The sequence below is a fragment of the Zea mays genome, chromosome 2 (genome assembly GCF_902167145.1).
Source record: "Zea mays cultivar B73 chromosome 2, Zm-B73-REFERENCE-NAM-5.0, whole genome shotgun sequence".
NCBI classification, from domain to species: Eukaryota; Viridiplantae; Streptophyta; class Magnoliopsida; order Poales; family Poaceae; genus Zea; species Zea mays.
Window position 1 is genome coordinate 224,713,991 of NC_050097.1, and position 71,490 is coordinate 224,785,480.

The 71,490-nt window shown below is 49.4% G+C and overlaps 3 protein-coding genes and 1 pseudogene across 6 annotated transcripts in view; 3 read left to right on the forward strand and 1 right to left on the reverse strand.

The window, feature by feature from the left end:
- The first annotated feature begins 14,054 nt into the window (after positions 1-14,054).
- On the forward strand, positions 14,055-17,543 carry LOC100272395 (uncharacterized). Of its 3 annotated transcripts, XR_004855872.1 has the most exons (9): positions 14,056-14,389; positions 14,499-14,670; positions 14,767-14,984; positions 15,069-15,176; positions 15,283-15,408; positions 15,492-15,724; positions 15,830-16,041; positions 16,247-16,369; positions 16,826-17,543. XR_004855872.1 is itself a non-coding variant. In NM_001146875.1 (7 exon segments), coding segments are annotated over 7 exon segments (1,290 nt in total). In that variant the 5' UTR covers positions 14,094-14,179; the 3' UTR covers positions 17,049-17,523.
- LOC100037801 (brittle stalk-2-like protein 8) lies at positions 17,495-19,765 on the reverse strand. The gene has a single exon (NM_001112502.2). It carries the CDS (start codon positions 19,544-19,546, stop codon positions 17,582-17,584), a length of 1,965 nt encoding a protein of 654 aa, NP_001105972.1. The 5' UTR covers positions 19,547-19,765; the 3' UTR covers positions 17,495-17,581.
- A 20,245-nt stretch (positions 19,766-40,010) lies between these two features.
- Positions 40,011-51,877, forward strand: LOC103649352 (pectinesterase-like; annotated as a pseudogene).
- Positions 51,878-70,223: 18,346 nt separating this feature from the next.
- Positions 70,224-71,490, forward strand: part of LOC100383342 (D-alanine--D-alanine ligase family) — a 10,171-nt gene continuing 8,904 nt past the window's right edge. For both annotated transcript variants that reach the window (XM_008672460.3, XM_008672461.3), the window contains exons 1-2: positions 70,224-70,742; positions 71,386-71,457. In XM_008672460.3, coding sequence (XP_008670682.1) covers positions 70,428-70,742; positions 71,386-71,457 — 387 coding nt within the window. In that variant the 5' untranslated portion in view covers positions 70,224-70,427. The remainder of the gene's footprint in view (positions 70,743-71,385; positions 71,458-71,490) is intronic.

The following is a 71,490-nucleotide window of genomic DNA, read 5'->3' on the forward strand; positions in this document are numbered from 1 at the left end:
GCGATGTCCATCAGCTCGCTCGCCCTGGTGGGGGTTTTGCGACCCAGCTTGCTCACCAGGTCGCGGCAAGTGGTGCCGGCGAGGAACGCGCCGATGACATCCGAGTCGGTGATGTTGGGCAGCTCGGTGCGCTGCTTCGAGAATCGCCGGATGTAGTCCCGGAGCGACTCCCCCGGCTGTTGCCGGCAGCTTCGAAGGTCCCAGGAATTCCCGGGGCGCACGTATGTGCCCTGGAAATTGCCAGCGAAGGCTTGGACCAAGTCGTCCCAGTTGGAAATCTGCCCCGGAGGCAGGTGCTCCAACCAGGCACGGGCAGTGTCGGAGAGGAACAGGGGGAGGTTGCGGATGATGAGGTTGTCGTCGTCCGTTCCACCCAGTTGGCAGGCAAGGCGGTAGTCCGCGAGCCACAGCTCCGGTCTCGTTTCCCCCGAGTACTTTACGATAGTAGTCGGGGGTCGGAACCGGGTCGGGAATGGCGCCCGTCGGATGGCCCGACTGAAAGCCTGCGGACCGGGTGGTTCGGGCGAAGGACTCCGATCCTCCCCGCTGTCGTAACGTCCCCCACGCCTGGGGTGATAGCCTCGGCGCACCCTTTCGTCGAGGTGAGCCCGACGGTCGCGTCGATGGTGCTCGTTGCCGAGGTGGCCCGGGGCCGCAGGCGCGGTGTTGCGCGTGCGCCCGGTGTAGACCGAGGCTTCCCGCATGGATCGGGAAGTCGCGGCATGAGGTTCCGAGGGATATCCTTGCCTTCGGGATGCAGTGCTCTCGGCCCGCCGGGCCGCGGCGCCTTCCAGGAGATTCTTGAGTTCTCCCTGGATCCGCCGACCCTCGGTGGTTGACGGCTCCGGCATCGCGCGGATGAGCATTGCTGCGGTTGCCAGGTTCTGACCGACCCCGCTGGATGCGGGCGGCGGCCTGATCCTGACGTCGTTGGCGACGCGGTGCTGGAGACCTTGGGGCAGATGACGTATTTCTCCGGCCAGGGGTTGGCCCACCCATGCCTGTCCGACGTCCCGACGGATCGGCTCAAGCGCTCCCGTTCCCTCGTTGAGCCTGGCCTGCGCCTCGCGGACTTGCTCGAGTTGTGGGTCGTAACCCCCCGCCGGAGCGGGGACCACAGCTAGCTCCCGTGGGATGTCGGCGCGAGGCACCGGCCTAGGGAGATCACCATCCTCCGGCATGCCAAGATGGTTGCCTTCGGTGGGATTCCCTAGCTCGATGTGGAAACATTCGCGGCTTGGGCCGCAGCTCTCGTCGCCAAGGCTGCGGCTTGCATCGGAACAGTCGGACAGACAGTAGTCACATGCGGCCATGAAGTCCCGCACGGCACTGGGGTTGCCAAGTCCGGAGAAATCCCAACCGATGCTGGGATCGTCATCTTCCTCGGACCCAGAGGGCCCGTAGGTCGAGACGTCCGTCAGTCGGTCCCAAGGCGATCGCATACAGAACCTCAGTGGGGTTGCACTCGCCTCAATGAGAGCGCCCGCCAAATCGAGGTCGTTTGGCGGGTTGAGGCCGAGTCGAAATGACGCAAGATGGGAGTTAGTCGTTACCTTTTGGTCGACGAGGAGCGACGTAGTCACATCGGGGACTGGTTGCGCCGTCATCTCTGGTTCGAGGGCGACGTCCTGCAGGCTTTCCGCGAGCGCGCCGGCGTCGTCTTCTTGCTCGGGGTCGTCGTGCCGCGGGGGGACGGCGCTTGCCTCCGTCTTGAACGCGAGGTCGATGTCCGGCGTGCCTTCCGTCGGGGCGTCGGGGGCGTCGATTCGCTCGACGGCCGGCGAAGCGCGGCCTCCCGTCTGGCCTTGACGGCCCCGCCTCCTCCTCCGTTGGCGGGGGAGAGAACGGAGCGAGCCCGAATGTTGCTTTTCCACCATGCGGGGAAGACGTCGTCGATTCCGCCGCCGGCGGGCGGGTTGTCGGCCGCCATTGTCGTGGTCGCACGGCGGTGGAAGAAGTATCATGTCGTTGCTGTCGTCGAAGGACATGAACTCGAGAGCCCCGAAACGAAGCACCGTCCCGGGCCGGAGAGGTTGCTGGAGACTGCCCATCTGGAGCTTGACGGGGAGCTATTCGTCAGCACGCAGCAGGCCCCTACCTGGCGCGCCAACTGTCGGCGTTTCGAGACAGGGGGTCCCTAAGCCGACGAGTGAGTGTGCTGCGTGCCCCAGCCCAGATGGGTCGAGCGCGTGGGCGAGCGCGGAGGGGGGAGAGGCGAGGCGGCCGGAGCCGAGCGTGAGAGAGGTGGAAGTCCCGCGGCCTTCGTGTTCGTCCCGCGCCCAGGTCAGGTGCGCTTGCAGTAGGGGGGTTACAAGCGTCCACGCGGGTGAGGGAAGCGAGCGGCCCCAAGAGAGCGCCTGTCCCGTCCTCGGTCCCGCGCGGCCAACCTTCTCTGAGAAGGCCCTGGTCCTTCCTTTTATAGTCGTAAGGAGAGGACCCAGGTGTACAATGGGGATGTAGCAGAGTGCTACGTGTCTAGCGGAGGGAGAGCTAGTGCCCTAGGTACATGCCGATGTGGCAGCCGGAGAGATCTGGGCATCCTGCTGGCGTGATGTCGTGGCTATCGGTGGTGCGGCGGAGCCTGATGGAGGGACAGCTGTTGGAGCGGTCGAGTCCCTGCTGACGTTGTCCTGCTGCCGTAAGAGAGCTGGGGGCCGCCGTCGTCATAGAGCTCGTGGAGCGCCATCATTGCCCCTCTGGCGGAGCTGGCCGGACGAGACGCCGGTCTTGTTCTCCGTGACCCGAGTCGATTCGGGGTAGGGTGATGATGACGTTTCCTGTTGACGTGGCGGTCTGTGCTCTAGGCAGGGCGACGTGGGGTTTCCTCCGAAGCCGAGGTTGAGTCTTGCCTTCAGTTGCCGTGGCCGAGCCCGAGCCAGGGGGTCGGGCGAGGCGGAAGTCGTCCGGCCGAGGCCAGGGCGGAGTCCGAGCCCTGGGGTCGGGCGAGGCGGAGTTTCGTCGTCTTCCGGGTCTTAGCCTGAGTCCGAGCCCTGGGGTCGGGCGGAGCGGAGTTCGCCGTCTTCCGGGTCTTAGCCCGAGTCCGAGCCCTGGGGTCGGGCGGAGCGGAGTTCGCCGTCTTCCGGGTCTTAGCCCGAGTCCGAGCCCTGGGGTCGGGCGGAGCGGAGTTCGCCGTCTTCCGGGTCTTAGCCCGAGTCCGAGCCCTAGGGTCGGGCGGAGCGGAGTTCGCCGTCTTCCGGGTCTTAGCCCGAGTCCGAGCCCTGGGGTCGGGCGGAGCGGAGTTCGCCGTCTTCCGGGTCTTAGCCCGAGTCCGAGCCCTGGGGTCGGGCGGAGCGGAGTTCGCCGTCTTCCGGGTCTTAGCCCGAGTCCGAGCCCTGGGGTCGGGCGGAGCGGAGTTCGCCGTGGCGCCTTTGGCAAGGCCTAATTGCCTGTCAGACTCACTCTGTCGAGTGGCACTGCAGTCAGAGTGGCGCAGGCGGCGCTGTCCTTCTGTCAGACTGGCCAGTGGAGCGGTGGAGTGACGGCGGTCACCTCGGCTCTGCCGGGGGCACGTGTCAGGATAGAGGTGTCAGGCCACCTTTGCGTTAAATGCCCCTGCAATTTGGTCAGTCGGTGTGGTGATTTAGTCAAGGTTGCTTCTGAGCGAAGCCAAGGCCTTGGGCAAGCCGGTGATGTGTCCGCCATAAAAAGGGGGGCCTCGGGCGAGATGGAAGTCTCTCGAGGTCGGCTGCCTTCGGCCGAGGCTGGGCTCGGGTGAAGCGCGATCGAGTCACTCGTGTGGACTGATCCCTGACTTAATCGTGCCCATCAGGCCTTTGCAGCTTTATGCTGATGGGGGTTACCAGCTGAGAATTAGGCGTCTTGAGGGTACCCCTAATTATGGTCCCCGACAACTGTAACGGAGGATGACATGGTTATGAGGAAACATGGTTATTTTGGAGAGGCTGGAAGCAAGCTTGTTTGGTTTGCTGGGGAGGATTATTCCGGAACCAAAAGAAGATGAGGTTGTCGTTTTCAAGAGCTTCTTAAAAGCAGGACTTCGGTTTCCCTTGAATGACATGATAGGGGAGGTTTTGAAGAACTTTGAGATATACCTTCATCAATTGACACCCAATCCTATCGTTAGGCTCAGTGTTTTTATACGGGCTCTGCGAAGCCAGGGTATGGATGCTAATGCCGAAGCTTTTTGCCGGGTACATGAACTGCATTATCAGACAAGGCTAGGGTAGATGGTCTTCATAAGAACTTCGGATGCTAGAACTTTGCTTATAGAAAAGATACAAAGGCTCCAGTGATTGGCTATCGCACCAAATGGCCAACCGGGTGAATGAATGAATGGTTTTATGTGAAAGCAGATGAGAAGAGAAGGGAGAAGCTGATGACTATGGTCATGAAGCCTATGAAACTAAGCTTCGGGATGACCAGGCCCTTGTGCCATATGCAACTTGGCTCTCCATGCCAGGTAGCCGAAGTTGAGTTTAGGGTGGTTGCTGCCAAAATTAGTACTAGGGATCTAGTACAAGAATATTTGGCAAACAAGATATTTCCAACTTCCAGCGGTTGGGGAATGCCGAAGAAGAAAGAAGGGGGGAAGAAACATGAGCTTATACGGCTCCCCTATCGTTTTAAGTTTGAGAAACAATTCAAGGAACCTTGCAACAAATGGCTGGAGATGATTGAGACCATGTGCAATGAAATACTTGGTAATTACACCAAGAAAGAAGATCAATTGATGACTACCGCCTTCGACTCCCGACCAAAACGAAGGCTAAATCGCGTTATGGATGCCTTAAACTCTGATTATCCTGACTATGAGAAGCTTGACGGAGGAGCCAAAGGGAAAAAAATAAAAAGAATAGTCAGCATTCTGAATAGGCAAGCTACCGATTGGTAAAGGAAGATGAAAAAGCTTTGAAGAAAGAAAGAATAACTGAAGAGCCAAAGATAGCAATTTCTAAGAAGCGAAAGCTTATCATAGTGCCTTCTTCTGAGCCAGAGGCAGAGAAAAAACTCCTTCGACGCCCTCTGCTGCCGAAGTAGCAGAAATTCTAAAGGTAATGACTGACTCTCCATCCTTCAAACTACTAAGTCCACTGGGATCAGAACTGACACAATTTTTACAGAAGAAAGGGCAACCTTCGGCTTCAGAGGAGAATGTGAAAGAACCAAAGAGACGACGAATAGTAAATGTGATGCAAGCCATCGAACGAACACCACCTTCAGCTTCAGCAATTACAGGTGCCGAAGCTAAGGCTTCTGCTGCTATGGAAGCCAAGGACGCCGATGAAGCCAAAGCTACAATGTCGGATATTGATAGAATTATATCAGAGGTAGCTAGAGATGTTACTACAGATGAGAACTTGGCCACAGCGCCAGCTAAAGAAAGGGAAATTGATTCTGGTCCTTCGGGCGAAGAAGACTTCGATCTTCGGCACCTAGGCGGTCAGGAGTTTTCTGAAGAAGAAAAATTGGAGCTAAAAGAATTCGCCATGTTGTGTGGATACCAACCGGGAGCTTTGGTCTTCGGCGGGGTTGATGAGGAGGTCTTGGGATGTATCCATGACCGCGCCAGAGCGAAGATAATCGGCACTTTATCGAAGAGTGTCGGCTTTCCGAAGCTAGAGATTGATATCAGCGGCTACCGATGACAACATATTGTCGGTAGCTTATTCTACTCCAACTTCAAGGTGAGACCTTTGACTAAGTTACTATTATTATCCTCGTGATGAATTGAATGTTCTGACTATAACTTGTTGTTGCAGAGCATGCTGCTGAGCAAAGTGCTGAAAATTCAGCAGGATAACGAAGATAAGAAAAACAAAATTATAATGGAAGGCTTGGAAAATAAGGTAAAAGATCTTGAAGCTTCTCTAGAGAAAAAAAAAAGATTTCCTGCTGCAAGCAGCCGAAGGCTCCCTCGTGGAAGCATAATCTCAGAACATTAAATTAAGCGAGGAACTTGACAATGTTCAAACAATTTTGAAGAAAAAATCCGAGCTATTTGACCAAGAAGCAAAATAACTTCGAGCAAAGGCTGAAGCTGAGGCCGAGAAGAATACGAAGCTGCATGAGTCTTTGAAAGACCTTCAGAACAAGTGCGCACATTTTGCCACCCGGTGTGTAAACCGTCTGAAGGGAATTTTCAACTCAGTTGGAGCTGCTGCCGAAGAGATTACCCCTTCAGCCAAAGACATCCCTAGGGCCTTCGAACATATTGAAAACGAAGTTGACGCCCTCGACGAAGTTATAAGCGGGCACGGAGATTTCTGTGCCTTGGTGGCTTCTCGCGGGACAGCTGCTGCATTTATGAAGGCGGGGTGTACTCACGCCAAGGTAGTTAACAAACCAACTTTTAGTCTTTCGACGTCAGATATAATTGATATCCCGGATGAAGCCCAAAGTATAGGGAACATATTTATTACTCAAATTTGTGCTAAGGGCGGGCGAGAGCTGGCTGGGGACGAAGCTCGAAAATTGCTTGATTCGGTATGAGACTTTTAGCTGTCTTTTACCTTATTTTCCTTTATTTCTGATTACCTTATACTCTCATTTGTGTGCAGGATGGTGGCACCGAAGGTTGTTGAGCCGAAGCTTGTTCCAAAGGGCTGAAGACTCTTGTAGCTTTGTTTTGTAATTATCTGTAAAAAACTTAGGATCTCTTTGTCTTATTTGACAAAAGATTGTAACTATTAGTTGAACAAAACATTGTACCATTTTGTCCATACCTTGTAATATAATTTTACCTCTTCGTTCATGTGTATTGCTTTGCTGTGGACGAAACCCATACTTTCAAATTTTGGAGCCGAAGGCGAAAAACACATTCCCTTCTTTTCGTTCACATTGAAGCATATTTTCATTAAGAACGAAATGTCTCCATGCATCTTGAAGTTCTATGTGAGACGAAGCATCCTCGTATTCGACGAAGTACTTTGTCACCACAGACATGCATCTTTTTTCCTTTCCTGTTAACATATGTGCTTCATGTCATGATGATGATGATGATCTTACGAATGTCTAATGAATGTTTGTATGAATGCAAAAATGATGTGATGGAATATGCAAATGTATGTCCCAAACACACACGAAACCACACCCAGACTCTGCATCCCCTTAGGAACGACTTTGGAGTCTCTTCACCTTTTACTTAGATGGTATTTCAGCTCTGCATCCCCTTAGGAACGACTTTGGAGCTAAGCTCTGCATCCCCTTAAAAATGACTTTGGAGCTTCTTCACCCTTTATTTAGGTGGTATTTAAGCTCTGCATCCCCTTAGGAACGACTTTGGAGCTTCTTCACCTTTTATTTCGGTGGTATCTTGGCTCTGCATTCCCTTAGGAACGACTTTTGAGCTTTGGAACTTACTCTGCGCTCCCTTAGGAACGACTTTGTAGCTTCGTCACCTTTTATGTGACATTTTAGCTCTGCATCCCCTTAGGGATGACTTTTGAGCTTCTCCATATGGTGCGGCTCCTGGTGTTACATTTTACATGTGGGGGAATTTGGCCCTTGTATTACATGGGGCTAAACAAGAAAGATTGAAAATTACAACCTGTGGCCCCATTAAAAACCTTTCCCCCTCGTGAAAGGAAAAGGGTGCCATAAGAAAAATAAAAAATTACATCAATTACACATAATATCGCTGAAGCTCATCCGCATTACAAGACCTTGGTATGTCGTTGCCGTTCATATCCTTCAGCCTGTAAGAACCGGGTCTTGACGAAGATACTACCAAGAAGGGTCCTTCCCATTTGAGCTGAAGCTTTCCTACTGTATCGGGGTTAGCCACCCTTCGAAGCACTAAATGACCTGGCTTGATGTTTTTCAATCTAACTTTTCTGTCACGCCACTTTATTGTTTCAGCCTGGTATTTGTTGATGTGCTCTATGGCTTGAAGCCTGGTCCCTTCTATGGTATCTTTTTGTTACTTGGCAGTCAGTTTCATCCTCTATTGAAGCTAAGGTTCATATTGAACCTGTTCTTGCTTCTTTCGGTGTTATTGCTTCGTCACCGAACAGAAGCTTGAACGGAGTAAACCCTGTTGACCTTGATACAGCAGTGTTGTGGCTCCAAACCACCTTTATTAATTTATCTGGCCACTTTCCTTTAGGCTGATTGAAAATTGACTTCATTATTCCTGTCATTATGATTCCATTTGCCCTTTCTACCAATCCATATGACTCGGATGCCTCACTGATGCAAAGTGTATTTTTGTGCCAATTTGGCTACAAAAAGTTTTGAAAGTTTCAGCATCGAACTGAGTTCTGTTATCAACGGTAATAGCCTTTGGCACTCCGAATCGACAAACTATACTTTGCCAGAAGAATTTTTGTACTATAGCCGAAGTTATTGTAGCCAGAGGCTTTGCCTCAATCCACTTGGAAAAGTATTCCACCGCCACCACAACATATTTTAGGTTACCTTGTGCCGGTGGTAGCGGTCCTAACAAATCCAACCTCCATCTTTGCAGTGGCCAAGTTGGTTGTATTAGCTGAATCAAAGACGAAGGTTGCTTCTGATCTCTGCCGCATCTTTGGCAATTTTCTAATTTCTGTACTAACTCTGCTGCATCTGAAGCTGCCTTCGGCCAGTAGAAGCCTTGTCTGAAAACCTTTCCCAACAGAGGCCTAGACCCAATGTGATCCCCACACAGTCCTGCATGTTAATTATTGTCCTTTGGTTCTGGATAAACATTTGAGCAATGGAGAGCAAACTCCGTGCTTGTATAACTGTCCTTCTATTATTACATATGGTCTTGTCCTTGCCTCCATTCTTTTATTATAACCTTCGTTGTCCGAAAGATAGTTGCCCTGGAGAAAGGATACAATTTCAGTCCTCCAATCTTCACTATGCACTGGTGAAATTGTGAGCACTGCTCTTTCCATGAGCTCAACCAAAGGGGCTTTTATTGTTTCAAAAAATACTTCCGAAGGTAAAGGGAGCCCCTGTGCCGCTGATTTAGCTAATAAGTCTGCATGCTCCTTCTCTCCCCATGGGATATTTTTTACAGGAAATCCTTCAAAAGAGGCTTCCAATCTTCGGACACCAAAAGATCTAACCGACTTAAGTTTAAATACTGTGAAACAAAATGAAGACATGACTACAAAAACGCATTGCCTACCTTGAGTGGATGGTGTGGTGAGGGAGTGGAAAAGCTAAAGACGTTGTCGTTCATAATAGTAATAATAAGATCAAGATCGTCTCCGCCATCCACATTGTCAGCCAAAACCATGATAGTGTAGATTTAGCGTTTGATTATTTCAAGTTTAAATGATATTTGTCATGATCAATACATATCACTAAAGATTGAGTTTTTATTAACCTTTCGTTAGAACCCTATCTTTCCTGAGAGAAGGGTGTAAGTTCAGGAAGAGAAGAGCTAATCTACTAGTTGGAGATGAGTAGCGAGTTGAAAAAAAGATCGATCAGTCCTCTAAGAGCCGAGTAGCATCATGGTAGATATCTTCTGCGAGGTAGGCTTTCCTATCTGCCGAGTAGACCTATCATACTAGCCGAGTACTCCTATCATACTGGATTAAAAGATTAAGGGTGGGTATCTTGCCTTATAGCTTTTATCCACATGACCCAAGATAACTTGTGAATCAGTCTTGAGGATTGCCCTTCTTATTCCAATTGCCTTTAGCTTCCGAAGCCCCAAGAGAAGAGCTTCGTACTCGGCAATATTATTTGTGCAGCTGAAGTCCAATTTTATTACATAACATGTTCTAACTTTGGAGGGCGCAACCAGGACAGCAGCTGCTCCTGCACCGAAGGTCCCCCATGACCCATCACAAAATACGGTCCAAGCTTTGGCATCTTTTATTGTTCCTTCATCCTGAGCCCCTGGCGTCCAATCAGCAATGAAGTCTGCTAATGCCTGAGATTGTATTGAAGATCTATGTACATAATCAATGGTGAATTCATTGAGTTCTGCGACCCATTTTCCAACCCTTCCTGTTGCTTCCATGTTCCTCATTATGTCCTTTAAGGGTTGTGATGAAGGCACTATTATATGATATGCTTGGAAGTAATGTCGAAGCTTCCTGAAGGCCATCAATACAGCATACAGTACCTTCTTCAATTCTGTGTAATTTCTCTTTGATGGGCTAAGTACCTCGGAAACGAAGTATACTGGTGCTTGCTTTTTTATTTGGCCATCTTGCTTCTCTTGTACAAGTGCCGCACTAACCACAACATGGGAAGCAGCCACATACATAAGTAATGGGGCCCCTGATGAAGGTGGGGTTAGGGTTGTTAGATCTATCAAATACTGCTTCAGTTCCTCGAAGGCTTTCTGTTGAGCTAGACCCCATTGAAGGACTTCGGCTGATTTTAATATTTCAAAGAAAGGTAGATTCCTTTCTGCTGATCTTGAAATGAATCTGTTTAATGATGCTAGCCTTCCTGCTAACCGTTGAGCCCCCTTTTTTGAATTTGGTGGCTCCATCCGAAGGATGGCTTCGATTTTACTCATGTTAGCTTTGATGCCCTTTGTCGATACCAGGCAACCAAGAAACTTGCCCTTCTTCACTCCGAAGACACATTTTTCTGGATTCAACTTGAGGCCAGCTTGTCTGAAATTGGCAAATGTTTCTTGTAAATCAGCGACATGATTTTCTTGCTTTGTGTTTTTTACTATAATATCATCAACATATGTCAGCACATTTCTGCCAATTTGAGAATGGAGAACTTTGACAGCCATTCTGCTGAAGCTTCCTCCAGCATTCTTGAGCCTCTCAGGCATCCGAAGGTAGCATAGGTGCCACTAGAAGTTATGAAGCTCGTCTTCGGCTCATCCTCTTTTTTCATCCAGATTTTGTGATAGCCTGAGTAGCAATCCAATAAGCTCATGAGCTCTGAAGTAGCTGTTGCATCTACAAGGGAATCTATTCTTGGCAATGGAAATTCATCCTTCGGACATGCCTTGTTGAGATCTATAAAGTCAATACACATCCTCCATTTTCCATTTGCTTTCTTTACCATAACTGTATTGGCTAGCCATTCTGGGTATGTTACTTCTCTGATAACACCGGCACTTAGAAGTCTTTTCACTTCATTTTGTGCACCTTCGGCCTTGTCATCAGACATTTTCTGAAGTATATGCTTCCTTGGCCTGAAGGACGAGTCTACATTGAGTGAGTGCTCGATGATGTCCCTATTAACACCGCAGAGATCATTGGTTGTCCAATAAAAACATCTTTGTTGTTAAACAAGAACCTTAGCAAAGTCTTTTCTTGCTCATTGGATAACTGAGACCCCAGTAGCATTTTTTGCTCTACTATATCTTCACACAAAAGCATAGGTTTTGGCTGATCCGCCGAAGCAATTTTTCTCTTTTATGCTTATACTGCTAATAAGCTTCGGTTTCATCTATGTTGTGAATAGCCTTCGAATCCATCCAACTTCCTTCGGCTCTCCTAGCAGCTTCTTGACTCCCATGCACAGCAATGGGCCCTTGTTCCGATGGTATCTTCATGCAAAGGTATGCTGGGTTGAGGATAGCTTCGAAGGCATTGAGCGTCCCTCAACCAATGATTGCATTGTATGGATACTCCATGTCAACAATATCAAAGACAACTTGCTCTGTCCTTGTGTTGTGAATGTAGCCGAAGGTGACTGGCATTGTTATCTTGCCAAGTGCCACTATCTGTCTCCCTCCGAAGCCACATAGAGGATGTGTTGCATCATGTATCTTGTCATCTGGCTCTTGCATTTGCCTGAAAGCCTTTGCAAAGATGATATCCGCTGCACTGCCTATGTCCACCAGGACATTATGGACCAGAAATCCCTTGATAACACAAGATATGACCATTGCATTGTTGTGGGGATAATCCTTAAGCTGAAGGTCTTCCTGGGAGAAGGTGATTGGAATATGAGACCATTTGGACTTGATGAAGGGTCCCTGCACCCCAACATGTTGTACCCTTCTCTGTGCTTCTTTCTTCTGCCTTTTGTTATCTGGTTCAGAAGTTGAACCGCCTGTGATCGGGAGCACTAGCTTCATAACCGAAGGTTGGTTGCTTTGCAGAGCCATCCTCACAGTTATGGATGTGAGTTCACCGGAGGTGGGCGCCAATGTTGGTCACTTGTTCTTAAATGTTACAAATCAAGAACAGGACATCACAAGTGTTTCTATTGTCGATGAAAGCAACCTAAGTAATTGATGAATTGGTCATTGAGACAAAGATCTATCATTTTCTTAATTAGGTAACCACTTGTTTTAGTCAATTTTACGTTAAATTACAATTGTTGTGTTCATATGAAGTTTATATGTGTTATTATCTATGCATTTTTGTGGTTTAAAATTTTTAGCTGATACAAATATTTTTTTAATGTTATCTCTAGCCCTACCCTTATAAGTATCCTGGCCGCCACTGATCTTACGTCTGTATATGAAGTAGGGGTGAAAACGAGCGAATACGGACGGATAGTAGCTCATCCTGTATCCTACCCTAATGTATTTAAAACGGATTTAGAATCGGATACGGATAGTTAGAAATGGGACGGATACGGATACATGGACCGGATATTTATCGGGGCGGATAAGTGACAGATACAAATATTATTTGATCGGATATCGGATACTTGTCGGATAATGCATTAATTGGTTATCATAAAATATTATTTTTCGACCACAAAATTGCAAGTAAATTAATACTAATAAACATTTAATAGAAGATAATCTCAAGTTCCCACATAAAAATGGTAAAGTGAAGTATTGATTATGTTGAAACTTGGATACTTAGAGTGAGTTCACGTGTAACTCACACAATAAGTGGAAATAAAATAAAAGAAACGTTGACATCCTGTGGATTTTATGGTCCCATTATTTTTTATGACTATATGTGGCTATATGTTGTACCTTCGTATAATTTCATAGATTTTTGAGGCTATTTGTACATTATTAATTTCTTTCTACATCAAATCATCAAAATATAATTAAAATTCATAAATACGCTAGTTTTGATCCAAAATTGCAAAAAGCTTACCAAAACAAATAAACATTCTATTCAAATAAAACCTCAAGTCGCCACATGAAAATGATAAGTGAAATATTAATTATGTTGAAACTTCGATACATAAAATGATTTCACGTGTAACTTACGCAATAAGTGGGAGTGGAATGGAAGAAACTCCAACATCTTGTAAATTTTATAGTCCAAATGTTTTTGAGAACTATATGTGGATATATGTTGTGTCCCCGTAAAATTTCATAAATTTTTAGGCTATTTGGTGTATTATTAATTTCTTGTTGTAGAAAATCATCAAAATACAATTAAATTCATAAAAATATTGTATCGTCGACCAGAAATTACAAATAAGTTACCAATATTAATAAATAGTTTATAAAAAGATAATCCTAAGTTCCCACATGGAGATAATCTTAAGTCCTCACATGAAATGATAAAGTCTATTATTTTGATATAAATCTAGACATTATTTTAATAATTTTGGCCTAAAGATATGTTTAAACAAAAATGTGTTGTACTACAAAGTTATAGATCTCATCGAGCTCTACAATTTTCATATAAACTTTATCTTTATCCGATTTCATATGTAAAAGTTATGATTTTATAACTATATTATTATGCAGAAAAAGAAAAAACGGGTACCCGAATCCGACCCGAATATCCGGGTATTTACCGGGTAGTACTCGCTCCGTATCCGACCTGAATCCGAAGCTGTACTATCCAGGTATTATCTGTATCCGTTCCGAATATAAAAAATACTCGTATCCGAAAAATAGTCCCAAATTAGTACACATATCCGGTATCCGTTTCGTGTACTCTGCCCGTTTTCACCCCTAATATAAAGATCAAAGAAGAAAGTCTGTCTGGGCCGTGCTTTGCTTTGCTCTGCTCGGGTCAGTTAATTAACTACCATGCAGTAGCTAAGGAAGGGGCTCCATTGCTTGCCGTCTCCTACCACGAATGGTCCCGGATTAGTACACGTATTCGGTACCCGTTTCAAGTACCCTGTCCGTTTTCATCCCTAATATGAAGATCAAAGAAGAAAGTCTGTCTGGGCCGTGCTTTGCTTTGCTCTGCTCGGGTCAGTTAATTAACTACCATGCGGTAGCTAAGGAAGGGGCTCCATTGCTTGCCGTCTCCTGCCACGAATGGTCTGGTCGCTGTCTTCTTCTGAGGACCTAACCCAAGACGGTAGGTAAGTGCCAGCTTAAAGTCTATCTAAAGGCGGACCACCACTGTCCACCTGGGCGGCGATGGCGACCGCCGCGAGGGAGAGGCGCCTGCCGCCGGCGCTGCCCCTGGCGACTCTCATCGGCCGGGAGCTCCGCGCGGGGGGCTCCGAGCGCCCGGCCCTGCGCTACGGCCACGCCGGCTTTGCCAAGCGTGGCGAGGACTACTTCCTCGTCAAGCCCGACTGCCTCCGCGTCCCCGGGGACCCCGCATCCGCGTTCTCCGTCTTTGCCGTACGTACCGCCCTCCCGCCCGCCTCTCTCTCTCTCTCTCTCTCGCGCGCGCGCGCGCGCTGCTGCGCCCTGTTCTGACGCCTCTCCGCCGCGTGGATCTGGCGCGCAGGTGTTCGACGGCCACAACGGCGTGTCGGCGGCGGTCTACAGCAAGGAGCATCTGCTCGAGCACGTCATGAGCGCGCTGTCGCCGGACATCGGCCGCGAAGACTGGCTGCAGGCGCTGCCGCGCGCGCTCGTCGCCGGCTTCGTCAAGGCCGACATCGATTTCCAGCGCAAGGGTGAGTGCCATGCTACTGCCCAGTACCGTTTGCAGTCGAGATTGGAGGTCAACGTAGTTATCGTCCCTGTCTCTGTCTGTGTGTGTGCCTATTAAGGGGAGGTGTCCGGAACCACGGCGACACTGGTGGTCATCGATGGGTTCACGGTCACGGTGGCGTCGGTGGGTGACTCGCGCTGCATCCTGGACACGCAGGGCGGCGAGTTGCAGCTGCTAACCGTGGACCACCGCCTGGAGGAGAATGCAGAGGAGCGGGAGCGCGTCACGGCCAGCGGTGGGGAAGTAGGCCGGCTCAATCTCTTTGGCGGCCAGGAGGTAAACCACTTCAGTTCGAGTGAATCAGTAACTTGCTTATCCTCAATCAATTCCTGCATGAATGCTTATGTTGGGGGACTTTAGGTCGGCCCTCTCCGGTGCTGGCCTGGTGGCTTGTGCCTCTCAAGATCCATCGGGGACATGGATGTTGGAGAGTTCATTGTGCCCATTCCACATGTCAAGCAAGTCAAGGTTAGATATAAATTACGAAATGCAGGGGTCTGTACTTGAGTTTTTCTGAGACGCATGTTATGCTGAGTTGTCAAAGCTGCTTCTCTGTGATCTTTTGTAATTTCAGCTATCAAACACCGGAGGAAGACTGATAATAGCATCTGATGGCATATGGGACGCGTTGTCCAATGAAGCAGCTGCAAAAGCATGCAGAGGATTGCCTGCAGAACTGGCAGCGAAGCTTGTCGTTAAGGTAATTCAGCATTTAGCTGTACTACTTTGAGGCGCCCAATGGTGCAGCTACGGTTGGCTCAGTTTCTATCATTTGACATGCAGCAAGCTCTGAAAACAAGCGGGCTAAAGGATGACACCACCTGTGTCGTAGTTGACATTATCCCGTCCGATCATCTGACATCGCCACAATTGTCTCCAAAGAAAAATCAGAACAAGTTGAAGTCACTTTTTCGTAGAAGGTCGCATAGTTCAGTTAGAAAGCTTGGAGGCAAGTCTGCCTCCATTGGTTCCGTGGAGGAGTTATTTGAAGAAGGGTCTGCAATGCTAGAAGAAAGGTATGCTTGCTCTTCCAATGTTCCACTGCATTCGTCTTGTGTTAATTTCTGTCAGTATCATTTTCTCTCGTTTTCATCTTGGGTTTTTGGCCCTGTTTGGCACAGCTTATTTTCAGCTTCTTCACAAATTTAAGCAGAAGTTCTGCCAAACAGCCAGCTTCTACAGCAGCTTATTAGTTCAGCTGCTTCTCAGAATACACTAAAAGCAGCCAACAAGCAGAAGCTGCCTTTCACCAGCTTCTCAGATAAGCTGCTTTTTCAACAAGCAGCAGTTGTGCCAAACAGGGCCTTTTATGTAACATATAATGTGTGGGATGGTAAGATACTAGCATGCTACCTTGAGCCTTGTCATTTTCTTAGCATATCTGGACAGGCTGTTTTATTTCTGCGGCCTTTGCCTTTTAGCCTATTCCCATTATCAACTTACATTACCTTGTATACATGCTCTGTCAATTCTGTTTGAGATTTCAGAGCTATTTTTGTGGAAAAAGAAGGCGGCTAATCTATACCTTTCAAACGCAGACAAGTTTGTTCATAAACTAGAGCAGCGATGGTGTTTTACTTGTATTTTCTGTATTAATGACGAGAGCGTTTAGCTGAACTTGGTGTGCTACCATGACCTTGGTATCAATCTTAGGAGTGCAAGTTATGTTCCTTCCCTTGTTTTCGTTCTTCTGTTTTTCTAGTCTCTATATGTGACATAAAATGTTTCAGCTCTGTTTTTTGAGGACATATCTTGTGCACATGGAAGATTGGTGCACATATTAAATCATCACCACTCATTTTAGATATAACGTCTCTAGTCAATTTACAAATAACACCTTCCACCACTACACACCAACACGTTGGAGGGTGTTCTTAGCAAAATATACCAAACAACTAGAGACGTTAGATCTAAAATGAATGGTGATGATTTAATATGCGCACCATGTGCACCAATCTTCCATGTGCACCAGATATATTCTCCTGTTTTTTAGGGAACTCATGTCTAGTTTTTTTTTTTTTGGTGGAGAAAGGCTAAACTACAATGCCTCTATGTCTTTTCTGGCTTCTATCATCCTATCCTATGGTGTCATTAACATTCAAGGCTTGCTGTTGCAGGTTGGGTAGGAATCTGTCCTTGAAAGCAGCTTCACCACCTTTCCGCTGTGCAATCTGCCAAGTGGACCAAGAGCCCTTCCAAGATTTGATGGCAGATAATGGAGGTGGTTACTGCTCTTCCCAGTACGCTCCATGGGGTGGCCCATGTCTCTGTTTGGACTGTCGGAAAAAGAAAGATGCAATGGAAGGAAAAAGATGTAGCCGCTCTACAGCATGCAGGTGAAACAATCAAAATGCTGAGAAAAAGGAGCAACGAGAGACACTAAGGACGTGTTTGGTTTGCGAATTCAGTTGATCCGGCATGAGCTGCTCCTGCATGAGGTCGTCCGATGTTTTTCTGGGAGTGAACCGGTGCTGCATAATTGCACTTCTAACGAGCACTACATGGAGTATCTGATGTCGGACGACACAGATCTATGATGTAAACCAAACAAATATATTAGGTTCGGATATAGGATCGGATGATTCCGGAGACCGTTGTCCGGCAAACCAAACACGTTGTAAATTAAATCGCTGGATCCAAGAGTATGCTGAAACTAACTGTATTGACGACCAAGGTTTGATGTTGTTGAGCTCAAATAACTTGAGCTTGTAGTTTTGATGTGCCCTGTAGTGTGCCTTGTGATGGTTTTTGTGGGAATAGGAAACATGTAAAATACTCCTTGTGTTATTGCTGAATTAGAGCTGTTGATTTTTTTAATAAAAAAAATTACATAGATGAATAGCTATGATGAGCAAAAATCGCAAATGTTATTATTACAGCAGCAATAACATGAAAGCGGAAACAAGCAAACACAGCTGCATAGGGACGACGACACTGGTCCCCTGGCTCGGAATCCTCAATGGCATGGCGCACTCGTCGCCGTTGAAGAAGACCTTGGACGGGAAGCCGTCCCCGGCGATGATGTCGATGCCGGGGGTCTTCTTCTTGGTGAAGGAGAAGACGGACTGCTGCTTCCCGGGCACCGGGTAATCTACGCCGCTCATGTTCCTCTCCCCGAGCAGGAAGTTGAGGCCCTGGGCGCCCCTGACGAAGATGGTGCTGTTCCCGACGCCCGTGGCGTTGAAGGAGTAGGCCTGTTCGAAGCCGTCGTACGCCTTGTCCATGACGATGGCCGTGAACCAGTCCGGCATGTCCGTGCCGTCCCAGTTGAAGAGCGTGAGGCGCGCGCTCCATCCTCCGGTGAAGTCGGTGGCGACGTGCCAGTTGACGCTGACGCCGCAGAAGTCGCCGCAGGGCATGGGTTTGGGCACGCCGAGGTGCTTCTGGTCCGCCCACTCGAGCGCCTCGCTGGCCCGCCGGTCGAACGGCATGAGCAGCGCCTGCGGCGGCAGCAGCATCGCCGGCGCCGTGGTGCTGCAGGTCGGCGCGGACGAGGGGCAGCCGCACGCGCACGTCCGGCAGGGGACCACCGACTCGTTGTAGAAGGAGGAGAAGGAGACGCAGCACCTGGGCGGCTTCTTGGGCGACGTGGTGATGTTGCACACCACCTGCCACGTCGCCACGGCCACCGTGATCGACGTGAGCCCGCTGGGGTCCGGGTACTCCGACGGGCTCACCGAGATGGGTGGGTCGCACGCGTACTCCGGGTTCAGCGCGGACGCGGCGCCGGTGACGTTGAACCCTGTGGGCGGGTAGAGCTTGGTCCGGTTGAGGTCGGGCGGCATCTTGTACACCACCATCTGGAACGCCGACTTGGAGCGCGCGACATCCATGGACTTGGGCAGGATGGTGCCGTTCCGGCAGCAGTGGTCGATCCGGCCGATCTCCGTGTCGTTGGCCCGCGACGGCGGCAGGTCGTGGACGACGGGCCTGCGGTCGCAGTTGAGCACCGCCTTGGAGAAGTCGAGGTCCTTGTAGTACTGGCCCTGGGGACCGTAGAGGCATTCGGCCGTGTCCACCTCCCGCGGGTAGGCGCCTCGCATGGAGCTGATGAACTCCCCGTGCTCCCACCTCCACGACAGCTGCCAGGCGTCGAGGCGGCCGAGCAGCGCGTCGTTCTCCAGCGTGACGAGCGCTAGGTAGGTGGTGTCGTACGACTGGAGCACGTCGTAGGTGATGACCAGGTCGCCGGTGCGGCGCGGGAGGAAGCCACTCTCCACCAGGCCGCCGGTGGGGTCCCCACCCGCCGTGAACACGCAGCAGGTGGTGAGGTTCGTCGGCGACGACGTGGCGTTGGTGGCCGGCGGGCAGGTGTAGGAAGGGTCGGCGAGCGAGAGAAACGAGGGGAGCGGGACGTAGGGCTCCGGCCCGGCGAAGAGCGTGCCTACGAGGCTGACCGTGGCCTGTGTCTTGGCGGGGTCCCCGGCCGTGGCGATCGGGGTGAGGAGGTCCGTCTGCGGGTACCCGGTGAAGGACGTGGGCGTGGGCCTGCCGGCGGCGTCCCCCGCCGTGGTGTTGTAGGGCAGGGCGGCGCCCGAGGTGAGCACGGCCCCGTCGACGGAGACGAGGATCTCGCCGTGCACGAAGGTGAGCAGCAGCGCCCAGGAGCGTAGCGGGCGGGTGCCGGCGTTGACGACGGTGGCGCTGGCGCTGAAGGAGTAGGGCTGGGAGTTGGGCGCCGCCACGTGAGGCCTGATCTTGTCCCGGCGCTGCAGCGTGTAGGTGAGGAGGATCCCGTTGCAGCCGGCGTCGGGCTGTGCCGAGGCGGTGTGCGCGAGGAGCACAAGGAAGATGAAGGGCATGGCGGCCATGCGGACGACGACGGGCAGCATGGCCATGGCTGAAGCAGGCACAGAAGCTGAATCTGTTTCCGTATAAACGAATAAGCCGGTGGTGGTGAGTGGATCGAGTCTGGGTCGTCGGAGGATGAGAGGCCGTTTCCGTCCAAGCGCACACACGCACGATGACACGAAGACGAAGACGAGGACGAAGCTGAAGCTGAAGCGCGTGCGTGGGTGACGACGAGTATGTAGGGACAGGGAGTCTCCGTTGATCTTGTCCAAAACAGAGAAAGAGAAAGAAATGGTAAAAGAGGCCGGCCCGGCGATATGAAAGATAGTGCTTGGCGTCAGCAAGTGCAGGAACCATCTCTCCTGCTTCTGATCGATGAGAGAGGAGTGAGAGGGGGCAAGAGCATGGCCGCCAAATGTAGCCTTCTCTCTCCTCCTATGACAATGACGACGACGACGACGCAGTGGACTGGACGTCTGGACGGCGGACGCAAGCGCACTCATGGGCCCACCAAACTCTTTTAAGCCACAATCTATCATACTCCCTCATCAGTCTTAAAACGCCTCTCGATAAGTAAAACAATTCTAAATTTAACCAAACATTGTTAAAATTGTTTGACTTCCGGACGAAACGAGACTTCTATTCTTTTTAAGATGAAAAGGATTATAGCAACGAGAAAATAGTGTTCATGTAGAAAAGTCAAAACGATGTTACAGTATGCAATTACTTGGAGGTGATTTATTGATGTGACGTTATCATGAATCACCTCAAACACAAAGAAAGAAATATCAATTCATCATAAAGGCGTTCTTTTTTTTGTTACAGTTGTCATACAAATTCGTTTAAATAACGACATATTCAAGGCACATATTTCATCCTCGAAAGTATTTTTTTATTCCGATGTGGAGCGCATCAATTTGTTCAAAATAATCACTCGTTTAATTTTTAGCATAGTTAAATATTTTTATGGTCTAGTTCTTCAATATAACATAATTCAAAATTGTCAAATCTTTGAATATAAACAAAAAAAGAAGGTTTGTATGAAAATTTGGCAAAAAAAAACAACCACAGTTCAGCCTCAACACCATTTTTGAATTTCTTCGTGGCACATTTTGTTAGAAACTTAAGTATTTTCATATTTAAATTAATCTAGAGAAATCATAGCAAACTTGTAACGACATGTATGTGCATGTGTAAAATATTACCGCCAACGTCTCGAGAATGCCATACTTCTGACTACCGTCAAGACGTGCTCAAGGGTCCCACCTCAAGAGACTGGATCAGAGTCCATCGTGGCAGGACCACTCCTCCCAAGACCCTAGGCCCTAGGAAACTGCCTTTGATTCCAACTAAGGGAAAGCCTAGCTCTAGGTAACATACAAGGGCACTCATGTGGGTCGAAACGACTCCTGGTTGGCCTGAGCCCCCCCCCCCCCAAAAAAAAATTGATAAACATTATAAGGTCTTAGGCCCCAAGTGTCAAAGGGCCTCTAGAGTAAAATATTCTAGGTCTCTAAGATACCTTGTGTGACAGGGCACTCACATGGAAGTGGGTCCCTAGGGTCTCCTCTATTGTAGGGTATTCGCATGAAGTCTTTAGGACAACACATGTCCCATGATACATGTAAGTATAAGCACTCGTGACCCCTCGTGTCCTAAGGCACTTGTGTGTATAAGCCTCCAAGGCCCCTCATGTCCTAGGGGACTATTGATAGTATAGGCTCTCGGGGCCCCACGTGTCCTAGGACACCTATGCTATGGGTCCCCATGACCTCTCATCCCTAAGTGATAATGATTGTTCAGGGCAGATCGGCCCCTAAGCTCTTGTACTTAGAGCACCTAGAGGGGTGGTGAATAGATGATTCTGCGAAATGAGCTCTAAACAATACAAACTTGGTTTATATAATTTGTTAATGAGAACTAAAACCAAGTTAGGACGAAAAGAGAGAAGAAGGGGGGAACTCTTCTCTTGATTGCTCCTTTAAAATGAGTATTAAACTTAGGAGCAATACTGCAAGAGAGTGGAGAACTCAAGAAGACAGTAATCATAGTAAGTAAATAGACAAGTGACACAATGATTTCTACCGTGGTCTGGCCAATGCCTACTCCACGTTGTGGTAACCTTCTTTGGTCAAGGGTTGCACTCAACCCCTCTCAAATGATCCAAAGATCAAACTTGAGTGCCACAAATATTTTCCTTATACCAAAATCTCTTTGTGAGGAATCTCCATAAATTGGAGTCTCTCATGCCTTACACAAATGTTTACAATCAAAACCGGAGTAAGGATGGAAGTAGAAACGCACACCAGAGCACAACAGAGCAACAACACGCACACAAGTGAAAAGTGAGAGCGCACAAAACAAAACGACAGAGTTACAGCTCAAGAACACGCCCAAATCTCTCTCTAACAAATCAAAAGCGTGGTTGCAAAGGTTCGGAGTTGTAGTGTGCTCAAAGGGTGCTTGGGTAACAGCTCCATGCGCATAGGGGATCCTTTTATAGCCCCAAGGGACCAAGGAGCCATTTGATCTTCATTTGGAAGGCCCTAGTTGCCTTCTGCCCACAGTGCACCGGGCACACAACAATCAATAATCTCCTGCCTTAAACAGTGTAACACCCGGGCTTTAAGGGACAAAGTCGGGTGCATCTCATACATGCGCCAAAGAAGACAACATATATAATAACAGAGTGTATAGAGATAAATGTCACAATATAATCAGAGTACTTATTACATAGCGGAAGACTTACAAAATAAAAGATAAATATAACAGGATCTAAAATCTATCCTTAGCGCCAGAAAGTCAACTGGAAGATGTCACCTAGATCGAATCGAACTCCTCATTAAGCGGCTCCTCTTGAACCACATGTTCTTCTTCTGTGGGGGTGTGAGATAGCAAGGGTGAGCTCACATACGATCATAGTTCAACAAGTTGTGGGGAATATTGTGCATGAACTCGCCAAAGGTGGGAGCTCACGTGAAGTGTAAGGCTTACCAAATAGGATGGTTGAAGCTGAGCATTGCTTTTAATGTTGGTCAAAATTTTATTAGCAATTACTAAGTATAAGTAAATACCAACCTAATTAAGTAGTAGAACAAAAGTAATAGCAACACCTGCGATACAATGCATATGACAAATTGAATTAAATTCCATAAATTAATCATGTGAGGGTCCGAGCTGCTCATGACCGTGAGCACGGCTAGTATACCAGTTTTACACTCTACAGAGGTTGCGCATCTTTACCCACAAGTCATGTTACCCATTTGCCACGGGGTTGTACGGGCCCCATACACCTCTACCAAGGAAGCGAGGCAGGGTAACACTACGAGGCTTTTACAAAGTTCCACTAGCTTCAGAAAACCCGCTACAGTTTATAGGAAGCTCCAATGCAGGGATCCCTCGCCTGACCACCATCGCAGCAAAAACAACCAAGGACCTCCCCAACCACTCCCCTACTGCCCTTGCCCCTTTCGGGTAAGGTAGTCTTCCACTAGCTTTCCTAATTAATCAGCCAAGGGCGTCCCATTAAACCCATGTGGTAGCACTATTTTCCTGGGTGGTCGCTCCATGTTCCAATTAACATAATGATATTATCATGAACAGTAAATAACAACTGATAACAAAAGTATGATAATATGTATCTCAATGCCCAAATCCACATATAGCACTAGCAAATACTACCCAAAAAATTTAGTGGTAAACAAGACATAAAGATAGACAAACTAGGGTAACCTATTGGGTCCCATCAAAATTAACCTATGCAGATCATTATGATTAATCAGAACATGACTGGGTAAAAAGAAGTGATCAAGGGCACAACTTGCCTGGGACTCGAGATTCCAGGTACCAACTTGCTCTTTAGATGACACGTGTCCTCACTGCTAAACGTAGCAATACAGACAAACATATATAGGCAAAATTAACAACACACCAAACATAAGAATAAACCACGTAATAATATTCTACGCGTTGCTACGAGATCGTGGGTTCGAGAACCGCTAAATTCGGGGTTACGGTTATGAAGTTATGGTTTTCCGAAGATCCACGCCATTTAAGCACTTAAAACTAGACCTTATGTTGATTTAATAGATCACGTGAGAAAATAACCTAAATAAATAAATAATTCAACTTTAAGTTAAATCATAATATAATTAGGGATCATATTTTAGCCAAACTATAATTATAAACATATTAACTTTGATTCAAAGAGGTTAATCTACTAAACGTAGGTTAGATGAATATCTAACTATAAAAGTATGAGATATGGTATGATTAATGTTTTTAGTACGTAGAGAATATTTTTATGAAGCTAACGCAACTAGAACGGAGTAAAACGGATTTAAAATGAGTAAGTTATGCCATAAACAATTTTCTAGGTTTCCTAATTATTTATTTTAACTCTGTAAAGGTTTCCAGGGGTATATTTAAAAAGTCCAGGGACCCTATTGTAAGTTTTGCCTACTAGCGAGGATGGCGTGTTCTATTTCGTAAAAGCACGGGGACTGTTTAGCAAAGTTTGCCTCGACGAAGGGGGGTACGGGTTAACTAGAGCCGCCAGATCGAAATCCCACGCACCGGGTTAAATGAATCCTTTAAGCGAAGAGTTACGCAATCCTTGTCGTTGGATCTTCGACCAGGCGCCTCGATCCACATCGGACGGCCGAGAAGAGTTCAGGTCGAACCAGAATCCGGGATCAAATCTCAGCCCTTCATCTAGGATTGACGGCCCATATTCCACCCCCATCGCCCAAGCCTGGTAACGGCGGCACTGCCCTGTGGCCACGGCGGGGCATCGCCGGTGAGCCTGCTGGATGGCGGTCATGTGCTCTAGATCCTAATCCGGGGAGCGCTACACGGAGACGAGATCCCAACAACAGATATAGGGTTCACGTACCAATGGTGAGGATGCTGATGTTCTCCGACCATGGCACTAGTGGTCCCGCGGCGGAGCAGCGGCACGGGTGAGAAATTCTAGTGGCCACGAGGTCCTTCTCCGCCCAACGACGACAACGCAAGCATCGAAGCTCGCCGTCGACCAACGAACCGAGGCCAACCATCACGCGCTCGTTGAGGATCCACACAGGCGCACGATCACTCTCTCTCTCCCTTCCAACTCTGCACGCCATGGTTACTGGATTGGTACAGGAGTTCGCGGCGACCTGCGCTTTATAGCCCAGCATCGACTCGGCCCTCCGAAACGCGCGCGCAGAAATCAGGCGGAAACTGCGGGATCTTCTTGAGTTTGTTACGGAATCCGTTTCCTGCAGAGAAACTCGTCGCGTTGGTTGAAGATGAGGGAGGCACCGCTGACAATGCGGGCCCACGATGCAGAGCAAGCATAGGACGCGCGTGCTGGGGCGTTGGCGAGATCTCAAGCGGGGTAAATCGGCGTTCTGTTGTGATCCCGTGATCCAGTTGCGCCGACCCCAATGAAATGCGCGATGGATGTTTCCGTCGCCGCCGCACGAGGTGGAGGACGACCCAGGCCTCCCTGGCCCACCTGCCAGAGGCGTGAGACGCCAAGTTGATCGCCACAGAGAGCAAAGTGCCTGAGAGGCTGACGAGAGCGACCCACCGACAGAGGTCCATGCGGCGCGCGACATTTGCGGTGCTTGTTGCGACTGAAGCGGAGTTGAGGAAGATAACGCTGACGATCGGGCCCACCAGGCGGTGACCCAAGTGTATGCGCGTGTAGGAAAGCGTCTGCAGCGCGGTGGTGTCGGCGTTTCGAGACCGGGGGGTCCCTGAGCCGACGAGTGAATGTCGCCGCGTGCCCCAGCCCAGATGGGTCGAGCGCGAGGGCGAGCGCGAAGGGGGGAGAGCGAGGCGGCCGGAGACCGGCGTGAGAGAGGTGGGAATCCCGCGGCCTTCGTATTCGTCCCGCGCCCAGGTCGGGTGCGCTTGCAGTAGGGGGTTACAAGCGTCCACGCGGGAGAGGGAGCGAGCGGCTTCAAGCGAGCGCCTGTCTCGTCCTCGTCCCCGCGCGGCCAACCCTCTCTAAGAGGGCCCTGGTCCTTCCTTTTATAGGCGTAAGGAGAGGATCCAGGTGTACAATGGGGGGTATAGCAGAGTGCTACGTGTCTAGCGGAGGAGAGCTAGCGTCCTAAGTACATGCCGTCGTGGCAGCCGGAGAGATTTTGGCACCCAGTTGTTGTGATGTCGTGGCTATCGAAGGAGTGCTGGAGCCTGGCGGAGGGACAGCTGTCGGAGCGGTTGAGTCCTTGATGACGTCCTCCTGCTTCCGTAAGGGGGCTGGGAGCCGCCGTCGTCACAGAGTATGCGGGGCGCCATCATTGCCTATCTGGCAGAGTGAGCCAGATGGGACGTCGGTCTTGTTCCCTGCGGCCCGAGTCAGCTCGGGGTAGGGTGATGATGGCGCCTTCTGTTGATGTGGCTGGTCTGCGCCCTAGGTTGGGCAACGTGGAAGCTCCTCCGAAGCCGAGGTCGAGTCTGTCTTCCGTGGCCGAGGTCGAGTCCGAGCCCCTGGTTCAGGCGAGGTGGGGACCGTCGACTGAGGCCAGGGCGGAGTCCGAGCCCTGGGGTCGGGCGAAGCGGAGTTCGTCGTCTTCTGGGGCTGAGCCCGAGTCCGAGCCCTGGGTCGGGCGGAGCGGAGTTCGCCGTCTTCTGGGGCTGAGCCCGAGTCCGAGCCCTAGGTCGGGCGGAGCGGAGTTCGCCGTCTTCCGGGACTTAGCCCGAGTCCGAGCCCTGGGTCGGGCGGAGCGGAGTTCGCCGTCTTCCGGGACTTAGCCCGAGTCCGAGCCCTGGGTCGGGCGGAGCGGAGTTCGCCGTCTTCCAGGACTTAGCCCGAGTCCGAGCCCTGGGTCGGGCGGAGCAGAGCTTCCTATGGTGCCTTCGGCCGGGCCTGACTACCTGTCAGTATCACTCTGTCAAGTGGCACCGCAGTCGGAGTGGCGCAGGCGACGCTGTCCTTCTGTTAGGCCGGTCAGTGGAGCGGCGAAGTGACGGCGGTCACTTCGGCTCTGCCGGCTGGGGGGCGCGCGTCAGGATAAAGGTGTCAGGCCACCTTTGCATTAAATGCTCCTGCGATTTGGTCGGTCGGTGCGGCGATTTGGTCAGGGTTGCTTCTTGGCGAAGACAGGGCCACGGGCGAGCCGGAAATATGTTCGCCGCCGGAGGGGGGCCTCGGGCGAGACGGAAATCCTCCGGGGTTGGCTGCCTTTGTCCGAGACTAGGCTCGGGCGAGGCGTGATCGAGTCCCTCGAATGGGCTGATCCCTGACTTAATCGCACCCATCAGGCCTTTGCAACTTTATGCTGATGGGGGTTACCAGCTGAGAATTAGGAGCCTTGAGGGTACCCCTAATTATGGTCCCCGACAGTAGCCCCCGAGCCTCGAAGGGAGTGTTAGCACTCGCTTGGAGGCTTTCGTCGCACTTTTTTGCAAGGGGACCAGCCTTTCTCGGTTGCGTTTTGTTCCGGTGGGTGCGCGCGAGCGCACCCGCCGGGTGTAGCCCCCGAGGCCTCGGAGGAGTGGTTTCACTCCTTCGAGGTCTTAATGCCTCGCGTAATGCTTCGGCTGGTCTGGTCGTTCCCTCATGCGAGCTGGTCGTAGCCCGGGTGTACGGTCGGGTCTCAAGTTCTCGGGCTGGTATGTTGACGCTGTCAACGGTTTGGCCGGAGTCGGGTTTGCGAGAGCAGCCCCCGAGCCTCTGCACAGGGCGAGAGGGCGATCAGGGACAGACTCGGCTTTTTTACATACGCCCCTGCGTCGCCTTTCCGCAAGGAGGAGGGGGGAAAGCGCCATGTTGCCCTCGATGGGCGCCGAACATGGTGTCTCCGGTGAGCTGCAAGCGGGTAATCCAAGTGGACGTCCGTGCCCCGTTCGTTAGGGGTCGGCTAGGGGCCCGGAGGCACGTCCAAAAGTACCTGCGGGTGATCTGCCGGACCCGGTCCCTTGGCGACGGGGTCCGAGGGCTCGATGCCTCCCTCCGATGGGATTCCGTTACAAGATCGTTCCCGCTGGTCTCGGAAATGTCCTAGGGTACCTCGGGAGCGCAGCCCGAGCCTTGGTTATGTATCGAACGTACCCATGGTCATCCCTCGCTCTGTGTCTGAGGCGGCTGTGAACCCTTCGGGGGCCAGCCTTCGAACCCCTGATCAGTAATGGGCGTGGAGCCCGAGTAGCCTGAGGCGGCCGTGGAACCCTTCCGAGGGGCCGGCCTTCGAACCTCTGACCAGTAGTGGGTGTAGGGCCCACGCGATCTGAGGCGGCTGTCGAACCCTTCCGGGGGGCCAGCCTTCGAACCTCTGATCAGTAGGGAGGCTCGGAGCCTGGTTCCTTTACGGGGAAGGATCCTTTTCGGGGTATCCCCCTTTCCCGGTCCCTGTTGCAAGAGAGAGAAAGAGGAAAAAAGGAAAAGGATACGAAATCGAACGACGCGGCGTACCTTTTTTGACGCGGTCATTATGGCGAAGGTGAAGCGTCGCCCGCTTCTCCTGCCAGAGGCGCCGCCTGTCCCGCCACGGAGTTAATGCGACGGGGCGAGTGGTTGGCGGGGCGGCCGTTGTGCGTGCGCGAGCCGTTCGAGGAACGGAGCACGGGCGCGTTGTCTTCACGCCATGAGAGAGGGTTCTCTCGCTGCCCCCGGATGGGACGTGAGCTTGGCTGACGACGTGACTGCTGCTCCTGCCTGCCTGCCACCGTCATTACTGCTGGCCCATTTTTGGCCGCATTGACCGTCGCGCTAGGCTGGCGCTGCTGGGTCGCCTCGAGTCGCGGTATCAGTTCCGCAGTCGAGGAGGCGCGGTGGTGGCGCAAGTGGCAGTGCAGTTGCATGCACGAAGCATTCGGCACGCCGGTTGCATGACGCGTGGGCCTGGGCCTCCATGCTGGGCATGTTGGGAGTCGGAGAAGCGCGCCCACTTGGCGCGGTTGCATGCCGCCTGCATGGCTGCCCGCCCCTTTCGCCCGTTGGTCTGAGCAAAAGTGGAGGGTCACTTGTGACCGTTGGGCGGTTGTGCGCACCGCGCACGGCGGTTTGGCTTCTTCTGCTCTGAGCCGGCTTGTATGACGTGTGGGACCCAGCCCCCGCGCCGCAGGGGAGGACCTTGGAGCGTGTTGGAGAAGACTCAGCCCGCGACGGCTGGGGACGCAAGTAGGGAGAGTCGCCTTTAAAAGGAGGGTGACCCTTTTGGAAGGCGACCACGTCTTCGTGCTCCCTTATGCATCGTGTCTCTCCACCTTCCAAGCCCCCGAATGGGGGATACCCGCCGTCTTTCCGCCTCATCGTTGGAGGAACGCAACTCCGTGGGAGTTGGTACCTTTCAGCCATCGTTCGGCTTCAAGGATTTTCATCATGCAGCCCGGTTGCGCCCCTCCGCTGGTGGTCACCCAAAATGGTGACCTCCAGCCCCTGGATGGGGAGAGGCAAGCCAGGCTGTGATCTTGGTCCCGCCCTCAGCCTCGAGGGTGTTCGTCATCCTCGCTGGGGCGGGGAGCGAGGCGAGCGGGGCTCTACCTCCCGCGCGGGCCGGCGGGCCACCTCTTCTTCCAGCTTCTGGTGGTGGCAAACACCCTCCAGCTCTGCGGAGGAGACGTCTTCCAGCCATGCCGGGGAAGGCGAACTGTTGCTGCCCAGCTAGGATGCAACATTCTGCCCTCTTCCTCGCTTTCGCAGCGAGGACGACAGCGAGGACCTGCCGGTGCGCTTTGGAGCGGCCCGCTCTTTGGCTTTAATAGCTGGTTCGCGTCCCTTGAGCGGGAACGCGAACGAGAGCCCTCCGGCGGCCGCGTCCGTCCTGGGACCATGGCTGCTGCTGCAGAGGTCGCTGACGGGTCCCCCGGCGTTCGTCGCCCCGCAGGCTCCCCTGTGGGGAGGTTGTTCATACCCGCGAGGACGGAACCAGAGTTCCGTCTGTAATGGCACTTCGAATGCCAGTGTTTTTGTTCATTGCGGCTGTCGAGGCCTGAGCATGTATGTAATTTTGGCGCGGAGCCGTGTTTTGTTCTCATTTTCGAGCATTAAGACTCGCCTGTTGGTTGTCTGAACCGCTTCACCAAGCCTGAGTCGCCCCGTGTAAAGGTGACGAGTGAGGTATCCGTATCCCGGAGGCGTAGGAGTCCCTCGGCTCGGTCGGCCTTGTTGTCCGAGGCTTCTCTAGCTTAGTTAAAGGAACCCCTCGACCACTCTCCGATGAGCCGAGGCCAGGGGTAGCGGTGTCAGCATGAACAGAGGCAGAGTTGTCTCGAAAAGAAAACCTGGTTGGCCGGAGCCTGGCCGGGTCGTCCGTTAGCGGGATCGACGCCGGAGTTGATCAGCCGAGGCCTCGGGTCGGGCTGACGTCCTTGGAGGACAGCTGGCCGAGGCCCCGGGGTGACCGACCGAGCCGCCTGCTCGGGCCGGATTCCCGAAGAAGACCCTGGCAGCGATGGCCCGGGCGTGGTGATGACGCCGTCCTTCGGAGTGGAGATCCTCGAACCGCGTCGCCATCTGAGGCTAGGTCGGATCTCGCCGAAGGTGTTGTCGACGCCGAGGGTGCTGCTGCTCCCTTCCAGTGTCAAGACCCGAGCCTGCAGGATCGGATTGTCTTGTAGCGCGTGTTTCCTGCGGCCGCCGAGGCCAAAACACACCCTCGCCGTGTTGTAAAGTTGTGTCTCTTTTCCTCTTGTTTCGAGTATCTGGACTTTTTTGTCGGTAACAGAAATGTTTGTGCGAGCAAGAGTTGCTTCTCGCGGAAGGTGATGAGTGAGGTATCCGTATCCCGGAGGCGTAGGAGTCCCTCGGCTCGGTCGGCCTTGCCGCTTACGCGCACTCTTACTCGTCCATAGGGTTCTGTCACCAACGCAGTCGAGAAGGCTCGAAAGATCCCTTCGGCAGAAGAGCTTCCGAACGTGAGGACTTGTTCGGTCCGCGGAATCACTTGTCCGAACGTGAGTTACTTATCGCAGAAGGTGATGAGTGAGGTATCCGTATCCCGGAGGCGTAGGAGTCCCTCGGCTCGGTCAGCCTTGGCTGCTTACGTGTACTCCGTCGTTTTCAGGATCCACTTTCGAAGTAGTCAAAGAGCACGAAAGACATTCTGGCAGAAAAGATCTTTTTTCGAGGAAAATTTCGACGCAGAGGGGGTTCCCCCCCTTTTAGCCCCCGAGGGAGGGTCGGGCTTTGCCGAGGCGAGGCCGACCCTTCCTTGATGACTAAACTTTGCGTGGGTGCGAGGTATATGAACAACTTGAAAACATCTTAAGGGTAGAAGCGACGTAGCTGTTGGATGTTCCAAGCGTTGTCGTAGACCTCGCCTTGACTGTTGGCCAGCTTGTACGTTCTGGGCTTCAGAACTTTGGCGATGACGAACGGCCCCTCCCAGGGGGCGTGAGCATGTGCCGCCCTCGGGCGTCTTGTCGCAGCCGAAGCACCAGGTCGCCCATCTGGAGGTCTCGGGTCCGGACCCCTCGGGCGTGGTAGCGTCGCAGGGACTGCTGGTACCGCGCCGAGTGTAGTAAGGCCCTATCCCGAGCCTCCTCCAGCTGGTCCAGCGAGTCTTCTCGGCTAGCTTGGTTGCTTTGGTCGGTGTAGGCCCTCGTCCTCGGGGAGCCGTATTCCAGGTCTGTGGGCAAGACGGCTTCAGCCCCGTAGACTAGGAAGAACGGCGTGAAGCCCGTGGCTCGGCTCGGCGTTGTCCTCAGACTCCAGACCACCGAGGGGAGTTCCTTCATCCATCGCTTGCCGAACTTGTTGAGATCGTTGTAGATCCGAGGCTTGAGCCCTTGTAGAATCATGTCGTTGGCACGCTCTACTTGCCCATTTGACATGGGGTGAGCTACGGCGGCCCAGTCCACCCGGATGTGGTGATCCTCGCAGAAGTCCAGGAACTTTCTGCCGGTGAATTGGGTGCCGTTGTCGGTGATGATGGAGTTCGGGACCCCGAAACGATGGATGATGTTGGTGAAGAACGCCACCGCCTGCTCGGACCTGATGCTGTTCAGGGGTCGGACCTCGATCCACTTGGAGAATTTGTCGATGGCGACCAGCAGGTGCGTGTAGCCCCCGGGTGCCTTCTGCAAGGGGCCGACGAGGTCCAGACCCCACACAGCAAAAGGCCAGGTGATGGGTATCGTCTGCAGAGCCTGAGCGGGTAGGTGGGTCTGCCTTGCGTAGAATTGACACCCTTCGCAGGTGCGGACAATTCTGGTAGCGTCGGCCACCGCCGTGGGCCAGTAGAAGCCTTGTCGGAAAGCATTCCCGACAAGGGCTCGAGGCGCTGCGTGGTGGCCGCAAGCCCCCGAGTGTATCTCTTGCAGGAGTTCCTGACCTTCGGCGATGGTGATGCATCGCTGGAGGATGCCAGAGGGGCTGCGGTGGTAGAGCCCCTTCTCATCGCCCAGCAAGACGAACGACTTGGCGCGCCGCGCCACCCGCCGAGCCTCGGCTCGGTCGAGGGGTAGCTCTCCTCGGTGGAGATATTGCAGGTACGGGGTCTGCCAGTTTTGATCAGGCGTGACCCCACTTTGCTCCCCCTCGACGTGCAGCGTCTCGCCCTCGGGGGCCGAGGGTACCTCGGGCTGAACCGTGGGCGCCTCGGGCCGAGCTGAGGGTGCCTCGGGCTGTGCCGAGGGTACCTTGGGCTGGGCCGAGGGTACCTCGAGCTCGGGCGTGTCGTCGATCTTGACGGAGGGTTGATGCAGATCCCGAGAGAAGACATCCGGGGGAACCGTGGTTCGCCCCGAGGCTATTTTAGCCAGCTCGTCCGCAGTCTCGTTGTAGCGCCGAGCGATGTGGTTGAGCTCGAGCCCGTAGAACTTGTCTTCCAAGCGTCGAACCTCATCGCAGTAGGCCTCCATCTTCGGGTCGTGACAGTGGGAGTTCTTCATGACTTGGTCGATGACGAGCTGCGAGTCACCGCGAGCGTCGAGGCGTCGGACCCCTAGCTCGATGGCGATCCGCAATCCGTTGACCAGAGCTTCATACTCAGCCACATTGTTGGATGCCGGGAAATGGAGGCGTAGCACATAGCGTATGTGCTTCCCGAGGGGCGAGATGAAGAGTAGGCCTGCGCCGGCTCCCGTCTTCATCAACGACCCGTCGAAAAACATGGTCCAGAGCTCCGGTTGGATCGGAGCCGTCGGTAGCTGGGTGTCGACCCATTCGGCCACGAAGTCCGCCAAGACCTGGGACTTGATGGCCTTCCGAGGAGCGAACGAGATCGCCTCGCCCATGATTTCCACCGCCCACTTTGCAATCCTACCCGAGGCCTCCCGGCACTGGATGATCTCCCCCAGGGGGAAGGATGACACCACAGTTACCGGATGAGACTCGAAGTAGTGTCGCAACTTCCGCTGTGTCAGGATCACCACATACAACAGCTTCTGAACTTGTGGGTAGCGGATCTTGGTTTCAGACAGCACCTCGCTGACGAAGTAAACTGGCCTCTGAACGGGCAATGCATGCCCCTCTTCTTGCCTCTCGACCACAATCGCGGCGCTAACCACCTGAGTGGTCGCGGCGACGTAGACCAAGAGGGCTTCTCCGGTAGCTGGGGGCACCAAGATAGGCGCCTTTGTGAGGAGTGCCTTCAGGTTCCCGAGGGCTTCCTCGGCCTCAGGGGTCCAAGTGAAGCACTCAACCTTCCTCAAGAGGCGATACAGAGGTAGACCTCTTTTGCCGAGGCGTGAGATGAAGCGGCTTAGAGCCGCGAGACATCCCATGACCCTCTGTACGCCTTTCAAGTCCTTGATGGGCCCCATGCTGGTGATGGCTGCGATCTTCTCCGGGTTGGCTTCGATGCCCCGCTCGGAGACGATGAACCCCAAGAGCATGCCTCGGGGCACCCCGAAGACACTTCTCGGGATTGAGCTTGACGCCTTTCGCCTTGAGACATCGGAATGTCACTTCAAGGTCGGAAAGGAGGTCGGAAGCTTTCCTTGTCTTGACTACGATGTCATCGACGTAGGCCTCGACCGTGCGGCCAATGTGTTTGCCGAACACATGGTTCATGCACCGCTGGTACGTCGCGCCCGCATTCCTCAAGCCGAACGGCATGGTGACATAGCAGTACATGCCGAAGGGTGTGATGAAAGAAGTCACGAGCTGGTCGGACTCTTTCATCCTGATTTGGTGAGACCCTGAGTAGGCATCGAGGAAAGACAGGGTTTTGCACCCAGCAGTGGAATCCACGATTTGATCGATGCGAGGCAGATGGTAGGGAACCTTCGGACATGCTTTGTTTAGACCAGTGTAGTCTACACACATCCGCCATTTCCCCCTTTCTTTCTCACAAGCACAGGGTTGGCAAGCCATTCGGGATGGAATACCTCTTTGATGAACCCTGCCGCCATTAGCTTGTGGATCTCCTCGCCTATGGCTCTGCGCTTCTCCTCGTCGAATCGGCGCAGAGGCTACTTGACGGGTCGGGCTCCGGCTCGGATGTCCAACGAGTGCTCGGCGACATCCCTCAGTATGCCGGGCATGTCCGAGGGACTCCACGCGAAGACGTCGGCGTTCGCGCGGAGAAAGTCGACGAGCACTGCTTCCTATTTGGGATCGAGCCCGGAGCCGATCCGGATCTGCTTGGAGGCGTCGCCGCTGAGGTCGAGGGGGACGGACTTAACCGTCTCCGCTGGCTCAAAGTTGCCGGCATGACGCTTCACGTCTGGCACCTCCTTCGAGAGGCTCTCCAGGTCGTCGATGAGGGCCTCGGACTCGGTGAGGGCCTCGGCGTATTCCACGCACTCCACGTCGCATTCGAACGCGTGTTTGTACGTGGGGCCGACGGTGATGACCCCGTTGGGGCCCGGCATCTTGAGATTCAGGTAGGTATAGTTGGGGACGGCCATGAACTTCGCGTAGCATGGTCTTCCCAGTACCGTGTGGTAGGTTCCTCGGAACCCGACCACCTCGAACGTCAGTGTCTCCCTTCGGAAGTTGGAGGGTGTTCCGAAGCAGACGGGAAGGTCGAGTTGTCCGAGGGGCTGGACGCGCTTCCCGGGAATGATCCCATGGAAGGGCGCAGCGCCTGCTCGGACGGAGGACAGATCGACACGCAGGAGCCCGAGGGTCTCGGCGTAGATGATGTTGAGGCTGCTGCCTCCGTCCATGAGGACCTTGGTGAGCCTGACGTCACCGATGACGGGGTCGACGACGAGCGGGTATTTCCCCGGGCTCGGCACATGGTCGGGGTGGTCGGCTTGGTCGAAGGTGATGGGCTTGTCGGACCAGTCTAGGTAGACTGGCGCCGCCACCTTCACCGAGCAGACCTCCCGGCGCTCTTGCTTGCGGTGCCGAGCCGAGGCGTTCGCCGCTTGCCCACCGTAGATCATGAAGCAGTCGCGGACCTCGGGGAACTCTCCCGCCTGGTGATCTTCCTTCTTGTCGTCGTCGCGGGCCCTGCCACCCTCCGCGGGTGGCCCAGCCCTATGGAAGTGGTGTCGAAGCATGACGCACTCCTCAAGGGTGTGCTTGACGGGCCCCCGGTGATAGGGGCACGGCTCCTTGAGCATCTTGTCGAAGAGGTTGGCACCTCCGGGGGGCTTCCGAGGGTTCTTATACTCGGCGGCGGTGACAAGGTCCGCGTCGGCGGCGTCGCGTTTCGCTAGCGACTTCTTCTTGCCCTTCTTCTTGGCGCCGCGCTGAGTTGATGCCTCGGAGGCATCCTCCGATGGGCGGCCCTGGGGCTGCTTGTCCTTTCGGAAGATAGCCTCGACCGCCTCCTGGCCGGAGGCGAACTTGGTAGCGATGTCCATCAGCTCGCTCGCCCTGGTGGGGGTCTTGCGACCCAGCTTGCTCACCAGGTCGTGGCAGGTGGTGCCGGCGAGGAACGCGCCGATGACATCCGAGTCGGTGATGTTGGGCAGCTCAGTGCACTGCTTCGAGAATCGTCGGATGTAGTCCTAGAGAGACTCTCCCGGCTGCTGCCGGCAGCTTCGGAGGTCCCAGGAATTCCCGGGGCGCACGTACGTGCCCTGGAAATTGCCGGCGAAAGCTTGGACTAGGTCGTCCCAGTTGGAGATCTGCCCCGGAGGCAGGTGCTCCAACCAGGCGCGAGCGGTGTCGGAGAGGAACAGGGGGAGGTTGCGGATGATGAGGTTGTCATCGTCCGTTCCACCCAGTTGGCTGGCCAGACGGTAGACCGCGAGCCATAGTTCCGGTCTCGTCTCCCCCGAGTACTTTGTGATAGTGGTCGGGGGTCGGAACCGGGTCGGGAACGATGCCCGTCGGATGGCCCGGCTGAAGGCCTGCGGACCGGGTGGTTCGGGCGAGGGACTCCGATCCTCCCCGCTGTCGTAGCGTCCCCCACGCCTGGGGTGGTAGCCTCGGCGCACCCTCTCGTCAAGGTGGGCCCGACGGTCACGGTGATGGTGCTCGTTGCCGAGGCGACCCGGGGCCGCAGGCGCGGTGTTGCGCGTGCGTCCGGTGTAGACCGAGGCCTCCCGCATGAATCGGGAAGTCGTGTCATGAGGTTTCGAGGGGTACCCCTGCCTTCGGGAGGCAGAGCTCTCGGACCGTCGGACCGCAGCGCCTTCCAGGAGATTCTTGAGCTCCCCCTGGATTCGTCGCCCCTCGGTGGTTGATGGCTCCGGCATCGCGCGGAGAAGCATCGCTGCTGCAGCCAGGTTCTGGTCGACCCCGCTAGATGCGGGTGGTGGCCTGACCCTGACGTCGTCGGCGACGCGGTGCTGGAAGCCCTGGGGTAGATGACGTATTTCTCCGGCCGGAGGCTGGCCCGCCCATGCCCGCCCGACGTCCCGGTGGATCGGCTCAAGCGCTCCTGCTCCCTCGTCGAGCCTGGCCTGCACCCCACGGATTTGCTCGAGCTGTGGGTCATGGCCCCCCGCCTGAACGGGGACCACAGCTAGCTCCCGTGGGATGTCAACGCGAGGCACCGGCCTAGGGAGATCACCGTCCTCCGGCATGCCAAGATGGTTGCCTTCGGTGGGACCCCTAGATCGACGTGGAAACATTCGCGGCTTGGGCCACAGTCCTCGTCGCCGAGGCTACGGCTACCGTCGGAACAGTCGGAAAGGCAGTAGTCGCATGCGGTCATGAAGTCCCGCATGGCACTGGGGTTGCCAAGTCCAGAGAAATCCCAACAGAAGCTGGGCTCGTCGTCTTCCTCGTACCCAGATGGCCCATAGGTCGAGACGTCCGTCAACCGGTCCCAAGGTGACCGCATACGAAACCCCAGAGGGTTTGGGCTTGCCTCTACGAGAGCGCCCGCCAAAGCGGAGTCGCTAGGCGGGTTGAGGCTGAATCCAAATGACGTGGGATGGGAATCGGTCGGTACCTCTTGGTCGACGAGCGGTGATAAAGTCACGTCAGGGACTGACTGCACAGTCGTCTCAGGTACGAGGGTGACGTCCAGCAAGCTTTTCGCGAGCGTGCTGGCGTCGTCCGCTTGCTCGGGATTGGCGTGTCGCGGGGAGACGACGCTCGTCTTCGTCTCAAGCGCGAAGTCGATACCCGGCGCGCCCCCCGTTGGGGTGCCGGCGTTGTCGACTCGCTCGACAGCCGACGAGGCGCTGCCTCCTGCTCGGCCTTGGTTGCCCTGCCTTCCCCTCCGTCGGCGGGGAAGAGGGCGGGATGAGCTCGAAGGTTGTTCTTCCACCACGCGGGGAAGGCGTCGTCGATTCCGCCGCCGGCGGGCGGGCGGGCTGTCGGCCGCCATTGTCGTTGTCGCGCGGCGGTGGAAGGAGTATCATGTCGTAGCTGCCGTTGAGGGACATGAACTCAAGACTCCCGAAACGGTGCGCCGTCCCGGGTTGGAAAGGTTACTGGAGACTGCCCATCTGGAGCTTGACGGGAAGCTGTTCGTCAACACGCAGCAGGCCCCTACCTGGCGCGCCAACTGTCGGCGTTTCGAGACCGGGGGGTCCCTGAGCCGACGAGTGAATGTCGCCGCGTGCCCCAGCCCAGATGGGTCGAGCGCGAGGGCGAGCGCGAAGGGGGGAGAGCGAGGCGGCCGGAGACCGGCGTGAGAGAGGTGGGAATCCCGCGGCCTTCGTGTTCGTCCCGCGCCCAGGTCGGGTGCGCTTACAGTAGGGGGTTACAAGCGTCCACGCGGGAGAGGGAGCGAACCAACTTTCGGCGTTTTGAGACCGGGGGGTCCCTGAGCCGACGAGTGAATGTCGCCGCGTGCCCCAGCCCAGATGGGTCGAGCGCGAGGGCGAGCGCGAAGGGGGGAGAGCGAGGCGGCCGGAGACCGGCGTGAGAGAGGTGGGAATCCCGCGGCCTTCGTGTTCGTCCCGCGCCCAGGTCGGGTGCGCTTGCAGTAGGGGGTTACAAACGTCCACGCGGGAGAGGGAGCGAGCGGCTTCAAGCGAGCGCCTGTCTCGTCCTCATCCCCGCGCGGCCAACCCTCTCTAAGAGGGCCTTGGTCCTTCCTTTTATAGGCGTAAGGAGAGGATCCAGGTTTACAATGGGGGGTATAGCAGAGTGCTATGTGTCTAGCGGAGGAGAGCTAGCGCCCTAAGTACATGCCGTCGTGGCAGCCGGAGAGATTTTGGCACCCAGTTGTTGTGATGTCGTGGCTGTCGGAGGAGTGCTGGAGCCTGGCGGAGGGACAGCTGTCGGAGCGATTGAGTCCTTGCTGACGTCCTCCTGCTTCCGTAAGGGGGCTGGGAGCCACCGTCGTCACAGAGTATGCAGGGCGCCATCATTGCCTATCTGGCGGAGCGAGCCAGATGGGACGCCGGTCTTGTTCCCTGCGGCCCGAGTCAGCTCGGGGTAGGGTGATGATGGCGCCTCCTGTTGACGTGGCTAGTCTGCGCCCTAGGTTGGGCGACGTGGAAGCTCCTCCGAAGCCGAGGTCGAGTCTGTCTTCCGTGGCCGAGGTCGAGTCCGAGCCCCTGGTTCAGGCGAGGCGGGGACCGTCGGCTGAGGCCAGGGCGGAGTCCGAGCCCTGGGGTCGGGCGAAGCGGAGTTCGTCGTCTTCTGGGGCTGAGCCCGAGTCCGAGCCCTGGGTCGGGCGGAGCGGAGTTCGCCGTCTTCTGGGGCTGAGCCTGAGTCCGAGCCCTGGGTCGGGCGGAGCGGAGTTCGCCGTCTTCCGGGACTTAGCCCGAGTCCGAGCCCTGGGTCGGGCGGAGCGGAGTTCGCCGTCTTCCGGGACTTAGCCCGAGTCCGAGCCCTGGGTCGGGCGGAGCGGAGTTCGCCGTCTTCTGGGACTTAGCCCGAGTCCGAGCCCTGGGTCGGCCGGAGCAGAGTTCGCCGTCTTCCGGGACTTAGCCCGAGTCCGAGCCCTGGGTCGGGCGGAGCGGAGCTTCCTATGGTGCCTTCGGCCGGGCCTGACTGCCTGTCAGTCTCACTCTGTCAAGTGGCACCGCAGTCGGAGTGGAGCAGGCGGCGCTGTCCTTCTGTCAGGCCGGTCAGTGGAGCGGCGAAGTGACGGCGGTCACTTCGGCTCTGCCGGCTGGGGGGCGCGCGTCAGGATAAAGGTGTCAGGCCACCTTTGCATTAAATGCTCCTGCGATTTGGTCGGTCGGTGCGGCGATTTGGTCAGGGTTGCTTCTTGGCGAAGACAGGGCCTCGGGCGAGCCGGAAATATGTTCGCCGCCGGAGGGGGGCCTCGAGCGAGACGGAAATCCTCCGGGGTCGGCTGCCCTTGTCCGAGACTAGGCTCGGGCGAGGCGTGATCGAGTCCCTCGAATGGGCTGATCCCTGACTTAATCGCACCCATCAGGCCTTTGCAGCTTTATGCTGATGGGGGTTACCAGCTGAGAATTAGGAGCCTTGAGGGTACCCCTAATTATGGTCCCCGACAGGTGGGCTTCTAGGCCGCGCAAGATAGCAACAGGGAATGACGCTAGGGCGGTAGAAAAAAATAACTTGAAGGGATTTGGCCCAGAAAGCGCGAGTTGGAGTTTTTTTTCAGTTTTAACTTTAAGTTTTGAATCCAAGTTTCCAAAAATACATGCACAAGAAAAAGAAATACTAATATGAGATGCAATATTATATATATATTACTGATTTTTTTAAGCAAACACTTTTAATCATGCCACACACATATGGTTCTCTTTTTTTAAAAAAAATCTTTTGAAGTTTATTTGAAAGCCATTTCCACTATTTTATTTCTTATTTATTTATTTTATTATTTTCCTTTATACAAATTTTGGGCTTTACAAACAGACAAGCCGACCATTGCTAGTTGTTGGCTGTTGTCGGTCGCTTGGCACACCGGACAGTCCGGTGGCGCATCAGTCTGGTGCAGCCTGACGACCGTTGCCGAGCTGACGTGGCCGACGTTGATCGTGCGGTCGACCGTTGGCACACACACGCGGCTGTCACACTGGACAGTTCGGTGAATTTTAGCCGCGACATCCCAGCTGATTCTTGATAGTGGCTTGTTCGCCGGCTGCTCAACCTGGACACCAGACACTGTTTGGTGCGGCCCAGACTTGCACATGTTTGGCCGATCTTAACCAAACTTTCTTGCTCCTTTTTTGCTTATTTTCATATGGTCCCTAGCACTTAGACAAACAAGTTTAGTACTTAAAACAATTGATTAAGTACTAGAGTCATACCTTTGTTCCTTCGTTGCAATAGGATTTAAAATAAGCTCTAAAATGCAATTTTCTTATATTTCTCAACGCTCATGCGTGTACGGCCAGTTCTCCGACACGCTGGGAGGGCTCAGCATCGGCCGCCGCCTCCTACTCACGCCGGAGCCAGCTGACCCCGCCAGGCAGCGGCTCCTTGCCGCCGACAGCCCCGCCGGTTCGTCTGACTTCAAGCCCAACGTAACGGTGGCGGCGGACGGCAGCGGCGACGTGAAGACGATCAGGGAGGCGCTGGAGAAGGTGCCTGTCAAGAACGCGGCCCTGTACGTGGTCTACGTGAAGGCCGGCACGTACAAGGAGTACGTGACGGTTGGCGAGAAGACCATTATCACGGGGAACAAGAACTTCAAGATGAACCTGACGACCAAGGACACGGCCACCATGGAGGCGATCAGCAACGGGTTCTTCATGCGGGACATCCGGGTGGATAATACGGCGGGGCCCGAGAACCACCAGGTGGTGGCGCTGCGCGTGCAGAGCGACCAGACGGTGTTCTACCGGTGCACCTTCGACGGCTACCAGGAGACTAGAGGTGACAATGGGCCTCAAATTTTACACTATAAAACTTAAGGCGAATCAGATTAGAATTAAACTTTATTTCTATTTATTTTTGAACTAGAAATAATTTAGGACCCTAATCTCTACTACTTATTAAGAGCATCTCTAAGAGACTAGCTAAATAGCTTGTCAAGCTAAATTTTAGCTACTTAATAGTATAATAGCTCTCCAACAGAGTAGCTATTTAACTTGCTAAGCTATTTGACTCTCTAAATTAACTCCTCACTAGCCAAATTTGGCTAGCAACTCTCGCTAGCCAAGCAAAACTGTATTTTGGAGAGTCCGTTAGAATTTAGATGTTATATATAGAGTTTAATATATATGGAGAGACAAATAAAGAGTTAAATATAGAGTCAAAAATAAAGAGTCTCTTGGAGATGCTCTAAGGTGGTAAGGGTAGCCTGTCGTTCTGTCTTTTTTCATTTCCTGTTTTGCTCTCATCCCTGTCCGGCAGTAAAAAATGAAATCAGTAAGAATTGTGAATCAAACTCAAGATCTGCTGCTAGATTAGAGACACAATATCCACCACACTACGTCTTATTATGTTGTTATAGTAGAAGATATGAGAGTTATTAAAAGTAAGGTATGACTGGTGTCACTCTAAGCAATAATGGCTCCTCCGCCGCTGCTGTCCGGCAAACCATCACATTCTGTGACGCGGGACGTCGAGCAACTCCTGACTTGGGGCACTCCGGTCCCATGTGACAAAATTCCCCATTCCCATTCCTATCGTTCAAGCCATCACACACTCCGGACGTTGGGCCCACATTGCAGACTATGGGCGCCCACGTGATAGCCACCCTTAGTTTTGCACACACCGGACCCACGTCTGCTCGCGCAAAAAGTTGCCTCAATTTGACACTGGCAGGAGCATTTGACCACGATTGCTTTCTCTGAAGAAGGAAGGCTTATAAGCCAGTAGAAGTTATGTTGGCTGGTCGGTATGGTCATAAAAATGTGTAAGCCGTGACGACGACATAGGTCGCGTGGGCTGTGTTTCTTTGGTGCGGCCCAAGTAGCTGCCAGGAGGCCGCACGCTTCTTACCCTGACCCAGCTTGGCTTTAGGGTCAGTCTCCCTTGCTTTCTCTGCCCAACGAGCCCTCGCCCTCTAGCTCTTCCTGCTAGCGCCGTCTCCGTCCCGTGCTCTCCTGTTCATCATCGATCTCAGCCGACTCAGGAGCACCCACTCACTCCCAGACACCCGCGCAAAGGAATCCCCCACGATCTCCCCCTCTAGCTCATGATCCCTCCGCCCGCCCCCACCCCCCGCCTGCCACGCCCATGGGCGCAACAAGCCAACAACCCACACTCGGCCCCGCTACCTCGATCCGTCGCTATAAATCCGCTACCTCCTCCTCGAGTCCTGCTTGATCGCCCCATGCTCGACCGGTCGACCGGACGTAAGGGCAGCCCTGACCGTGACCACAGCGCGATGTGCGACGAGTGAGGGCGGTGGCGGGGGTTGCGACCAACGATGGAGAGCCACACAAAGAAGCCCGTCGGCGATGTTTTCCTCAAGGTTCGCTCGCTCATTCCTTCCTTCCTTGTGCTATTGGCGTGTGATCCTAGCTAGTGCTCTCTTGATTTCATCCTTATCCATGTGAATCCTGGATCACACTGCATGCAGATCGGATTACTGGAAGGCCAGACCAGCTGCTCGCATTCACTGGTGCACGGTGTGGGAGCTGAGAGCTCCGTTCCTATGGCCGGGCCTCACCTCTCTTGGGCCCTTGTGCAGATACGCAGAGGTAGTGTCCCCTAATTTGTCTGTCATGTCCCCTAATTTGTTTGTCAGAGCTACTTGAGGATGTCAATGAGGTATGGCTCCGCTGGTTCATCAGTATTCAGTAATTACAAGGCATTATGAGTTTGCATGCTCCCTCCTGCTAAGCTAGCTAAATGTGGTTATCAGGTCTCAATAAGTATCCATTTTTAAAAGTATAAATTGTTATAGCCATATATGCAAGTCTTTATTTTGGAAATAACCAAAGGTTCTGAACCTGCATTGTGCTAACTCGTCAATCATTCCTAAAATGCGATTCTTTTTTTCATTCAGAGTTCGGTTGGACAAATTAAGATGAATTGAGATCTTAGTTGTTAAGGTAGAAGCAAAAGCACCACCACTGAATCCTGTACTTTAAATGGTGATAGCAGCAGTTGCGGTCTTCGATATCTTAGTGTGTTACTTGGTGATAGCAGTAGCTGCGATCTCCAATATTCTAGGGCATGTTTGCCTCCCTCTTCTAAACTTAGAGATCTAAAAGCTTTAGAATGTTTTAGCTTTCTTTTGATGCCCAAATCTCTAATGTAAGGTGGGCTAAAGGTTAAAGCCAACTTTAGACCACCTAATGCATATAAGGAAGAAGGGTCCACATGCACCATTCTCTGTGGCATAGCAAAATCGAGCTCGATGTCCTTAAAGATTGATCGAGATAATATTAGTCAGTACTGAATTTAATTTTAATGACAAGTTTGTAATGGGTAGGATAATAAGGGATATGTTACAGGTTGTTGGTTTCTTGGACGAATATGTTGCTGCATAGGGTTAGGCCTGAAAGGAGAAACAGAATAGGATTGGTTTTTTTAGCTCTCCTCCCCTCATCTCTCCATGGGATTGGAATATATATAACTTTGTGAGTTTATATGGAAAGCAATAGATATTGTTTATTTCCTCTCTTCTCTTCTCTTCTCTTCTCTTCTCTTATCTTCTCTTCTCTCCTCTCCTCTCCTCTCCTCTGTATGCCATATTACTGCTTTTAAACTATGGCGACACTGCTAGAGGCACTATTATATGTCAAGTTCATATATTAAAAATTTGAACTCTAGCTTATTGATGATGATAATTGTTCATTGTCTGAAATTCCTTTATTTGACCTCTATATATGTCTGAAATTCCTAAACAACATTATGTCCATGTTTGTGTGTTAATATTTTTTGGTCATTATGTCATGAGTTTGTGTTAATAATCTGAATACTAAAGCATGTGGTAGGCACCATTATGTCTAAAATTCCTATACACATTACTTATAATTGTTTGAGGATTACACATGTCTTGAGTTTTTATATTAATAATCTGAATAGTAAAGTTCGTTGTACCTTGTAACACTTGAGTTTAGTTGTTGGCTCTGAACTCTGAAAAAATATTTTTTTACCAAATACAATATCAGATATAATTTTACTACTGTGATTAAATTGTATCACATATTCACAGTAGTATTATTGTGTTCTTCAAGCAAGTCAATTACAGTGAGCTTTTAGTCATGAATTTACAATAGTCTATGAAAGATCATTCTTGAATTTTTGCCTTTAAATTGTCTTGTTAAATCTTATATACTACACTACTAGGTGAGTGCTCGTGCGTCACAGGCCCGAGTTTCTCTTAACGTAATCTCGGACGGCTCGTGGATATCGTCCTCCATCTCATAACAGTATAACACACATCTCTACAACTATTAAGAGCGAACTGTAGACTGCCCCCGCCGCATCCCCTCTCGCCCGCGGATAACGCGCCCGCGATTCCCTCGCCCCCCGCCGCCGCGAGCCCGCGATTCCCCAACCGCCCGCGGCTAATCCCCGCTACGCCCGCTCTCCCCCGCCTCCCCCACGCTTCCTCCGCCCCTACCGTGCAGTCCACTGCCCGCGCCGCATCCCCTCCCGCCCTGCCGGCGAGAGCGTGGTCCGATGAGGCGGCGGCCGTTCCTGGACCAGCGACGGCCGTCGTTCAAGCGCCGGTGGCAGCAGCGGCCGTGGTGGGTGTGCCTCTTGCTCTCCCTCCTCGCCCTCTCATGCGTCCTCCTCGGCTCCCCCGACCCCGACACCTCGCCGTCCACCTCCGCCGCGTCCTCCGGATCCGAGGCCACCTCCTCCCCTCTCCTCAGTCAGGTAATCCCAGATCTCGGCAGCCGCGCCCCTGCTCCCGCCGCCTCAGCTGCAACTCAACTCTCTTTACAACCAGTACATGTACGTAGTAGTGTAACCTGAATCATTCATCAGGCTTGTTTTGTGTAAATGTGTTTGTGCATTATTCGATCGATGATCCTGGTAAGCAAATAAAGATATTGGTTTTATATGTGTACTCAGTTAAGTGTTCAATACTACGTACCATGCATTCAGTATGCTATCTAATATTGCATTCAACAGCTAATTTTTTGAACTAAACCCCATTTTAAGATTTAAAGATCAGACACGTTCAACCGTATTATTCTGCAGAGTTTGAGGATGATCCAGATCTTTATATACTAATAAAGCCTTTGAAGTAAGAGTGAAATCCAAAACAAATTTAGTTGAGTATGAGGTTTTAATCAGTCCCTTTTTTGTAAATTCAGAAGTGAATGAAGTAACAACTGATTCATGGCTAAAATGCATCTGCATTCTATCTTTTAGAAGAAGAAAAACACACTTTCACTTGTCATATTCAAGGAGATAGTGTTAACGACACAGACTAAATCAGCCCATATTGAATTGCTAGCCAGTAAAGTGGTTCCATTTCCAAGAATCCAAAGGCACTACTGAACTATTATGGCAGAAATATAGCAATTACTGAACTAAAAATGCAGTGGAAGAGTGTTTTAAATGTGACTTCAGTATACTAGGGAGTCTAGGGCAAGATACTTGGCTCTTGTGAAAGCCACGTTGATTCTCTCAGAATCAGAGAGCCTACTTTCCCATCTTTATTGGACCAAACTGTTGAAATCAAAATAATGTCCTCCTCACCACCATGAAATCCATCAATAGATTTTACTCTTAACAGATAGAAAGTCATGCTTCTCAATGCAATCACTTGAGCAGTATAAGTAGATATTATACCAACACTTGTTCTCTGCCTCTTCTCAGTGCACTCTACAATTGTTTTAGACAAAAGAAAAGGACACCAGTTAGCTTTATCAAAAACTCTGGAGAACAGTTAATCTAGCCAATAAAATATTTCTTTCAGAATGATGTTTTAACACCTTATAAAAAAATAAAAGAATGCAAAATATGACGAGTTGACGACCTTGGCAGTAAGCAATGAAAACATGGTGATCAATAATTCAATATCTAGACTAAGAATGTACGGTTTTGTCATTTTGTGCTATTTGAGTAAGCACGGAGAATAAACAAGTTATATATGCATGTCCATTCCAAAGATGGCAGCACGGAATATTATGATGTTGGTATTGCCATTTCTTGTCTCCTGTGCAGCCTTCTGTCATGCTTGTTCTTTATATTTATTTGCTATGAGGACTCCTATTAGGACGGTATCTTAAGGGTATGATGTAGTTTAACCCTTCTGATTATATATGTGACCGTATCTTCATAGCTTTCTAACTTTGAGGATACAATATGTTAAATTTGACACTGTCAATATAAGTTCAGACTTAGGTGTATTACACTGGGGGAGGTGTGTGTGTGTATTTTTGCTTGTGATTCATCAAAATATGTTCCTTCTTAAAGCACAAACATTGTACACTTCCAGAATAGCTTTAGGCTTGTTGTCACATTTGTAATGTATATGTATGCTACCTTCGTTAAAGGTTAAAATAAAGTTTTAACCTTATTTTGGAAGGGAGTATCACGAAATGCCATAGAAATTTGGATTTAGTAACTATGTTCATGATTTCCTTCATGTTACAGGCCCAGACAATGGAGATGATGTATACGATAATTGCAGATGAGTTCAAGTCAATGGACAATAAGGACATGCGCCCTGAAGATCACTTGAACTTCTTTTGTCTTGGAACCGGGAAGAACCACCATCTAATGGCAGCCCAGAATCAGAGAAATCTACATATAAAAGTGCAGAGGTAGTCTGTTTTTGCATTTTTCCTTATTCTTAAGGGTATGGCTTAGCTCAACCCTTCTGATTACACCAAAACTGAATATGGTTTCTGAGCAAATCCAAACCGTGCCTCTGACAAACCCAGCCAATGATTTGCCTGTACTACTACTACAGTAAGTAGGAGCATATATATACGATTATTTCATAAGCTGAGAAATCAGAATAAAGGCATCATCAGCTAAGTCAATTACCATCAAGTTACCAATATGTTGTACTGTCTTGATATATTTTGTGAGTAGCATAACTTGGGCTTGCAATTTGCTTGTTGAGTCAATTATCATCAAGTTACCAAGCTGTGGGGCTTCGTTTCTTTTATTTATTATTAGCTCACAGGGCGACTAACACTTATATATGCTGAAATCATTAAAGTTCCTATGACATGCATTTGTGTGAGTAAAATTTCTATGAGAATTATATCAGTGCAAGAAATTTATGAAGTGTTGTGGTTTTCACAGAAGTATTAGGTACTCACAAATATTAGCAAAGGCATGTGGTTTTCAGAATGGCAGTCCTGGAGCAATATGCCCACCAGATTGATAGTTTGTTGCTGTCTATAATAGTGTAATGAGATCAGCCCTGCCTCGGTGTCCTTGCCTTGATCAGTCGTCCACCTCGCCTTTGTAGAATATTTTTATTATAAGCTTTAGTGACTCTACAAATCTATGAGGTTTTGCAGTTGACAACATCAACCTTATTATAGGAATAGCCTGATAATCAGATGAATTATATGTTGAGGGTTGACCATGTCACGTGTTCTGCTAGCTAGCGGAAAGCCACCGACATTATACTCAGCCTCACCGGTCATATCTGCCATTGAGCCACAGCTAAACTCCTCATCGATGGCTGATTCATTGAAAGAGGTGGGGAGGGACATCATTTAATGAATGTAAAACATATATTTACACTTCATATTCTTTCCCTCTTTGGTTGATATCTGCCTTATGTGCCATGTAGTCATTAGCTGAATTGTATGTGATCAATGGTCAATACGAAAAGGCACTTTCTCTTTATGCTGAAGTAAGTACATCCTAAAGTTGTATTTGTTTGACTGAATAGAGCTCAAATCTATCGGCTAGGCCAAATCTCTATATGTTAATGCAGATGACAGCCACCATCTTCCTCACGTGTTGCAGCAGAGGCTAAAGGCTTTATCTGTTGCTATCAGCGCATTGTGTCCTGTTGATCCCTCATTTGCATGGCTCGACTCTATTTGTGAAGCCGACGATCAAATTTCTCCAAGTAAAAGACCTCGAAATCTTTTGATAGAGCACTACATGTTTTGTCAGACTTGTAATTGAATTTTGATTTATATGATTGCACAACAGCACACTTTAGTTTTTTGTTCTGTATTTCATCGAGGATGGCAGGTCCCTGTCGCTGTGCTTGGTGGAGCTCATGAGGCGCGACGACGTCGGCGCTGCTGCGGCTAACAGGAACAGGAATGGCAGCGTGATGAGGGTGAAGGAGAAATGCAGCGAGGAGGAGGGCGACTCAGTGTGCTCCGTCTGCATCGACGGCGGAGAGCTGCTGCTCTGCGACAAGTGCCCGTCGGCGTTCCACCACGCCTGCGTTGGGCTGCAGGCCACTCCGGAGGGCGACTGGTGCTGCCCGTTGTGCAGATGCGGCGTGTGCGGCGGCAGCGACTTGGATGATGATACCGCTGAGGGGTTCACGGACAAGACAATCATCTACTGCGAGCAATGCGAGCGATAATGTAAGTCGTATTCTTCTCTTCTCTTCTACTATAATAGTGTGTGTACAGTGTACCTCCTAATTAACGTATATAAATAAATAAACAGATCATGTGGGATGCGTGAGACGAGGAGGTTCCGAGGAAGAAAGCGCAGCGGAGTGGTGCCGCCGACTATCAGAATCAGAGGGACCAGAAGAAGAATGGCGGCCGTGGCTTTGCAGTCCTGAATGTGGCGAGGTGTTTCAGCATCTGCAGGGCCTTGCTGCATCGTCCAGGGCAAGATCCATCCCCACTACAGTAGAGGGCGTATCACTCAGCACCCTGCGGCGGCGGCGGTACATGTCCACGGTCACACGAATCACGAGATGGCAGCATGAGGAGGAGGACGCCGCAGATCACGGGCAGCTGTGCGCGGCTTTGGACGTGCTCCACGAGTGCTTCGACGACATGGTGGAGCCCCGCACGAAAAGTTCCAGTTGGCTGTGTCAAATCTAACAGCCAAAGTAAGTGATAACTGATAATTGAGACTGTTGCTTGCTGCTCAGTAATAAATATGTTATAGCATAACATGTCGAATAGCTTTAGATTGCAGAGTGATGTAGCTTTGGTAGCTAAGTACCATCGTTTCCTTTTCTACACTCTGGCTGATATAGCATAATTTGTTCCATGAGTTGATATTTACTTATTATGATCAGCTGAACAACATATTTGCACACATATATAGCAGAACTGGTCCTGATTCTCGATCAGTCAAGAAAGCATTACCAGGTCAGTGGCTATCAATAAGTTAATTAAAATTGTGATATTGAGAACAAACAATAACCAGATGTAGAGTGCTACTAGAACAGTTTGTCAATTTGGCTGTGAAGTTTTGAATATCCATGCTGTGCATCTACATATATGTCATAAGAGGCAACAGTCTAGGGAGCTCCATTTATGAAGTTTACTGAGTTGCAGTTTTATATGCTTCACACACTTCTGAAACATACTTTTTCTCTAATGAAAATAGGGCCCTGCTGTTGTTGCCTGAGGGGGATGCTGGTTAAGGAAGCTCTCTTTCTGAGGAAAATCTATTGGAAGTCCCTGTGCAAAAGCATTTCCTTTGATTGTGTGGACAGTGTGGAAAATAACTGTGTTTCAGTGTTATCTTGTCCGTCTTTCCTTAGTTGCAGGCTATTCGGTGATTCTTTTGAGGTTTGGTGTATAGATGTGTTCAGTTTTTGGTATTTTAGAACCCCATTCTTTTAGTGTTGAAGTTAAATTGATTGCATGTGATAGTGGCATTCTATTGTATTGACTATGCTTCACCGCTTCTCCCAACACTGTTGCTCCAACTGAGAAATTTGAAACTCTATTCGTTTTTTTGGCATGCCTTAAAGTTTGAACTAGGCATTGACTTGAGAATGCATCAGCTGAGCTGCACTCTACCTCATCCCTTCATACCACACTGATGCTCCACGTTGTGAATCATCTTTGTGGAATGCATGGATTTTAAAATATTTTAGCTTGACTAACTTTTGTTAATGGTTTAGTATGATCAAGACATCCATTAGCTCCAACCAACAAAACGTTACTGAAAATGTGATCAAATTTGTAACAGCACATTGCTTAGAACAAAGCAGCTACGTAGATTTTGATATAGACTTTTGTCATGCTACATTATAGGATGACATGAGTGCGAAGTTTCAACCCTTTTAAGATAGAAATATCTGTCAAAGACCTGCAAAACGTATTGAGGGTAAATTTAGATATGACTCTAAAATGTTTTGATATGGTTGTTCGATTGTTGGCCATTAAAGAGTCACATATGTCGAAAGATGAAATGATAAAGGATAAAAAACATTATATGGACATGCGCTTCTGGGTAAGTTTGTTTCCAATCAATAATATAGTAATATATAGTATCTATACATATAATCCTCATGTGGGCATGTATATATATTTATCCAGAGAATGGTTGGTTTTGGTAAACTTCTAAAGTACCATGAGGATCCTACAGCAGAAGAGTTAGCCAAAACACTCGATTGTTGGCCTTCATTGAACTATTATATCACTGGTTGTAAATATGTAAGTATGTGTTCATTTCGAATGTACTTATAAAAGGCACTTCGTTGCAATCCTAATGACTGATATTTTGTAGGTTCTTATGCCATGGAAATTCAACGGATGCTACGCACTTTTTGTAATCGATCATGGTAAAAAGCACGTAACTTTTATAGACTTTACACCCACTCAAGATTTGTGTAAACACATGCCATACAAGAGGTTTGCGGAAGCAATTATCATGTCCTCAAAGAAATATAAGATTGCCTACAACAAGAAACGTTCTGGATGGGCAGAAGATATTTGTAAGTAGGAACATACAATTTGGTCTGGTGTTCCAATTGACTTGAAAGGGTATTTTCTCAATACCATGTTCTCGACAGTTTAAATTTTTTCTACGATAACCATTGTATATAATATAGTTGGCCAAACATTATTCTATAGGGTTAATACCAGTTACTTTGTTCTACAAGCTATGATCATGTGGGGGAGTGCTAGACGAATGAAATTTGATAGGGTGAGTGGAGTACGTTTGTTTCATGTTCAAACATACATTTCAGTTACATAATATAAATTTGACGTTTTGTTCTCTTATGTCTTTGTGTGTAGGATGCAAAGATTCTTCGAAGGAACTTTGTAATTGATCTGTTAAATTACGAGGACAATTCATGCCGCTATGACATCCCTACAAACATACAACAACGACTTATCAATATCGCTAAAAATGATTAGATTAATGTACGGTTATCGACATATTTGCCTATTATTAAAAATTTTATATTCTCTTTAAAATAGTTTGTGCGATATTGATAATGTTTGTCATACGAATTCTGTATATTATAGAGACTATGCACGAGGCATGCAAATTAGCAAGACTCATACAAGCGCAGAACAGTATGCTGATGGGGCAAAAGGGTAACTCATGCGTCTTAATATGTTTGGCTTCCGAGCAAACTTTCTCGAGACCTCCAAAAAAAATATAAGATCCGATCAGATATGTGTCGATGCTCATCCTAGCGTACTCCCGTTGCAACGCACGGGTACACACCTAGTTTGTATATATAAGTTATCGAGCTATTATATGATCCCGTTGTAACGCACGAACACTGAGCTAGTAAATTGTGAAAAGGCATTTGGATCGCGATCCATTACCACGCTAACCAGGACACGTTGTACACGCATGCGCAGCGGCAGTTCTTCCGCGACTGCTGGGTGACCGGCACCATCGACTTCATGTTCGGCAACTCCCAGGTGGTGCTGCAGAACTGCCTGATCCAGCCCCAGAAGCCCATGGCGAACCAGGCCAACATCATCACGATTCACGACGCAGGGGCGACTGGACAAGCGCTCCGTGGGCGGCACCATGCTGCACAACTGCACCATCGAGCCGCACCCGGACTTCGAGGCGAACGCCGGCGGGAAGATCCCCACGTACCTGGCCCGCCCCTGGAAGGAGTACTCCCGGACGCTCTACATCCAGAACGACATCGGCGGCTTCATCGACCCTAAGGGCTGCCTGGAGTGGAACAGCGACTTCGCGCTCGAGACGCTCTTCTACGCGGAGGCGGACAACCGCGGCGCTGGCACCGACATGAGCAAGCGCGCCAAATGGGGAAGCATCAAGACCGTCACCTACGAGGAGGGCCAGAAGGAGTTCACCGTCGAGACCCTTCATCCAGGGCCAGCCGTTCATCTCCAAGTTCGGGGTGCCATTCATCCCGGGATTGCTGCCGCAGGAGCAACAAGGCAGGACACACTGATCGACCATCCTTGGCTGTTGGCTTCGCGGATCTCCAACCACAATTGGGTTTAACACTTTAACTCACCATCTTCTTTATGTAAATCTACCATATTTTGAGATAGACACCTTTTGTAAACCGATTTGTCATATTTTAAGTTGTGTTTATATAATCGATAGCTATTACTCTAGAGTTTCTCGATTTTGTGGCAAACTTCAATCATCTTTGCACATGTCTTGATGAATTAACATTGTCCTTTTAACATTGTGTCCTCCCTTTTAACGGGGCACATACTGGGGTGCTAGGTTCTGACAGGTGGCCCCAACAATATAGTATACTGGGGTGCTGGGTTCTGACAGGTGGCCCCAACAATATAGTATTAAATAATGTACAACATTGAACATTAAACGTTGTAGCAAACAGTGATCATCTCCCTTGGCCTTCGCGTGGATCTTCTGATCGGGTGCGCCTTCGTCCCGTCTGCCTGCACAGGTTGGCTACGGAGTGGAGCCAATTATGCTAATGTGTGTAGGAATCGGTTATGTTGACGTGCGCAGGAGTTATGATGATAGACCCAAGTTGTCGCCTTTGGTCGGTAGTTTGTCATTACTCTTTATGTGGTCAACCATTTATGATGGGGCAATCCCGGGCCTGGTGTGAAATCCACTCGAGTGGCTTCCTCTCGGTTTGCTCGACCCCCTTCTAGCTCCACCTCACCCGACCACGGGCTCGGTGCCTCAGGGTTACTCGAGGGCGGGTCCTTCCGGGGCAAACTCTTCCTCCGTCCTTCCTCTGACTTGTGGTCCCCTAGGGGTCCAGGGATCTTATCCCCGACGCTTGTTGCTTAGCTTGCAAACAAACTTGATACTTCGAACCTTTGACTATAGGTAACACAGAAATTAAGTTTAAGTACATAGCTATGAGGTGCTTCGAAAACTAAGATGACACAAGCATGAAAGCCACACATTGACCTTGTCGCTGTTACTCAAATAATTAACATTGTTCATGATAGAGTTACTAAAATCTGAAAGAGACAAATGAATCTAACCTTTGTTATCATAGATTTTACTAATAAAACGTCCAAATATGAACATGGCTAATTTATTAGACTCAAACACCAATTTAAATCAATCATGACATTGTAAGGAACTGCTAATCAGGTTTTTATTTATCTTTGGTTCACGCTGCACATTCTATAGCCACACGATCCTTTTTGAAGTAAACTCCAGATCATCATACCAACACAATGAATAGAAGCAAGCGACCAATACTCATCAAGACGACGACACCTCGAGTGACTTAATAAGAATAAAATAGAGATATATCTTCTTGAAGTTGGTGGTCTGAACAACCTTGTTCTCCTCTTTATTCTTTCTAGCTTCCAACATGATATTAGCACTAGATTATGCCCCACGCGCGTTGGTTGCACCATCTTTTGCTCGAGTTTTCTCTTCTACATCGACCGAGGCTAGCAAATCTTCCATATATAGTGGTGGCAAAATCCCTCCAAGATAAGATAACCTGGCAATAATGCCCCTCCCATGAATTGATCTAGCAACATGAGTGCAAGTTAATGGAGCTCTACAACAATGAGTTGTATCTCATGGGCTTGATCAATCACATCGTAGCTATTAGCCATCTCATAGCCATGATAACGCTTAATGACATATAACTCATGTCCAACATCACAAACACCAAACTTATGGTCGATAGCCTCTCAATGTTCTCTAGCACTTTCATGTGCATGTACACATCACATAATTTCTTAGACAACACTTGAGATGCAATCTAATGCTATCATATCGTCCTTATCGAGCTTTACCTATTTTTCAATACTTAAAGGACCTTCATAAGGCTTCATGGTCTAACATAGGTTCATAATAGCGAGCCACAAATCAACTTTTATGGGTCATCTCTTAAAGTTCGATCAATGAACTTCTTGCATTCCAGCGCATCACCAAAGCTATCATCTATCTTAAAGTGTTAATCAGGTTTTTGGATTGTTAGATGATCATACACTTTAAAATTAATTCATAGAGCAACTACTAAATGAACTAGGAATATGTCACACATAGCGCAAATTATCATGTTCATATAGCTTATTAGATATAAAGCTAGAAAGGACCTTATTGTTACTTACAACGGAATTTGTTCTAGCATGATTGATGAAGAGGTCGTGGAGTCGATGAAGTTGGTAGAACATTGTAGATTAGATCAACAAGCAATCACATGAATGCTGTCCAAAAATCTGGTTCGCTCCAACCCATGTAGGTTCTTCAACAGAGCGAGCTTTCGAAGACACTACTTTCCCCACAACGAGGTCAGGGATAGAGGCTCTAAAGGTCATGCAACACTGGTGACTCTCTTGTCTAAACCGTATATAGACTCTATTGTATAGGTGTAGGATGTGGGATATGCTTAACTTCTAATATGGTTATAATATAGGACTAAACTTTTTGCCATTAAATCATACATGAGTTTCTAACATAGAACCTAACTTTTCACCATTAAATCATATATGAGTGCACCTTTTTAAGATTTATTCTATCAATTATTAGGAGTAATATATGCCAAGACCTATATAATTCCAACAATATAGAAGTCACAAGCAGGAACCATATGACCCAAATAGATAGCCAACAAAGATAGTGCTCCACTCTCATTAAAGTTAGAGAAAAAATTGAAAGGGAATTAGGCTTACACCTAGTTCCTATATAATTTTGGTGGTTGAATTGCCCAACACAAATCTTTGGACTAACTAGTTTGCTCTAGTTAATAAGTTATACAGGTGTCAAAGGTTCACATCAAGCCAATTAAAAGGACCAAAGTTGGGTTCAAATAGAGAGCTAAAGGCAACCGAAGGCACCTCTGGTCTGGAGGCACCGGACTGTCCGGTGTACACCGGACAGTGTCCGGTGCACCACCGGACATGTCCGGTGCACCAGAGGACTTCAACACAAACTCGCCACCTTCGGGAATTTCCAGAGGCAACTCCGCTATAATTCACCAGACTGTCCGGTGTACACCGGACATGTCCGGTGCTCCAAGGAAGGGCGGCCTCCGGAACTCGCCAGCCTCGGGTTTTCACTTCAGATGCTCCGCTAAAATTCACCGGACTGTCCGGTGTACACCGGACTGTCCGGTGCATCCTCGGAGCAACGGCTACTTCGCGCCAACGGCTACCTGCGACGGCATTTAATGCGCGCGCAGCGCGCGCAGAAGTCAGAGTCGCCCATGCCGGCGCACCGGACAGTGAACAGTGCATGTCCGGTGCGCCACCGGACATCAAGGCGGGCCCGAAGTCAGAACTCCAACGGTCAATTTCCAACGGCACTGATGACGTGGCGGGGGCACCGGACTGTCCGGTGCGCCATCGAACAGACAGCCTCCCAACGACCACTTTTGGTGGTTGGGGCTATAAATACCCCAACCACCCCACCATTCATTGCATCCAAGTTTCCCAGCTTCCAACCACTATACAAGAGCTAGCATTCATTGCAAAGCACACCAAAAAGAGATCAAATCCTCTCCCAACTCCACACAAAGCCCTAGTGACTAGAGAGAGTGATTTGTAGTGTTCATTTGAGCTCTTGCGCTTGGATCGCTTCTTTTCTTTCGCATTCTTTCTTGTGATCAAACACTCACTTGTAATTGAGGCAAGAGGCACCAATCGTGTGGTGGTCCTTGAGGGAAGTTTGATTCCCAAGTGATTTGAGAAGAGAAGCTCACTCGGTCCAAGGGACCGTTTGAGAGAGGGAAGGGTTGAAAGAGACCCGGCCTTTGTGGCCTCCTCAACGGGGAGTAGGTTTGAGAAAACCGAACCTCGGTAAAACAAATCCGCGTGTCTCACTTCATTATTCGCTTGCGATTTGTTTTTCCGCCCTCTCTCGTGGACTCGATTATATTTCTAACGCTAACCCGGCTTGTAGTTTTGATTATTTTTGTGAATTTCAGTTTCGCCCTATTCACCCCCCCCTCTAGGCGACTATCAATTAGTATCAAAGCCCGGTGCTTCATTAGAGCCTAACCGCTCGAAGTGATGTCGGGAGATCACGCCAAGAAGGAGATGGAGACCGGCGAAAAGCCCACTACAAGCCACGGGAGCACTTCATCGGAAGAGTCCCGCACCAAGAGGAAGGAGAAGAAGAAGAACTCCTCCAAACGGAAGGAGAAAAGATCTTCCTCTTCTCACCACAAAGAGAAGAAGGAAAAATCTTCTTCTCACAAATCGCATCGGAAAGGCGACAAGCACAAGAGGATGAGGAAAGTGGTCTACTACGAGACCGACACTTCATCAACATCAACCTCCGACTCCGATGCGCCCTCCGTAACTTCTAAACGCCAAGAGCGTAAGAAGTTTAGTAAGATCCCCTTACACTATTCTCGTACATCTAGACATACTCCATTACTTTCCGTTCCATTAGGCAAACCGCCAACCTTTGACGGTGAAGATTATGCTAGGTGGAGTGATTTAATGAAATTTCATCTAACCTCACTCCACAAAAGTATATGGAATGTTGTTGAGTTTGGAGCACAGGTATCATCCGTAGGGGATGAGGATTATGATGAGGACGAGGTGACCCAAATCGAGCACTTCAACTCCCAAGCAACAACCATACTCTTGGCCTCTCTAAATAGAGATGAATACAACAAGGTGCAAGGGTTGAAGAATGCAAAGGAAATTTGGGACCTCCTCAAGACCGCGCACGAGGGTGATGAACTAACAAAGATCACCAAGCGGGAAACGATCGAGGGGGAGCTCGGTCACTTTCGACTTCGCCAAGGGGAAGAGCCACAAGACATGTACAATCGGCTCAAAACTTTGGTGAAACAAGTGCGCAACCTCGGGAGCAAAAAGTGGGATGACCACGAAGTGGTTAAGGTTATTCTTAGATCACTCATTTTCCTTAACCCCACTCAAGTTCAATTAATTCGTGGTAATCCTAGATATACTCAAATGACCCCTGAGGAAGTTATCGGGAATTTTGTGAGCTTTGAATGTATGATCAAGGGCTCCAAGAAGATCAACGAGCTTGATGAAACCTCCACGTCCGAAGCACAACCGGTGGCATTTAAGGCGACGGAGGAGAAGAAGGAGGAGTCTACACCGAGTAGACAACCAATTGACGCCTCCAAGCTCGACAATGAGGAGATGGCTTTAATCATTAAAAGCTTTCGCCAAATCCTCAAGCAACGGAAGGGGAAGGATTACAAATCCCGTTCCAAGAAGGTTTGCTACAAGTGTGGTAAGCCCGGTCACTTTATCGCTAAATGTCCATTATCAAGTGACAGTGACAGGGATAACGACAAGAAAGGAAAGAGGAAAGAAAAGAAGAGGTACCACAAGAAGAGGGGCGGCGATGCCCACGTGTGCCGGGAGTGGGATTCCGACGAGAGCTCCACCGACTCCTCCTCCGACGAGGACGCCGCCAACATCGCCGTCACCAAGGGACTCCTCTTCCCCAACGTCGGCCACAAGTGCCTCATGGCAAAGGACGGCAAAAGGAAGAAGGTTAAATCTAAATCCTCCACTAAATATGAATCCTCTAGTGATGATAATGCTAGTGATGAGGAAAATAATTTGCGACCCTTTTTGCCGACCTAAACATGCAACAAAAGGAAAAATTAAATGAATTGATTAGTGCTATTCATGAGAAGGATGATCTCTTGGACTCTCAAGAGGACTTCCTTATTAAGGAAAACAAAAAGCATGTTAAGGTAAAAAATGCTTATGCTCTACAAGTTGAAAAATGTGAAGAATTGTCTAGTGAGCTAAGCACTTGCCATGAGACTATAGACAACCTTAGAAATGAGAATGCTAGATTAATTGCTAAGGTTGATTCTCATGTTTGTGATGCTTAATTCCCAATCTTAGAAATGATAATGATGACTTGCTTGCTAAGATTAAGGAATTGAATGATTCTCTTGCTAGCCTTAGAATAGAAAATAAAAATTTGATTGCTAAGGCTAAAGATTTTGATGTTTGCAATGTTACAATTTCCGATCTTAGAGATAATAATGATATCTTGCGTGCTAAGATCGTTGAACTTAATTCATGCATATTTCCATTTGTACTAGATGTAGAGATGTTGATATTAATGCTATTCATGATCACTTGACCTTGATTAAACAACAAAATGATCATATAGCAATATTAGATGCTAAAATTGCCGAGCATAACTTAGAAAATGAAAAATTTAAATTTGCTAGAAGTATGCTCTATAATGGGAGACGCCCTGGCATTAAGGATGGCATTGGCTACCAAAGGGGAGACAATGTCAAAATTAGTGCCCCTCCTAAAAGATTGTCAAATTTTGTTAAGGGCAAGGCTCCCATGCCTCAGGATAACGAGGGTTACATCTTGTACCCTGCCGGTTATCCCGAGAGCAAAATTAGGAGAATTCACTCTAGGAAGTCTCACTCTGGCCCTAATCATGCTTTTATGTATAAGGGTGAGACATCTAGTTCTAGGCAACCAACCCGTGCCAAGTTGCCTAGAAAGAAAACTCCTATTGCATCAAATGATCATGCTATTTCATTCAAAACTTTTGATGCATCATATGTGCTTACTAACAAATCCGGCAAGGTAGTTGCCAAGTTTGTTGGGGGCAAACACAAGGGCTCCAAGACTTGTGTTTGGGTACCCAAAGTTCTTGTGTCTAATGCTAAAGGACCCAAAACAGTTTGGGTACCTAAAGTCAAGAACTAAAATTGTTTTGTAGGTTTATGCATCCGGGGGCTCAAGTTGGATACTCGACAGCGGGTGCACAAACCACATGACAGGGGAGAAGAAGATGTTCTCCTCTTATGAGAAAAACCAAGATCCCCAACGAGCTATCACATTCGGGGATGGAAACCAAGGTTTGGTCAAAGGATTGGGTAAAATTGCTATATCACCTGACCATACTATTTCCAATGTTTTTCTTGTAGATTCTTTAGATTACAATTTGCTTTCTGTATCCCAATTATGTCAAATGGGCTACAACTGTCTATTCACTGATGTAGGTGTCACTGTCTTTAGAAGAAGTGATGATTCAATAGCATTTAAGGGAGTGTTAGAGAGTCAGCTATACTTGGTAGATTTTGATAGAGCTGAACTCGACACTTGCTTAATTGCTAAGACTAACATGGGTTGGCTCTGGCACCGCCGACTAGCCCATGTTGGGATGAAGAGTCTTCATAAACTTCTAAAGGGAGAACACATTTTAGGATTAACAAATGTTCATTTTGAGAAAGACAGGATTTGTAGCGCATGTCAAGCCGGGAAGCAAGTTGGAACCCAACATCCACATAAGAATATCATGATGACCGACAGGCCGCTTGAGCTACTCCACATGGATCTATTCGGCCCGATTGCTTACATAAGCATCGGCGGGAGTAAGTATTGTCTTGTAATAGTGGATGATTATTCTCGCTTCACTTGGGTGTTCTTTTTGCAGGAAAAATCTCAAACCCAAGAGACCTTAAAGGGATTCTTGAGACGGGCTCAAAATGAGTTCGGCTTAAGGATCAAGAAAATTAGAAGCGACAACGGGACGGAGTTCAAGAACTCTCAAATTGAAGGGTTCCTTGAGGAGGAGGGCATCAAACATGAGTTCTCTTCTCCCTACACTCCACAACAAAATGGTGTAGTGGAGAGGAAGAATCGTACTCTATTGGACATGGCAAGAACCATGCTTGATGAGTACAAGACTCCGGATCGGTTTTGGGCCGAGGCGGTCAACACCGCCTGCTACGCCATCAACCGGTTGTATCTACACCGAATCCTCAAGAAGACATCCTATGAACTCCTAACCGGTAAAAAGCCAAATATTTCATATTTTAGAGTTTTTGGTAGCAAATGCTTTATTCTTGTTAAGAGAGGTAGAAAATCTAAATTTGCTCCTAAAACTGTAGAAGGCTTTTTACTAGGATATGACTCAAACACAAGGGCATATAGAGTCTTTAACAAGTCCTCAGGACTTGTTGAAGTTTCTTGTGACGTTGTGTTTGACGAGACTAACGGCTCTCAAGTAGAGCATGTTGATCTTGATGAGATAGGTGAAGAACAGGCTCCATGCATAGCGCTAAGGAACATGTCCATTGGGGATGTGTGTCCTAAGGAATCCGAAGAGCCTCCACATGCACAAGATCAACCATCCTCCTCCACGCTAGCATCTCCACCGACTCAAAATGAGGATGAAGCTCAAGTTGATGAAGTAGAAGATCAAGCAAATGAGCCACCTCAAGATGACGGCAATGATCAAGGGGGAGATGAAAATGATCAAGACAAGGAGGATGAAGAGCAAAGGCCGCCACACCCAAGAGTCCACCAAGCAATCCAACGAGATCACCCCATCGACACCATCCTCGGCGACATTCACAAGGGGGTAACTACTCGATCTCGGGTTGCACATTTTTGTGAACATTACTCTTTTGTTTCCTCTATTGAGCCACACAGGATAGAGGAAGCACTTCAAGATTCGGATTGGGTGGTGGCGATGCAAGAAGAGCTCAACAACTTCACTAGAAATGAGGTATGGCATTTAGTTCCACGTCCTAACCAAAATGTTGTAGGAACCAAATGGGTTTTCCGCAACAAGCAAGATGAGCATGGTGTGGTGACAAGGAACAAAGCTCGACTTGTGGCCAAGGGATACTCCCAAGTCGAAGGTTTGGATTTCGGTGAAACCTATGCACCCGTAGCTAGGCTTGAGTCAATTCGCATATTATTAGCCTATGCTACTTACCATGGCTTTAAGCTTTATCAAATGGACGTGAAAAGTGCCTTCCTCAATGGACCAATCAAGGAAGAGGTCTATGTTGAGCAACCTCCCGGCTTTGAAGACAGTGAGTATCCTAACCATGTCTATAAGCTCTCTAAGGCGCTTTATGGGCTCAAGCAAGCCCCAAGAGCATGGTATGAATGCCTTAGAGATTTCCTTATTGCTAATGGCTTCAAAGTCGGCAAGGCCGATCCTACCCTCTTTACTAAAACTCTTGAAAATGACTTGTTTCTATGCCAAATTTATGTTGATGATATTATATTTGGTCTACTAACGAGTCTACATGTGAAGAGTTTAGTAGGATTATGACACAGAAATTCGAGATGTCTATGATGGGGGAGTTGAAGTATTTCTTAGGATTCCAAGTAAAGCAACTCCAAGAGGGCACCTTTATTAGCCAAACGAAGTACACTCAAGACATCCTAAGCAAGTTTGGAATGAAGGATGCCAAGCCCATCAAGACACCCATGGGAACCAATGGGCATCTCGACCTCGACACGGGAGGTAAGTCTGTGGATCAAAAGGTATATCGGTCGATGATTGGTTCATTGCTTTATTTATGTGCATCTCGACCGGACATTATGCTTTCCGTTTGCATGTGTGCAAGATTCCAAGCCGACCCTAAGGAATCACACCTTACGGCCGTAAAACGAATCTTGAGATATTTGGCTTATACACCTAAGTTTGGGCTTTGGTACCCTCGGGGATCCACATTTGATTTGATTGGTTATTCGGATGCCGATTGGGCAGGGTGTAAGATTAATAGAAAGAGCACATCGGGGACTTGCCAGTTCTTGGGAAGATCCTTGGTGTCTTGGGCTTCAAAGAAGCAAAATTCGGTCGCTCTTTCTACTGCCGAAGCCGAATATATTGCCGCAGGCCATTGTTGCGCGCAATTGCTTTGGATGAGGCAAACCTTGCGGGACTACGGTTACAAATTAACCAAAGTCCCTTTGCTATGTGATAATGAGAGTGCAATTAAAATGGCCGACAATCCCGTCGAGCATAGCCGCACCAAGCACATAGCCATTCGGTATCATTTTCTTAGGGATCACCAACAAAAGGGAGATATCGAGATTGCATACATTAATACTAAAGATCAATTAGCCGATATCTTTACCAAGCCTCTTGACGAACAAACTTTTACCAAACTTAGGCATGAGCTCAATATTCTTGATTCTAGGAATTTCTCTTGCTAACTTGCACACATAGCTCATAAATATACCTTTGATCATGTCTCTTTTATATATGCTATGACTAATGTGTTTTCAAGAGTATTTCAAACCAAGTCATAGGTATATTGAAAGGGTATTGAAGTCTTCGGCGAAGACAAAGGCTTCCACTCCACGGCGAAGACAAAGGCTTCCACTCCACTCCACTACTCTTCCTTCGCCGTCACTCCGAGCATCTCTCCAACTTTGGTATACTCTTCATTCATTTATTTTATGACCAAAGGAGGAGAAAATACTTCGAGGGCTCTAATGATTCCGTTTTTGGCGATTCATGCCAAAGGGGGAGAAAGTATGAGCCCAAAGCAAAAGGACCGCACCACCACCAGTTTCAAAAAATTAGTGTTTTCCAAGAGTATTTTTCAATTGGTATCTTATTGAGTTAAAAGGGGAAGAAAATAGTATTTCATTTTGAATCATCAAAACTCTCTTGAACACTAAGAGGATGATTTCATTTAGGGGGAGTTTTGTTTAGTCAAAGGAAAAGCATTTGAAACAGGGGGAGAAAATTTCAAAACTTGAAAATGCTTCTCAAAATCTTATTCATTTGCCTTTGACCATTTGCAAAAAAAAACCCTTGAAAAGGATTTACAAAAGAGTTTGCAAAAATAAAACATGTGGTGCAAGCGTGGTCCAAAATGTTAAAAATGAAGAAACAATCCATGCATATCTTGTAAGTATTTATATTGGCTCAATTCCAAGCAACCTTTGCACTTACATCATACAAACTAGTTCAATTATGCAATTCTATATTTGCTTTGGTTTGTGTTGGCATCAATCACCAAAAAGGGGGAGATTGAAAGGGAATTAGGCTTACACCTAGTTCCTATATAATTTTGGTGGTTGAATTGCCCAACACAAATCTTTGGACTAACTAGTTTGCTCTAGTTAATAAGTTATACAGGTGTCAAAGGTTCACATCAAGCCAATTAAAAGGACCAAAGTTGGGTTCAAATAGAGAGCTAAAGGCAACCGAAGGCACCTCTGGTCTGGAGGCACCGGACTGTCCGGTGTACACCGGACAGTGTCCGGTGCACCACCGGACATGTCCGGTGCACCAGAGGACTTCAACACAAACTTGCCACCTTCGGGAATTTCCAGAGGCAACTCCGCTATAATTCACCGGACTGTCCGGTGTACACCGGACATGTCCGGTGCTCCAAGGAAGGGCGGCCTCCGGAACTCGCCAGCCTCGGGTTTTCATTTCAGATGCTCCGCTAAAATTCACCGGACTGTCCGGTGTACACCGGACTGTCCGGTGTACACCGGACTGTCCGGTGCATCCTCGGAGCAACGGCTACTTCGCGCCAACGGCTACCTGCGACGGCATTTAATGCGCGCGCAGCGCGCGCAGAAGTTAGAGTCGCCCATGCCGGCGCACCGGACAGTGAACAGTGCATGTCCGGTGCGCCACCGGACATCAAGGCGGGCCCCGAAGTCAGAACTCCAACGGTCAATTTCCAACGGCACTGATGACGTGGCGGGGGCACCGGACTGTCCGGTGTGCACCGGACTGTCCGGTGCGCCATCGAACAGACAGCCTCCCAACGGCCACTTTTGGTGGTTGGGGCTATAAATACCCCAACCACCCCACCATTCATTGCATCCAAGTTTCCCAGCTTCCAACCACTATACAAGAGCTAGCATTCATTGCAAAGCACACCAAAAAGAGATCAAATCCTCTCCCAACTCCACACAAAGCCCTAGTGACTAGAGAGAGTGATTTGTAGTGTTCATTTGAGCTCTTGCGCTTGGATCGCTTCTTTTCTTTCGCATTCTTTCTTGTGATCAAACACTCACTTGTAATTGAGGCAAGAGGCACCAATCGTGTGGTGGCCCTTGAGGGAAGTTTGATTCCCAAGTGATTTGAGAAGAGAAGCTCACTCGGTCCAAGGGACCGTTTGAGAGAGGGAAGGGTTGAAAGAGACCCGGCCTTTGTGGCCTCCTCAACGGGGAGTAGGTTTGAGAAAACCGAACCTCGGTAAAACAAATCCGCGTGTCTCACTTCATTATTCGCTTGCGATTTGTTTTTCCGCCCTCTCTCGTGGACTCGATTATATTTCTAACGCTAACCCGGCTTGTAGTTGTGATTATTTTTGTGAATTTCAGTTTCGCCCTATTCACCCCCCCTCTAGGCGACTATCAAAAATTTATGACAATTTTTATATGAAAATAAATGAATCACTAAGCAATTAAGGGTTTGTTTGAATCTCATGTGCTAAACTTTAGCAAGGTCTTTTAAATAGATAGCTAAATTTAGCATATGGGTAGTGTTTGGATACAATTGTTAAAATTTAGCATATAGATATAGAAAAGCTATCTATACCCCTAATTAATGCGGGTGGAGATAGAAAGAGTGGGGTGGGTGAGTAGGAGATGTATTTTCCTCACACTTGACTACTTTTAGCTCATTTTAGTTAGAAAAGCTAAATTATTAATTGGTGCTAAAGTTTTATTCTATTTTTTAGATAATGGAACAGAAATAAGGTCCCAGCCTCTACACCATCCAAGACAGCGTACACAGCGAATCGATACAACCAAAAGGCGCTTAGGCTCACAAACAGACTAAAAAAACCAAGTTTACCAAAGACAGCTAGACGACTAGGCCGCAATTCTATTTGAGAACTTCCACCCAAACTTAGCGAACACCTCCATAACGACCGACTCCAATAAGCGGCATGTCCTGTTCAGATCGGTCCTCGCGTCCTCGTCTCTAAGCAGCAGCGACCAAGAACATGCCCAATATGTCGCCCTAAAAATAACCTGCATGAAAGTGTTAGCCTTGGCGCAATTAAACACCATATCATTTCTATTCAACCATATAGCCCAACAAATAGCAGATAAACCTACACAAATCTGATTTCTAAATGCTGGCCGAAAACCAGCAAGCCAAGAACCAAACAAGTCGTAGATGCTAGAGGGAGGTTGAATTCCAAAGGCGATATGTATTGTATTCCAAATAAAGCGAGCGAAGTGACATTGGATGAAAAGATGTTCGATAGTCTCTAGAGAACTACACGAACAACATTTTAGATTTCCTTTCCAATTCCGCTTTGCAAGGTTATCCTTAGTGAGAGTAACTCCATTTTTGATGTACCACAGGAAAATTTTAATTTTAAGTGGTAACTTAATCTTCCAGATTGGGGACTTAAGTGGAACAATACCATCACAAATCAATACCCTATAGAAAGAGCGTGTTGAGAATACCCCACTTTTGTGTAAATTCCAAATGAAAATGTCCCTATCACCTGTAAGGCTAGTGTTGAGGACACATGCCACCAATTTGTACCACGACTCCAAGTTAACGCCCGTTAACGCCCTTCGAAAGGTCACATTTAGCAACGTGGTGCTTAGCACCTCGGCTACCGTTGCGGACTTTTTGCGCACAATCTGATAGAGGTTAGGATAGGCGATTTTAAGACGCCTATCACCTACCCAGTTGTCTTCCCAGAATCTAGTTTCCTTTCCATTATGAACTTTGAAACGTCTGTAATGTAAGAATTGGTCTTTCACTTTCATGAGTCCAGACCAGAAATGGGAATCCCCGGGCTGTCTTTGAGCTTGGGCAAGGTTTTTATGTGACAAATATTTCCTTTTTAGAAGATTTTGCCAAATGCCTTCCTCATTAATTAACTTGAAAAGCCACTTACTCAAAAGACATTTGTTTTGGGTTTCCAAATTCAGGATGCCTAAACCCCCACAGTCTGTAGGCCTACACAAGATGCTCCACTTAGTGAGCCTGTACTTCTTCTTGTGTTCATCACATTGCCAATAGAAACGTGAGCGATAGTAGTTGAGTTTTTTAAGCACACCTTTCGGTATCTCAAAGAAAGACAACATATACATGGCAAGGCTAGTAAGCACAGAATTAATCAGAACTAGCCTACCCCCTACTGACAACAATTTTCCTTTCCAACTACTGAGTTTTTTCTAAAATTTTTCCTCAATTATCTTCCAGTCGTTGTTTGATAACTTCCTATGGTGCATGGGGATTCCAAGGTATTTAAAGGGAACACAACCAGAATTGCACCCAAAAAGATTTGCATATTCATGCTCAAAATCTTTAGCCTCTCCATAGCAATATAGCTCGCTCTTATGGAAGTTTATTTTAAGACCCGATAGCTGCTCAAAAGTACTTAACACTAGTTTAAGATTTTTGGCCTTATCGAGGTCATGTTCCATAAATAGGATAGTATCATCAGCATATTGAAGTATAGAGAGTCCTCCATCCACTAAGTGTGGTACTAATCCTACTAGGTCAACATTATTCTTTGCTCTCTCAATTGAAATAGCCAACATGTCCGCAACGATATTAAAGAGGATCGGAGACAGAGGATCCCCTTGTCTAAGTCCTTTCTTTGTTTGAAAGTAGTGGCCTATGTCGTCATTGACTTTGATACCGACACTACCTTCCTTGACAATTTGGCTGATCCAATTGCACCACTGGGGGAAAAGCCTTTCATGCGCAAAGCTTGTTGGAGAAAGGACCAATTGACCTTGTCATAGGCCTTCTCAAAGTCGAGTTTTAGTACGACGCCATCAAGCTTCTTCCTGTGTAACTCGTGGATCGTCTCGTGTAAAATAATGACTCCCTCCATAATGTTTCTTCCTGACATGAAAGCAGTTTGAGAAGGCTTAATGACTTTCTGTGCTACTAGAGCCACACGGTTCGTCATTACCTTGGTGAAAATCTTAAAGCTCACATTAAGCAGGCATATAGGTCTAAATTGTTGAATTTGTTTGGCCTCTTTTTGCTTGGGGAGTAAAGTAATTATACCAAAGTTGAGATAGTACAGGGGCAGATTTCCCTTATGGAACTCAAGAAAGAGGCATAGTAAATCGACTTTGATTACGTCCCAGAAGACTTGATAAAATTCAGCTGGGAAGCCATCAGGTCCTGGTGCCTTATTATGTTCCATATGGAAGATTGCCTTCTTGACTTCATCCATCATAAATGGTGAAGTAAGAATTTCATTTTCCAGGTCAGTTACCTGTGGGATATCGTCTCTGACCGATTCAACCATGGAAAAATGGTTGGGTTCTGATGCACCAAAGAGGCCCTTGTAATAGATAGTGATAAATCTTTTAAGATTTTCATCACCCTCAATAGTGCAGTTCTCTTGTTCTAACCAGAATATCCTCGTTTTTCTATGTTTCCCATTTGCTACCAGCTGAAAGTACTTAGTATTACAATCACCCTGTAACAACTTAGTTGTTTTGGCTCTTTGGTACCATTTAATTTCTTCCTCTCTTAGCATGTGAGCTAGACGCTGCTTTAGACACTGCTTTAAGTCAAGTTCTTGAGCAGTAAGCATCTGCGTTTCGGCCTTTTTGTCTAAATCATCAGCCTTCTTAATAATTTGCTCTTTCTCTTTTTTTATATGCACCACTGGTATTTTTCGCCCAACCCCTTAGGAATTGGCGTAGTCTTTGAATTTTGAACTGCCATTTTTGTAGTGGGGACCAACCTCTATTCTCATTTTTCCAAACCTGTGTCACCATATCCGAGAAACCTTCTCTCAGAAACCAGCCGAGCTTAAATTTAAAAGGAGGCTGATTGTTTGAGTGGGTTCCACTTCCCGTGTTCATGAGCAGTGGAGTGTGGTCAGAAATTTCTCTCGTCAAAGCTTGAACCGTTGTCAAAGGATACTTTGACTCCCACTCGGTAGTAACCAAGATACGGTCAAGAGTCTCAAAGGTGGGTACACTTCTAGAGTTAGCCCAAGTGAATTTCCGATTTGACAATCCCAATTCCCGGAGATCCAAGCTATCAATGACTGCATTAAAAAGGAAAGGCCATCTATCATTGTAGTTGTCATTATTTTTTTCATGTTGGTTTCTAATGATATTGAAATCACCACCAACAATAAGAGGTAGGTTTTCTTTGGCACAAGTTTGCACCAGTTCAGCCAGAAAAGATTCCTTGAATTCATCTTGTGCAGCCCCATAGACCGCCACCAGAACCCAACTAAAGCCATCATCCTTGTTTCGTAGATGGAACTTCACATAGAAGTCACCCACATCAATACTACCGATGTCAAAAACTTCCAGATTAACACCTAGTAGGATGCCTCCGGACCTACCATGAGGTTTCGACCAGTGCCATAAGAAGTCCCGACCAGCACAAATATTATTCAAAGTACTTTGTGTGAAATCATGTTTTCCTATTTCGAGTAACGCAATGAAATCTAGCTTCTCTTCTTTACTAGTATCGGAAATGAACCTGAATTTAGCCAAGTCACCAAGACCTCTGCTATTCCAAAAAATTCCTTTCATTTTGTACACCTTTTATGTTTCTTAACAAACTTTATTTTTGTGCTACCTTTGCTTCTTGAGGAGCCTTTTGATTTATTTTTCTTAAAGACAGTGTGGAAATCACAACTTAGGTGATCACTGTCCTCATCCATAACCTCCTCCACAAAGTCACCACATAAGTGTCCAAGAGTGAGATTGTAAGATTCATACTTGTCCACCTCATCATTATCAGAATGTTCAAACTCTGAGCCAGAAAAAAACGTGCTACTATCTAATTGGGGTTCAGAATTGTGGAGCTCAAGTCTATTTAAAAGAGAAACTGAATCTGAAACTTGTTTTTGATTAGAGCCTAGAGATACCCCTATATTGCTAACCATAGTAGAGATAACATCATTAGGAAAAGAGAAAGGGCCAGAGGATATGGATTTACCTGGACCGTCAAGATTCCTCCATGCAGCCCTCAGCTTGGCCTTCTCCAAAATGTGGTGATCAGCCCCGCCCGCAAGCCTTGGGCTTGAACGTGTGGGCTGCGACACCACCTCCTTGATCCCCGCAGCGGCCACCAGCATATCTGATGAGAGGGCGCCAAGTCCAGGCTGCTGCAGCCCCCTCCTGGAGCAAGGCGGCGCAGAGACAGCCCCACGGCGCGCATAAACCGCAAGGCATTCCCGCGGCCGACCAGGATGCGATTCCTGCACCAGATCAGCAGCCACCATTGTGGCCTCAGTATCAGCCATCAACATGGCCTCAGAAGGAGATCCACCACCGCACACACCATCATCAGATACCCCTCCAACCACAGAAAACGCAGCAGGCAATTTGTCCACCAACACACCATCTAGTGAGCCACCATTCACAACCTTCATGGGACAATCAGTAGGAGATTCAGCCACCATGTCAATAGAAATGCCATCAGCTGCTCCTTCCAAGTATTCGCCATCTTCCTCCGCGAGAACTTTGTCAACACAAAAGTCAAGCGACATATCCACGACTATATCCATAATTTCATTTGCCATTTTCCTGATCTTTTCCTCCGTATCTACTCCATGCTCAAGTGCCAAAACAGGGGCTGCAGAGGTGCCACCAGGGGCAGCCCCACCCATTCCCATAGAAGTGTCACTTCCATTTTGGCAGCGAGAGAGGTCCTTCTTAGAGCGCTTCCCCTCTCTGTCCAAGCTACTGCTATCATTGGGATCATCTTCATCCATGTTCTCATTGTCGCCATCATTTCCATCCCCAAAATTCTGGTTTACTTCATCACCGTTTTCATCAAAACCCACTGATTCGACCTCGAATCTTAATTCAAAGTAGTGGTCGCCGATAACAGCATCCAACTTTGTCGGCAACAACTTGGGATCCAACACAGCAACCAACACCCGGCCAAAATTGTTCTTGCGAGTAGTTTCCATATCAACCGTTTGTGTAGACCCAAGCATAGACCTAATGGCCCAGAGATTCAAAAATTCTCTCAATTTCTTCCTGATTCCGGTGACCCGAATCCAAACCTTAGGTAACAGAAAACCTTCCTCCTCCTCATGCCATTCCTGAAATTGCATCCTTGTCCCCATGGGCACATTTTTATCCCGGACATCCGCACCCCCAAAGGCAATGACCCTCTGTAGCTCATTCTTAGATGGAAACGTGACAATGAAAGAGTTCTGCTCATGAACAACAGGTTCCCAATTCCACTTACTTGAAACAACACGTTGCAATTGCGCCACCAACTGATCACCCGAAAGAGTACTACCAACAACCGTAACAAGGGCTGTTTTGGAATCCTTTTTCCTGAGAGTGGCGGATGAGGTATATGATAGAAACCCAAGCCAGACATCTATTGTTAGCTTTTAACACTCATCTTTGAATTTGTTATGCTAAAGTTTAGTTAAAAGTATAGTGACAAACTTTAGCATGCACCATAGATGTAAAGTTCAAGCAATAAACATAGGGGGCATCGTAATCATAATAAGCCGACGTACTACAGGCAATTGCCGCCCCGGAACTAAAATATGAGACGGCCGTCCAAATTATTATTATTAACAACAATATGAGACTGGACGGGATGACACAAATAACGTTGATCATGAAATGCCTCTTTGGCATTGCACCATCGCCAGCCAGGGGAAGACGACGAGCCGGCGCCGGCCGCTTCCTCCGCTACAAAAAGGGATATGGGCCTGGGCGTTGCCACGCCTTCCGCACTTCACATCGCTCTCCCGCTTTCCCACTCCCGCGTCGGCTCCCAGCACCAGCTACTCCTCCACGGTGCACGGCCGCATCAGCACGATCGCTGCCTAGCCTGCCTGCCTGCCCTGCTCCCCCACCATGCTGCTCTCGCGTCCCCAAACCCTGCCCCTGCCCCGGGCCCGGCTCTCTTCCCCGACCCTTCGCCACCTCCGCGCCCTCGCCGCGCCGCTCCGCGCGCTCGTCTCGTCCCCGCCACTAGGGTTCACGTCCGCGGCGCGAGGCCCCGCTCCGCTCCGCGCGGCGGTGTCCGAGTCCGATCGCGAGCAGCGGGAGGCTGGGGTGGAGGCGGGGGAGCAGGGGAGGCCGCTCCGCGTCGGCCTCGTCTGCGGCGGGCCCTCCGGCGAGAGGGGCGTCTCCCTCAACTCCGCGCGCTCGGTGCTGGATCACATCCAGGTATGCGGTCCGCACTCACGCGTCTGTTTCGCCTCGCTTGTTGAGTTCAAATACTGATACCGTTGCCGTTCGTGGCGCGGAGACGCGCGGGTTTGAGAAGACATAGCGACGCGTTACTGGGAGTTGGATTCGAGCTGCTGCCGCTTTGACTTTTGAGCTACACTTTCTGTGAGACTAGTGCCGTTGCTTATTGCTTTGATGATTCGGGTCAGCGCCGCCCGCCCAGGGGCCAAGGGGTCACTGACTACTGCGATGACCAGACCACTCTTTTTTTAACAGAGTAGAACCCCATTTCTATTAAGAATAATTAGATCTATACCATTAAAATATTACAATTTTAGATATATAACATTGGCTTCACATATCATTCACTCATGTGGATCCCACATATAAATGAGATATCAATGATATATATCAAAAGTTGTAATACATATCCAAATTTCCCGTTCTATTAATTTGCATAACAGAAATGCATACATTTGAGTTTTAGAGAGAGCTACAGAGCTCACTCATCATTTCTGCTAGGAACTAGTAGTGCTTCGAACTTGATGCCGACTGTACTGTGTAGTGTGCACCGAAACCATTCGCGCCTGTGTGCTGCCTCGTCACTCGCGTTCGTATTCCCTTTCATGGTCCAATGCAGGGAGAGGATTTGGTCGTCTGCTGCTACTACATTGACTGTGCTATGAAGGCCTTCGCGATATCTCCTGCGCAGGTGACGTCACGTGCTCGGATTCTCTTGGCTGTT

Excerpts from the sequence above, each read along its gene's own strand:
- LOC100037801 (NM_001112502.2), bottom strand. The coding sequence starts at position 19,546 with ATGGCCATGCTGCCCGTCGTCGTCCGCATGGCCGCCATGCCCTTCATC.